At 32.1% G+C, this 72,089-nt stretch overlaps 5 protein-coding genes, 1 long non-coding RNA gene and 3 pseudogenes across 6 annotated transcripts; 5 read left to right on the top strand and 4 right to left on the bottom strand.

Annotated features, from left to right (window-relative positions):
• Positions 1-5,119: 5,119 nt before the first annotated feature.
• On the top strand, positions 5,120-5,917 carry LOC132938846 (uncharacterized; annotated as a pseudogene).
• A 14,050-nt stretch (positions 5,918-19,967) lies between these two features.
• LOC132938845 (uncharacterized) lies at positions 19,968-25,175 on the bottom strand. The gene has a single exon (XM_061005848.1). The coding sequence runs from the start codon at positions 25,173-25,175 to the stop codon at positions 19,968-19,970; it is 5,208 nt and encodes a 1,735-aa protein (XP_060861831.1).
• Positions 25,176-26,627: 1,452 nt separating this feature from the next.
• On the bottom strand, positions 26,628-36,255 carry LOC132939098 (uncharacterized). Its single transcript, XR_009663952.1, has 3 exons — positions 31,491-36,255; positions 27,518-27,550; positions 26,628-26,919 (listed from the first exon to the last, which is right to left on the bottom strand). It is a non-coding gene; the product is annotated as an uncharacterized LOC132939098 (long non-coding RNA).
• Positions 36,256-47,463: 11,208 nt separating this feature from the next.
• Positions 47,464-48,981, bottom strand: LOC132938844 (uncharacterized; annotated as a pseudogene).
• Positions 48,982-49,120: 139 nt separating this feature from the next.
• LOC132938842 (uncharacterized) lies at positions 49,121-49,851 on the top strand. Its single transcript, XM_061005847.1, has 2 exons — positions 49,121-49,133; positions 49,196-49,851. Exons 1-2 carry the CDS (start codon positions 49,121-49,123, stop codon positions 49,849-49,851), a joined length of 669 nt encoding a protein of 222 aa, XP_060861830.1.
• A 3,456-nt stretch (positions 49,852-53,307) lies between these two features.
• Positions 53,308-53,757, top strand: LOC132938528 (uncharacterized; annotated as a pseudogene).
• A 6,436-nt stretch (positions 53,758-60,193) lies between these two features.
• LOC132937935 (THAP domain-containing protein 1-like) lies at positions 60,194-62,290 on the bottom strand. The gene is made up of 5 exons (XM_061004563.1): positions 62,163-62,290; positions 61,789-62,032; positions 61,240-61,429; positions 61,093-61,164; positions 60,194-60,257 (listed from the first exon to the last, which is right to left on the bottom strand). Exons 1-5 carry the CDS (start codon positions 62,231-62,233, stop codon positions 60,244-60,246), a joined length of 591 nt encoding a protein of 196 aa, XP_060860546.1. The 5' UTR covers positions 62,234-62,290; the 3' UTR covers positions 60,194-60,243.
• Positions 62,291-66,257: 3,967 nt separating this feature from the next.
• LOC132938841 (uncharacterized) lies at positions 66,258-68,502 on the top strand. Its single transcript, XM_061005846.1, has 2 exons — positions 66,258-67,788; positions 67,886-68,502. Exons 1-2 carry the CDS (start codon positions 66,258-66,260, stop codon positions 68,500-68,502), a joined length of 2,148 nt encoding a protein of 715 aa, XP_060861829.1.
• Positions 68,503-68,566: 64 nt separating this feature from the next.
• Positions 68,567-69,544, top strand: LOC132938840 (uncharacterized). The gene has a single exon (XM_061005845.1). The coding sequence runs from the start codon at positions 68,567-68,569 to the stop codon at positions 69,542-69,544; it is 978 nt and encodes a 325-aa protein (XP_060861828.1).
• Positions 69,545-72,089: the final 2,545 nt, after the last annotated feature.

Below are 72,089 nucleotides of genomic sequence, written 5' to 3'. Positions count from 1 at the left end.
AATAGAAAAATATTCATTATACAAAGAAGATGGAGAATTTGGCGGAAAATAGATACAACCCACAATTAAATTTTTAGTGTTATTAATTTTTATAGAGACAAAGCATAATTCTAACGATTTTACATCAATATCAATTAGTGAGGAGATACATTTTTTATTAACTGCTATTAAGACTCCTCCTCTGGTCGACCAGCTAGATAATAATGATCTATCACATCTATAAATTTCGTAATTTACGAGACCAAGTTCAAGTGAATTTACTTTATTATGTAACCAAGTTTCGGTAAAAGCTAAAATATTAAAATCTAAGAAATCTATATTGGTTTTTAATAAATTTAATTTAATTTCTTACATTTTGGTAGTAGCAGTTGAATACATTGTGAATGGAACTTAGTTTTTTGAATTGATAATTGTTGGAGTGCCTTTGATGTATTTAATGATGATATCCTGTTCTCCGTTAGATTGACGGTTGAGAAGTTCTTGGCGAAGGTGTGACATGTATTATTGTTGCTGTTGGTACGGTCAGAAGAGAAACGAAGGTCTTTCCATGTAGAGTTTGATTTTAATTTATTTTGAAATGAGAATAATTCAAAAATATCTTTTTGATCGGAAAAATGTAATTTTACTGGTCCAGGTTTGGTAGTATTAGAAGAAGAAGGTTTGCCCAGACGAGTGACAGAATTTGGTTTGGTTTTTAAATCAAGAAAATCAAGTATATTTTGAATTGTAGTGGAATCCGAGCTGGCGTTTGTTGGGTCATTAAGAGCTTCTGGTAAATTAAAGAGTAACACATTATTCCGCCATGATTGTCTGTCAATCATCTCAGTTATTAAATTGTCGTTAATTAAGATTGATGACTTTGTGTTTGACGATTTAATTTTAGCTTCAATAGTTTCCACTTTAGTTGTTAAAGAGGCTACTTTAGAAGATAAAGTGTTTAATTGTACGGAATGATCATTAACTTTATAAGTAATAGTTGCTACTTTTTCGGATAGAGAATTAATTGATGACACTAATTTATTATTTGAAGTTTTTAAATCATTTACAGATTTAATTAGAGTATCAAGTTTTTCTTCCATGTTTGTGAAATGAGTGAATACGGCGTAAGACGTAGATAAATATTTAGCAAATGAATACTAAATATTAAGGGGCAGCGTATATGTAATAATATTGGCAATATTACTGAAGTATTAAACTTTATGGCTTAGCGTTTAAGTCTCCGGAATAAAACAGCCGTTAGAGTAATTTGTGATAACACTAGAGATAGTAATTACGATGTGGTAAACAAAACAAAATGTACTCACAAATTGATGTGTAATGATTTCGTCATTAAAAGCTAAACACTTAAAAAAAACAGAAATGGCAGTGACTCTTAATGCATAAAGTGAAAAAAGAACTATACTGTAGAAATAAATTTATACATTAAAGTCACTTGTAGCACTAAAAATAAAAAAAAAGTATTAGAGAGTATTATATCATAAACTGTTATCACTATATTTTTGTGTCTTAACTACTAATATTTTCTGAAAAAATGCATGATATACCAAAGTTATTAATAATATTAGATACAAAATATGATATTTATAGTTGTATTTAATGTGATGATTCCCATTGATTTTATATACCGCTAATGAAAAAGTATGTGCAAAAAATTATCTAAGTGCAATGTGCATATTTAGGAGGGCATATTTAAGTAAGCCCTGTTTATTTTGTGTCTTTCACATTTGAAGGGTAATTAATTTTTGGTTTATGTAATCCACCTTATTTTCTATTCTAATATAGAAACATTATAAATAACATTGATTTAAATTTCATTTTGAACGGTAACATTTTTGAAAAACAATGTCTCGCACTTAAATTAAGACTTCACGCAAAACATGTGCTGAAATGTTTCTGATCTTCAATGTCTATTTTTATCTACAAATGGACATTGAAGCTATAATGGACAAAATAATTAATATTATAATATAATCTGGAAATCTCACACGGAATAAAATAATTCATTTTACTAAAACAAATTAATAACAAAAATTTATGATTAATCCTATCAAATGCTTTTTCCATATCAATATAAATGACATCAGTTTGTGATTGATTTTCAAATGAATCCAAGATTGCGTATTTAAATATACACAAATTTGTTATTGTTGATATATTTTGCCTAAATTAATGTTGGTCTTTTGATAATAATTTATTGCATAAAGGTGTAATGGTACCTATTGTTTACCAGTTTTGAGAATAATTTAGGTATTATTGACAATTTATAGATATGTGAAGATAATTTATATCGAAAATTTTGACAATTGAAGCAACGAAAAGTTTTTACAAAATCTTTCGTACCTATCGTATGATAAAATTTGTTTTTCTTAATCATGTTAAAACACAAAATTTAACATGTACGAGACACGAGTCAATGGGAGGTTCCCATGGATATTACACTGTTTTGTAACTTATTAATTAAGTCAAAAAATAATCTAAATAAATTGAAATAATAAAAAATGTTACAAATCACAGTTATGTGCTACTAGTACGGTTAATGAGCTTAAAAAGTTGGAGGTAATGCCCTCTAAAGTATTTTGGTAAGTGTAGAAGCCCCGTGGTTCAGGAGGTTGACCAGAATGCAACTTCACTTATACAAATACGCTCTGACTTCTAGTCAGAAGGAGTACACGAGTTTAAATACTGTCGGTAACGGTTTATTAAAATACAACAAATAACTAATACAGTTAAATAATAAAATGACCGTAGTTTAAATAATTCACGAGCGCGTAAGTTGCATGAACATTGAGCGAAAACAACGCGGTACAAAAAGCGTAGTGTGGAGTCGCGGACTCGGAGCGTCGGTTCGGTAGCGATGCGTTGCGTTCAAGCGCGGTGCGAAAAGAGAGCGAGCTTTTTGACGGCCAACGGCGTCGTAGCCGTCGTAGCGTGAGCAGTTGCCGCCGAGCGTAGTGTGGGTGGGGGGGTGGGGGGGACGAGATCGTTGGTTACACAAAGAACATAAAATATATAAAATACACAGAGATCGCATAGACAATAATCCAAAAACGAATATAATACAACATAATAGTTTGAATACAAAATGGATGCGCGCGTCGCGTAATGGTAATGCGCAACATGTAAGTGGTGATACGAGACCGGTATCGCCACAGTATCGTATTAAAAATTTTAAAATTTCAATAAACTGAGAAAATTTGAATTGATTGTTTTGTGTGAGAAAACTGAACAGCTCTTCAGGGTAGGAACAAAAAGTCATAATATCGATTAAATAATAATAACATGATTCACGAATGACCTATGATAATTGTATGGATAAGGCCACAAGGGCGTTCTGGAACCGCAATAATACAACATAATTTTAATAACCATGCAATGGTTTCAGACATAGACCTAAAAACTCTTTATAGGTTATTATATCAAAAAGTTACTCATAAAATTAAATATAAAATATTTTCAATAATAAATAAATTAGTAAATATTTGTTTCACTATTGTTTGTGTTATACTCAAATATCGAAATATGTAAAATTTAAAAAGCTTAGTATCTATCATAAAAACTATATTTTGTCTTCGTCTTTACGAACTTTTCACCGGTACCCCATATGTAAAATTTATGGTTTTTCATATGCAACATTTTGTATGACAGATTTCAACCGTTAATTTTGAAATCTTCTCTTATTGGGGTGGTTACACGTCACCCCAGCCCACCCCTTACAAACGTACAAGGCGTCACAGTTTACGACCAAAATGTACCCTTCCTTTTTCGGCCAGTGTCACTTTTCGGCTAAAACTTACCGTTCCTTTTTCGGCCAGTATACCTACAGTTTTCTTTAAAGTTTACAATTATACAATTATAACAACCACCCTTATTAATGAAGTTCAAACAGATATTGTATGCATACAAATTAAAAGTATTAACATTTTAAAAACCCTCGTGATGTAAAAAAAAAAAAAAATGTGGAACGGCAAAGATTAATTGAAGCTTACATTGAATACTTCAAAAATGCTAAAATATGTCGTTATAAATTTGTCAAACAAATATCATACAATTTTAAAAATAAAACTTAATCTTAATTTTTGACATATTCATGAATGCATATTTTTTTATGATAATTATTACTATATATAGGTATTATAAGGCTATATTCATTTTTATTCAACTAATGTATTAGAAAATCTTAATTTTTGACATATTCATGGATGCATATTTTATTATCACAATTATTATAATATATGTATCATAAGGCTATATTCATTCATATTCGATTAATATAATGTGTTATAACAGTTTATTGCCAATTGTTTTATTGTATTATTTTTTCACACAGTTATAGGTAATAATGTTAATAAAAAAAATCACATATTTAATTAATTATAATAATCCTTAAGTTCAGTTGTTATAATTGTAAATTGCATACGAATTGCGTACAAACGAATGACGGTGAGCAATTCCAAATTCCGTTAAGGGGTAGGCTGAGGTGACGTCATACCAGCCCACCCCCTTTATTTTATTTATAACTTAAAAACCAAGGTCATACAAATGGGGAAAATTTATACAAATGGCATACTAAAGGTTGCATATGAAAAACCATCAATTTTACATATGGGGTGGGCTGGTGAGACGTACGTTTCGTATTCCACTCTCCTATTATAAGTTATAACATATTTTATTGACCCAACAATTTTCCGTAATATTTTTCATTCGTAATTTATTTTCATATGATTTTCTCAGTGTAGACGTTTCAGATCCATAAAATACGAGTGTAAAATTCTGTCTAATTCTGTTTCTAACTGTTATGTATGTTACCTACCTAATTAATATTTATACTATTATGTAATCGGTATCGACGACAACGCGATACTGCGATAGCCGTTATATATTATAATAAACAGTCTTAATTAGATCGTACTCGCTGTAAGTTGTTTTGTCGTCCGCTGCACTCCGCGCGTCTGTCTAAATTAATACAAATATAACATTTGGCGACGAAGAAAATGCGTTATACGTTTTTTTTTTGTTAAAAATGTATAAAGAAAATCGTATAGATTATAATGTGCGTGATTAATATATGAAAAGTGTTTGGTTCTTTTGTGGTCTTGCAAACGTACAAACGAAGTTCATAATGTCGAACACAATTTCGTCTTATGTGCCAGATCAGGAACCGTTTAAAAATTATCTTGATCGTTTAAGGGCTCAGTTATCAGTGTTAAAAGTGAAAGACGATCAACGTCAAAAGTACCTTATTGCGTTTATAGGTTCAGAAGCCTACAGTCAATTGAAGAACGCATGTTTACCGTGTCATCCCTCAGAAAAGACTTTTGAAGAACTAGTCACATATTTGGACGCGATATATTCGCCACGGCGTTTAGTGGTGAGTGACCGTTTTAAATTTAATTAGTGCTGTCAAAGTCCGGGGGAATCGGTACAAGAATTTATCACTACGTTAAAAAAGTTAGCAAGTCACTGTGAATTTGACACATTTTTGGACGATGCACTTCGCGACAGACTAATTATAGGTCTAGCGGATGAAGCTTGTCAAAGAAAATTGCTGGGAGAGTCATCACTAACTTTTCAGAAAGCATGTGAAAAAGCTTTGGACTCAGAATTAGTGAAAAATCAGTCCAACCATATAAAAAATAAATCTCAAGTAAATTGGATCGCAAAAAATTACAAAAATAAATCACAGTCTAAGACAGATCAGTTAAAGAAAAATACCAGTGCAGTACCAAGTAGTAGTCAGTCAACCAATCAAAGCGCCGAGGGGTCAAAACGAGGTAGTCAATCGTACAGTCAGTCACAACAGGGATCAAGTAAGGAGACGAGTCAATGTTACCGGTGTGGAAGAACTCATCGTAACTGTCCAAACGTAACTGTCGTAACTGTCCAGCAAAGCAATGGGAGTGTTTCAATTGCAAACTAAAAGGACATGTATCGGTAATGTGTAGAAATAAGATAAAAACTATTAAATTAGTAGAAACTGTTAATAATATACAATGTATAAATAGTATTGAAAGTTTAAAAGTAAATGAACCACTCATTATTGATTTGGTTGTAAATGATCAGTTAATGACATTTGAAGTCGATAGTGGTGCTTCAGTTACTGTAATACCCAAAGTGATTTTTGACAGATATTTTAGAAAGACTATATTAAAAAAAAAAGAAAAATTTAATCTGTCATCAGTAAATGGGGAATCTATAACAGTAGTTGGTCAATTAATTGTAAATGTGAGTTCCTCAAAAAATGAAATTATTAAATTACCGTTAATTGTAACAGAAAATTGTGTAAAAAAGTCACTTTTGGGTCGTTCGTGGTTAAATGAATTGTTTCCTGAATGGAAAAATATTTTTAATTGTCATAAAATAAAATTTGAATGTAATGAAATAAATTGTAAAAAAAGTTAAGGTACAAAAAAAAGCAATGAAAATCAAGTGAACGACATAGTGAGTGAAATTAAGTTGAAATTTCCGGGTGTAGTAAAAAGGTTGGTTAATGAGGAAGAATGTATAAAAAATCATGAAGTAAATTTGGAACTAAGAGAAAATAGTATACTGAAATTTCAAAGGGCGTACCAAGTGCCTTATGCGTTAAAACCTGCAGTGGAAGAAGAACTGGTGAGATTAGAAAAGGAAGGTGTAATATCGCATCTGGTAACAAGTGAGTGGGCGTCTCCGATAGCTATAGTTCCAAAAAAAAAATAATAAAATACTAATTTGTGTCGATTTTAAAAATACATTAAATCCTTACGTAAAAGTAGATCAACATCCGTTGCCAAGAATAGACGATGTATTTAATAATTTAACAGGAGGACAATGTTTCACGGTAATAGACTTATCGGAAGCATATTTATAACTTCAGGTAGCATCGTCGAGTCGTCATTTTTTGACTGTAAATACTCATAAAGGATTATATCAATTTAATAGACTTTGTTATGGTATAGCTTCAGCTCCTAGTAAATTTCAAGCGGTAATGGAAAATATCTTAATTGGGCTAGAAAATATTCAAGTGTATTTGGATGATATTATTATAAGTGGAAAGTCCATCGATGATTGTAAAAATAAAGTTTGGTTGGTATTAAGTCGCTTACAAGAGTATAGGGTAAAAATAAATTATGATAAATGTCAATTTTTCCGTTCAAGTGTGGAATTTTTAGGTCATATGATAGATAAGCACGGGGTTCATCCAACGGATGATAAAATGGAAGCGATTTTAAATGCTCCGCAACCAAAGGATATAAGTCAATTAAAATCGTTCTTAGGTTTAATTAATTATTATCAAGGTTATATTCCAATGTCATCGACTATTTTAGCCGTATTATACAATTTGACAAAAAAAAATGTTAAGTGGATTTGGTCAAAAGAGTGCGAGTCAGCATTTAAAAGAGCGAAATCAGTATTAAAAGAAAGTCAGTTATTAGTTACTTATAACCCAGATTTGCCATTAATTTTGACGTGCGATAGCTCTAGTTATGGCGTGGGTGCAGTACTAAGTCATATAATAGATAAGGAAGAAAACCCTATCGTGTTTGCATCGAGTACATTATCGGCAGCTGAAAAAAATTATTCCCAAACGATCGTGAGGCATTAGCTATTATATTTGGAATAAAAAAATTTCATAAATATTTGTTTGGTCGAAAGTTTATTTTAGTATCGGATCATTTGCCGTTAAAGACATTATTAAATCAAAACAAAAATATTCCAGTTCATGCTTCGTCGATACTTCAGAGATGGGCTATAATATTATCGGGTTATGATTATGAATTTCAATATAGAAAGGGGTCAAATATAAATAATGCTGATGCGCTATCGAGATTACCTATAGAGGGAAATATTGATGAAGATTTAGGTTCAATAATGTTAGTTGAACAGTTACCATTAACGTTTCACACACATCAACTCTGCGTTTGAAATGCACTGTCACACTGGCGCAATATTTATTGACATCTCAAAGGCGTTTGACAAAGTGTGGCATGAAGGCCTCCTTTTTAAGCTACGTAACATTAATACACCAACATATCTTTTTAATATAATTCGCTCTTTCCTCTCAAATAGACAATACTCAGTCAGAATCAATGACAGTGCCTCTAACCTTAAGTCTATCTCTGCTGGTGTACCCCAAGGTTCTAAACTTGGTCCTATTTTATTTAACCTTAACGTTTCTGACATCCCTCAATCACCACGCACAAAAATTGCTCTCTTCGCTGATGATACAACCATCTTCACAGAATCACGCAACATCGAAGCAATATCCACAAATCTGCAAGATCACTTAAATACCCTCTCACACTGGTGTCAAAACTGGAGAATCAAAATCAACGCCTCGAAGAGCATAGGTGTTATTTTTAGTCTACGTCGCTATATTACTCCCCCACAACTAAAATTTGACTGTGAAAATATACCCTGGCAACCGACGGTTAAATACCTCGGTGTAACTCTTGATAAACGACTCACGTGGCGGCCCCACATTTCATCCAAATTCCAGCAAGCATACCAGCGCATCTCAATGCTTTATCCCATCCTGAACAAAAACTCAACTATTCAAAAAAAATGCTCTCTCCTAATTTTTAAACAAATTATACGCCCAATTCTTACCTATGCTTGCCCGGTATGGGGTAATTGTGCATCCTCGCACATCAAAAAAATGCAAATTGTCAAAAACAAAGTCCTCAGAATAATTGCAAATGCTCCATGGTTTGTCAAAAATGCAAATCTCCACAAAGACTTTCAAATCCAAGATATCCAAGCTCATATTAAAACATTAGCAAACAATTTCCACTGCTCTCTTCCAAACTCATCAGGCGCAATTCACTATAACCTCCTCACCCACCCAACTCATCGTCGATTAAAACGCGGTCGTCCCCACACTAAGCCACCTCCCAACATTCAAATCTTCACCCACACATGCGCTTTTTCCAGATCACTCTACGACTAACCTACTTATAGTTAAACTATTGTAAATATGTAAATATCAGAATATTATTGTAATCACCTTACTTATGTATATTTTTATTACCAATTGTAATTATCCATAGTACTTAAAAATTTTAATTATCATGTTATAATGTGAAAAATTATGTATACTTTCAATATCCCTAGATTTAGATAGCCTTAGGCTAGGAAAGTCTTATATTTAATAAAAAAAAAAAAAAAAAATTAACGTTTCACGAAATAGCAAAGCAAACAAGTGAAGACGCTGTTTTAAAAATAGTTTGTGAGCAGTTTAAGTCTTGTTGGGTTGGCCATAAAAATTATAAAAACGAGTCAGAACCATATTTTCGTAGGGATTCCGAGTTATCAATTGAAAAGGAATGTTTAATTATAGGAAATAGAGTTGTAGTTCCAAATATATTAAGACAGCAAGTGTTAAATATTTTACATAAAAACCACCCAGGTATAGTACGATCAAATATGTTAGCTCGATCTTATGTATGGTGGCCAAATATAGATAGTTGTATTGAAAAGTATATAAAATGCTGTTCACAATGTCAGTTTAATCAAAACGATAAAAGTAAAAATGATAAAATGTTTGTCCCTTGGCCAAAGTCAGAAAAACCATGGCAGCGTATTCATATTGATTTTTTGGACGTAAATAAAATTAAGTTATTAATTCTAGTAGATAGTGGAAGTAAATGGATTGAATGTTGGGTGTTAAATAATACAACCGCAACAATGGTAATCAGAGTTTTAAGCCGTTGTTTTTGTACTTTTGGATCGCCTGAAATACTTGTGTGCGATAACGGACCGCCGTTTGGTTCAAAAGAATTAAAAACGTATTGTATTAATAATAGTATAAGGTTATTACATTCTCCACCGTATAATCCGGAGTCAAACGGTTTGGCGGAGAGAGGGGTACAAACTATAAAGAAGATATTAATTAAGTCAAAGTGTAATGAGAGAGAGATAACGAGAATGCAAACGAAAATAGACGATGTATTATTGTCTTATCGAAATACACCGTCAGCTGACACAGGTTTGAAGAGATTATGCAGCAGAAATTATGTTAAATTTTAAGCCGAAAACACAATTAACAGTATTAAAACCAAAAATAGGGGGAACATTATTTTAGAGTACTCAATTGGAAAATCGGAAAATTTTGTAATTAATAAAAATGTGTTAGTAAAAAACCCACAAGCAAAAGGTCAAAATTGGTTACCAGGTAAAATTATGAAAGTACTGAGTGGATGTAGGTATTTAGTGATAATGAATGGAAGTGTGAAAATGGTGCATATAAATAAATTAAAATCTAGTATGTTAAGCGAAGGAATACATCAGAGTGATTAAAAAAAAAAATAATGTATTAGTTATTAATTATTATTGTTGTGTTTATATTATTATTTATTATATTATTATGTAATTATTATGTGTACAATTATAATGTGTTGTTTCAGTATAATTAGAATGTGAAAGCAAAAGTAATTGAATTATAAAATGTTATTAGATTATTTTTATTATTTTTAAGGAGGAATAATGTTATGTATGTTACCTACCTAATTAATATTTAAACTATTATGTAATCGGTATCGACGACAGCGCGATACTGTGATAGCCGTTATATATTATAATAAACAGTCTTAATTAGATCGTACTCGCTGTAAGTTGTTTTGTCGTCCGCTGCACTTCGCGCGTCTGTCTAAATAAATACAAATATAACACTAACCGGTATATTTCTACTTTACGGGACACCTTTTTTTTTTGAAATTTTTACTATTGAAACTTAAGTAGTTAAGTACGCTGAAAACGATGGTGAGGTCAGAATTTGGCGCTCAGACATAGTTACGAAGTTATAGCACTTCAAAGTTAGTAGATAGTATGTTAAATAACTTTAAAAATTACCAAATTTTCATTGGACTGTTTCATTATGTTTCACCACTATTAATGTACCTGTTTATGAACCGATGAACCACTTGCTTTATTTTGTGTAATTGTACCTATTAACTATTGGGTATTTTAGATGGTGTAACTAATAGGTAAGTATACATCTGTTATATAGTACTACTATATATGTCAAACAATAGGTTAGGTCATCCGTTAGGGTACCTGTTAAGTTAGCTTAGGTCTACACTTATCCAACTCCTCCCCCCCCGACCCCGAAGGAGTCTCCCCCTCCCCCGTAGGTGGACTATTTTCCGTCCCGGGGGGTTTGGGGGCCGAGCCCCCAACCGAGAGGTCCGTAGGACCTCGAGTACGGCGACCGGAGCCGGTAGGCGTAGGGAGCAATCACATGTTTTTATTTGCAAAAAATGCATAAAAAGTTTTACATGGACAAGGTTCGAACCGCTGATCCCTAGTTTACTTTCGCTTCTAAGTTACAACTGCGCAACAGTTCATACGAAAATTGTTACACAAAATGGGTATTTAAGGATTATAGTATAAACAGAAAACTTCAATTAGCTATAACTTCAAAAGTAAGTACGAGCGCCAAATTCTGATTCCACCATCAATTTTTTTCGTCAAAAATATGACCAAGTTCCCCCAAAAAATGACCAAAAAAAGGGGTGTCCCGTAAAGTAGAAAAGTTCCCACTAACCAAAACTGAAATTACTATAAATGTAAGCGTTATTAAGTACTGATTGAAAAAAGTCATTTTTATTTAATATAACATAATAAAATAATAAAAAATAATGCGAACGCTATATATTAAAAAAACTACCCCATAAAGCAGTTCTATTTATGACAGCGCTATTCAATGCCCTGTTAAAATTGAGCTACTTTCCCACTAATTGGAAATTGGCCACTATAATAATTATGATTAAAAAACCTGGCAAAGATAATACTGATCCAAACAATTACAGGCCCATCAGCTTACTATCGTCTGTTTCAAAAATCTTCGAAAAAATCATTCACACCAGGCTTATTAGTCATTTAAATGCAACTGATGCAATTCCTCACTGCCAATTTGGTTTTAAACCAAACCATTCCACAACTCAGCAACTACTACGTATTACAGAGCACATAAGTAACGGATTCGAAAAAAAAGAACATACTGGAGCGGCCTTTCTTGACATAGCTAAAGCGTTCGACAAGGTCTGGCACGACGGACTGCTTTATAAATTAAAATGTCTTAATACACCCACTGTAATCTTCAACATCATCAAATCTTTTCTCCACTCTCGTAGTTTCACCGTTCAAATAGATGGCACAAACTCAGACGTCAAACAAATTATTGCAGGAGTACCACAATGCTCAAAAATATCTCCAATACTTTTTAACCTTTACATATCAGATTTTCCTTCAACAGCGAACACGGAAATAGCCTTATATGCGGACGATAGTGTCATTTATTCTAGTTCCGATAAAATCGAAAATGTAATAGTAAACATCCAAACTCATCTTGACGAAATACAAAAATGGGCGCAAAAATGGAAAATCGTTCTCAATCCGACCAAAAGCACAGCAGTCATTTTCACACTTCGTAGAACCACTAATCATAATTCCTTAAAAATCAATGGACACAATATACCTTGGTCTCAAAACATTAAATATCTTGGAGTTATTCTGGACAAAAAATCTTACCTGGAACCCACACATATCCTCTAAAGTGCAACAAGGATACCAACGTTTAAAAATTTTATACCCATCAATAAATCGACAAACATCCACTGAGCTGGAAGTGCTCATTACTACTATACAAACAATTCATTCGTCCTCTATTACTATACGCTGTCTGGGGTCAATGTGCGCCAACCCACATAAATAAAATCCAAGTTCTACAATCCAAAGTCCTCTGTGTGATTTCAAATGCCCCTTGGTTTGTTCGAAACGATGCCCTGCACACCGACTTCAATTTACCAACTATTAAGAACTACATAAAGGATCTATCGGCAAGTTTCTTCTGTCATCTAGGCAAAGCAAACGGTCCACTGCATTACGGGTTAAATGTCAGCCCCATCAATCGAAGACTAAAACGTGGTCGTCCCCATGATGTCCTAAAATACCTTATCTTCAACCTAGTTAATTTATTATTACATTATATTGGGTAATGTTCCATGAAATAAAACAAAACTATAAAAATTGTATTTAGGCATTTTTATATTTATACATACCAACTAAACAAATAAATATTAGTACAATTTTGCATAGGTACATTTGTATACACATATCCAGGAGACGGGCGACAGTGCCAGCGTCGCGCGTCGTCGCAATGTTTATTATTATTAATTACTTTATTAAGACATCTGATTTCCAGAATTAATTCCAGTATTCTAAGGATAGACTAGTTTGGTGGCTGCGAGCCCGCGCACACCTATTCTGGTGTCGGTTGCGGGATGAGGTGAGTCATTCCAGTTAATATCAAATAATTTACTTGCTAAGAATTGTGCGAACTGTCCCCCACCTAGCTAGTAGAGCGGATATATACAATATACCCGGCGCGGAGGCCCGATGCAGTATATTTGACTGCCTTGGCTGGCGTTTTGCACATGCGCTATTCACAATATTGTATGTGTTTAAGTCACACACCCGTATACCAACTCCCATGCATTAACATAGGCAAAGCGCCAACGCCGGCGCCAACTGCCTCGTCGAGTGTCGATGTCGATCCTCTAGCGGTGGCGGCGCGGCGCAGCGCGCGCCTGTCGCAGGATTAGACTCAAGCGGCAAGGTTATTATATAGCTTATAAATTAAAACATTACTGGGACGTGATTTCGTGAGCCATTCTCCAGTTTCATGCAAGTTGTATACAAAAAAAAATTAATATAAAATATAAATTTAGGTAAATATAATTATGAAATTATGAAAAACTAAAAAATAGCGCCCCAAAAAATATTGCGCCCTTGGCATGTGCCTTGGTGGCCTATGGGTAAATCCGCCCCTGCTTATTGTTTATAACTTAGATAATATTATGTTATACTAAATTCGTATTTGTTGCAACAATTTTCAAAACTCATAAAGTCATAACATACCTAATAAATACCTAATAATGTACCTACCTATATTTTATAAATCAATAAGTATAATTCAACAATATAACTACTTATTTTCAAAATTAAGGATAAAAACCTTAAGTATGTGCTTGTTATTAGAAAATGGTTATTTCTCGTTAGGTACCTATTGGTTATTTATATTTTTTTAATACATATTTAACACCTAATACTTACCTATTGTAATAACGTAAAATAAGATAAAATAAAAAATAAATATAAATACGGCTCCTGCCGATAGTTATATTAAAATAGTAAAAGTTAGAATTGTAAAATTACGCTATTACCTTCCTCCAGGTGTTCGGAGGGCTCTCGAGATCGTGTATTCGAGAATTATATCAAATACACCGTACAATATAATTTTATGGAAAAAAGCACATAGAACGTATTGACTGCAATCAACATAAAATATTATATCATATGTCTTACCTGATTCGCAGTTGTTCGTAGACAATATTGTGAGAGTTTTAGGTTTTAGATAAAATAAAGTACTACTTCAAATACACAAATTGAATTAACGAACGCACTGATTATCGCTTGCATAAGAAGTCCAGTTGTCGCTCGTTGAAATCGGTTTTGATACTTGAGAGGTTGTTACTGCGGTGGTTGGTGCTCATGCACTGGTTTAAGGGACGGACGCGAGGATGCTGACCAGAGAGTGGTGGGTGGCTTTGTCACTAAATTATTGTGGGCCTGGGAACTAGCTTATTCTTTGGCGTCAGCATAAAATAAGGTCACACACATCCTACGTAATATTGTTATGAGTGCGTGTCGATATCTTAGTTGTCGTTGTTAATGGTTTTATTTGATGCGACCGATTTCTACAAGCGACAGTCTGGCCGTTGTTTATTATTCTGTAAAATTTTAGTTTATTATAATGGTGTGTGAGCATATCATTACACTATATAACGTATACATATTATCTATCTTGATTAAATAATTTATTAATCAATAAAATAGGCATACCTTATGGCAGTGGCGTCATTTGGTGGTGACATAGTGGGCATTTGCCCTCCACCGCCCATTGTCATCAGCGGGCAGGGTATGGGCTAGTTTTGGGCCTTCATATTAATAAGTAATTTTTAATAGGTAATATATTTAGGTATCCCTCTACATATTATGTATTAATTATTTAGTCATTGTTATCTCTCAAAAAATGGGTTATTTATGCCTATGATAGTAACCAGTAACCAGGTGGATTCACACTGATTTCCTGGAAAAAATGATCCATGATTTCTCAAAATTATATATTTTTCATGCTTGGGGGAAGTTGTGAACATAAAAGTAAGTGGTAACTGGTTTTCTTATTATCACAATAAAACAATCGCCTATCAATTACAATTTGATAGTTATTTTCGTAGCCAGTAAACACATAATGGTGGACATTTGACGTATACTGATTATATAAACAACATTTTTGACAAAGGTTGGTTGCTCAATACACAGTCAAATATTAACAAAATATATCATAACGCATTATGTCAAAACAAGAATGATATTCACTTGCAAAAGAAAAAATGAGCAAGTTGCTAAAAACAAGAAAACACCAAAAAAACTAAACAATTTTGCAAAATTCATTTAAAGTTTATAACATAACTATTATTGAATGATATTATAATATAAATAATTTACCTAATCATATAATAAAATATTCGAAATATTTAAAGCGTGTTTTTAGAGATTTATGGGGAGGGGGCCCAGGTATTGCTGACCTTTTGATATATTCAAGCATTGTAACTTAAAATAATAAAAAGTTATTTATTTAAAAAAAAAAATAAACAAAGTGAGGGAATTAGATTATTTAAGCAGGGTATATTTAGATAAAGGTAGCACTTCATTCCATTTATCCAGTTAAAAAACTTATAACTATTCTAGTTCAAATTTCAACTTTTTTGTATGAAATAGGTACAACAAAAAATATTCTGTTTCGGAAAATAAAATAAGCAATGTATACGTTCATAATACGTTGTTAATTCAGTCAAAACTCATAATATATGAAACAATAACTTATCATACATTATAAACACCTTATTGGTACGTCATTGTTTTTTTATCACCTGAATAAATAATTAGTTCCTATGACAATTTAACACGGAGAAGAGGCTCTACATTCTCAATTTTTCCACTTTGTTCGATCATTTTAAAAAATATATTCAAATTAATTGCAGGTAATTTAAGTAATTACTTTAGATAGTGAAATACAAAAACCTAGTCAGAAACATGTTAAAAATACCTACATAATTATCATATTATAGTATATTATTGGTAGGAATACCAATATAACCGTATGCTCCGTGATACGTCAAAGTTTTTAAATATATTTGAAGCGGAACAAATAATGTGAGACCATGCCTGTTTAATTAAGTAGGCATATAAATGTCGTTTTTTTATAAATAATATAATATTTTCTAATATTCTATTCAAATACCTATACTGCAGCGTTTCTTAAACCGTGTTCATTGAGGTCACTTCAGGGTTCCGCCAAACTTAAATGCTTTTTTTATAAATTTTAAATAAATGTCATTAGTAAAATTTTAGTGAAATTCAAATGATGAATATCGTCAATTGTCACAAAAAGCCGTGATGGCACCACTATTATATGTATGAAACTGGGTTCTCGGTCTAGATGTATCAACAAAAACAAATTACCACAACAGACTCTGATAGGGTCCCGGATTACGGCGTTTGTTAACAAAAACACATAACATGCGTTGGGTTAATAAAAGCTTATAGAATGTGTATTGAGAAAAAACTAGACTACTGGTGGTCATGGCTGGATTAAGGGGGGGGGGGGGTTCTAGCCAGGGAGGAAGCCCTGGGATCCTCTCAAGTACCAAAATAAAAGGGGCCCAAACAATTTTAAGCTGATACACATTTATCAGTGATTTTAAAGAATAGTTTTTGTATATTTTAAAAACCATTTTTTCTTACCGTCAAAAACAACTAAACAGTAAATACCTACAAAAGCACTATGGTAAAAAAGTCGCATTTTACTGTTATTCAATATTTTTATTGATATCAATAATATCATCAATAGTTAATAATGTTATTTATGTATGGAGAGAGCATTTTCTAAATTAACTAGAGTAAAAAATAAGTATAGAACCAGTCAACCTAAGAAAATGATTTTATATACTGAGAATGATTTGTTAAAATCATTAGACTTAAATGAAGTACTAAGAGAGTTGGCTTCAAGTAAATCAAGAAAAACAATTTATTTGATAAAATAGTTTTTAGGGTTCCGTACGGTAAACGGGACCCTATTACTAAGGCTCCGCTGTCCGTCCGTCTGTCACCAGGCATAAGTTCCTTCAAAGTTACCGTTTTTTTCTCTAAAATCATCGTACCGTACTAATATCGTGGCAAACCATGAGAGTTATACAATTTTTATCAATCAACATGATTATACAATTTTAGTTTGACTAAATAAAATACAAATTCAATGTTTAAATTCGGATTTTGGATTAAGAATTCCAAGAATTCGGATTTTCAAACCTCAGAAAATCCAAAAAAACACTATTTTAAATTATTTATCCACTTACGCCTTTTTTTTGTATGGAATCGTTGGCAAAGAGGTAAATATGAATACCCATTGCTATCCCTGACCACATCGTTTATTTTACATTCATACACTGTATATTGCATACACTGCATATACTGTATATATATTACATTGACAACAATTTCATACAAAATAGTCTACGCTAGTAAGCGACGTTTATATTGAATTGGGGGCCTCTAACCACCCTGACAGTTGGTCTTCGGTCTACAATTTATAACTTAACTACATGTAGTGCATTTCACTTATTGGTTTAATTAAATTTGCTAAGCCGATTGGTGGGTGAATAGAGTACCATTATTAGATGTTGTTTGTTCATTAGAGGTGACCATATTTTCTGTTGGAGGGAAAGTAGTGTATATCGTCTTAAATGAGGATGATGCATGGCCTGTTATTTTTGCATAAAAAGCAAGTTACTGTGTAATCTATAATAAATATACAGTACTAGCTGAACTCGTGCACTTCTTTGCCCGTTAAATGTACCAACTCTATATGACTCAAACTTTGTACAATTCATTATTTAATATTCGGTGTATGGTGTTCAAAATTAATCTTAACTTTTCGTTGCCCAGAATAAAAATTCTGTTTTGCAGCAGTATATTATCAGTTAGGCCTGTTTGTACGATGTGTATGATTTAACTCTAAAGTATCAAAGTTATACCAAGTTTGTCGTATTCTACCTATGGTGGATTAATATAATTAATTAATACAAAATCGAAACCTAACCTGTTGTCTTAGAGAAGCTTTTAACTTGGGAGCTGTTTGTTGGGGAAATTGGAGCAGGTCGGGTATTGTTAAATCATTTATGGCGGGGTTATCTTGAGTCGAGGAGGTTTTGATGGAGTAGATTTGAGTTGAAAGTTTATTGGACGCTAACAATTTGCCATTATAAGAGATAGTTTAATAAATTTATGCAAATTAAAGCACGATGGATTAGACATATGGGTGTTCATTGCAATCAAATTCAGTTATTTATCGTAATTGAATCTAATTGGGTGGACGGCTTAACGCTATTAATACTATATATGAAAACATATTACCGATTTGTCGTAGATCAGGGTAGGAACCCTTCTATCGGCAGATAAAAATGCATTGTGATAAGGCTACACACGTGTTACTCGATCGGGAGTCAAACACGAACTGTATAATTATTATAATTATTGACATTGTAGTGCCAGTGCCCAGTATTACCAGCGATTTCGGTACAGAGTTTTTTTTATTCAGAAAATGCTGGTAGAAATATTGAATACCTAAGCATATTATAATAAATAACAAAATTATTTATAATATTATATAAGAATATAAAGGGAGGAATAGTTAACCTGTATACTTTTGTACACTTGTTGGAGTCGAGTATAATACCTCGTTCTTGAATAGCTCAATGTAAAAATAATGCATATTGTCAAATTCGGGAAAGCATTTTTAAGGAAGCAAGCGAGTAGGTAACCGTTTTATTGTAGACTGTTGAGTGTATGTTGTCTTTGATCAAATCACTGTAGTTTATAATGGATCATAATATATTCATGTGTGTGTTAAATTTGAATTCAATCATTGCGTACAGAAAAACAATACAGAGCTGAGACTGTAACGTGACTAGCCGTTGATCACAGATCGCTGGAGTTAATCGACGTTTCGTTGCTTATATATAATTAATATCGGATATTATAGGGTACCAAAACACAAGAAAATACTTTAAACTGATTTTGTGGTATGTATTGTGGGCAAAATATATAATAATAATACATGTATAGTGGGGCGGTCGCGACCAATAGGGGAAGTATGACGAATAGTAGTAATAATAATAATATGTATAAATAATAAGTTACAATAATATAATGGGAATAATAATAATAAACAATAATTGTTATGTGGCTGTCAGCCGACTCGCGAAACCATCGGATGTCGTTGGATATGGAGGTCCGTGTTCCGATCGGATTGCCAAAATGGTTCTTGGTTGTAGCTGGTAAAAGATATTCTTATCTGTATAGTTTACACGATTAATATCTAAATTGTGTATATAACGCCGTTACAATAGTAAAAAAGGCGTTATGACACGGTGCGCTTTGAACGGGACCCGTCGGCGGAGTGATATCAGACGGTAGGTTCGCCGATGATTGTGGTTTATATTAATATATGCATAATTACGTAATGTACGTTATCTGTGTCCAACATACTCGCACCATTGAAAGACGAGTATGACTTTCAATCATTGAAGGTGATAACGAGACACTGGAGCAGGTATACACGGCTCTTCCTTCCTTATGGTAATGGTTTTGGAGCCAAGTTTATATAAGAAAACTTATTTTTATAATAATAAAAGATATAACATAACAAATTATAGGTATAAGGTAGATTCATATCGGGACATACATAGATATTATAATAAATAGAAAATAATAATACACAAGTATAATAAAACAAGATTACATATAAATAGTAAATAATAAATAATTATAATTACAATGATAAATAATAGGATATATTGAATAGGAACTTATATGGATGGGTTAGTATCCAATGGCAGTTTAGCTAATTTTACCACTGGTCGTTTTACAACACTGTCGGCCGTACGGACAGTTACAACGCGCACTATGTCATCACTTCCGGGATGCACTTCTTCAATACGTCCGAGCTTCCAATGTGTGGGAGGTTGATTGGGCGTTTGGACAAGGACGAGATCTCCAACCTTGACATTTCGTTGCTGATGCGTCCATTTATTACGACTTTGTATAGACGTCAAATATTCATTGGACCAGCGTTTCCAAAACGATTGATACATGTGACGTATCAACTCCCAACGGTTAAGTCGATTCAATGGCGTTGAAGTCGTATCGGACTCAGGTATAGCGATTAATGGCTGACCAATGAGAAAATCTCCGGGTGATAACGAACACAGATCATTGGGATCCGTCGATAATGCTGTCAACGGTCGTGAGTTTAGGATACCCTCTACGCGAGCCGATAACGTAGACAATTCCTCATACGTAAGTAATTGCGTACCGATAACTCGTCGTAGATGGTATTTGGTTGACTTGACAGCAGCTTCCCAAAGTCCTCCAAAGTGCGGTGCGGCAGGTGGGTTGAAATGCCACTTACATGGAATAGCGCCAATAAACGATGATTGAGATGATGGATCCGAAAATAACAGTTGTAACTGTCGGTCGGCACCCTTAAAGTTGCTTCCACAATCGGTATAAATATTGGACGGTATGCCTCGTCGAGATACGAACCGATGTAGTGACGCTAGAAATGCATCTGTTGATAGATCCGAGACAACTTCGATATGAGAAGCCTTTACTACCATACACACAAATATACATAAGTAGCATTTTATGGACCGGGTGGTTTTTCGACGTCCTTCCTTTATAAGAAATGGTCCAGCAAAATCAATCCCCACGTGTGAAAACGGCCGAGCTGGACGAACGCGATACGCTGGCAGATCAGCCATCAATGGTTGAGGGGCTGTGGCTCTATGTCTAGCACATATGACACACTTAAAGATAACACTTCGGATCGCTAACCGACATGATAATATCCAATACCGCCGTCGAAGAAGTGATGCTGTAAGTTGTGCGCCAGCGTGGAAATACGTCAAATGGAAATAACGGATAATTAATGTCGTTAATGCAGATTCTTTTGGCAATAGAATAGGATGGTGTGTAGTTACAGGTGCGTTCGATTGACGTATACGACCTCCAACTCGAAGTATACCACATACGTCAACAAACGGTGACAGTTGAGCTAGCGATCGAGGTGAAACTTTGGCATCTGGGACTTGCAGCGTTTGTAATAAATTTGAGAAACTATTTTTTTGCGTTGTTATGACGAGTGGAATTATGGCATTGTCTAACTCCTCACGCGACAAAGGTTCCAGTGATAGAGGTTCCAGTAGCTTACGTTTTTGTCTTGTTCGTTGACAGAATCGTATTATCCACGCTGTGACGCGTATCAACCGGGTGAACGACGAAAAGTTGTTTATCCACTCTAATGGCGCGTCAGGTACTATAATATTACATACACATTGGCTTGGTTTATATTCCGGCAACTGTGATGGTGGAATCAACGTTATTTTTGACGGTGGCCATAAGTGATCAGGTAATAATAGAAACGGAGGTCCATTCCAGTACAGCAAATTATTTTGAATTAGAGATGGAAATATCCCTCGGGATACACAGTCAGCGGGATTCAGATCTGATGACACATGGCGCCATTGACAATTTGGCAATAAGTCGGCAATTTTAGATAATCGATTTGTTACAAAAATCTTAAAATTCGACTGCGGTGACGTCAACCATGACAAAACGACCTTCGAATCCGTCCAGGCGTGTATTTCTATAACGGGTATAATATCCTTCAGTGTTATTGACATACGATGTAATGTTTGGGCCAACAACAAGGCGCCACACAACTCAAGACGGGGAATAGTAAGATTATTATCCAGTTTGCCTAGCTTGAGGGGTGCCACTTTGGATTTAGCTGTAAGTAAATAAACTAAAATATTTCCCGTACTGTCAACACACCGAATATAGACTACTGATGAGTAACCCTTTTCCGACGCATCGGAAAAACCAATCAACTGCACGGACTGGTGCGTATATGTGTGAATATGTCGACGTATTTTAATGCCTGATAATAAATGAAGTTCCCCAGAAAACTGTTTCCAATCGTTTAATAACAGGGGAGGTAACGGATCGTCCCAGTTTATGCCAGATTGCCACAACCGCTGCATAAAACATTTTGCCCAAAATATGACCGGAGCTAATGCACCAAGTGGGTCATATAACTGTGCTATAGTTGACAAGACTGTTCTCTTAGTCCAGTTATCAAAAATATTCGATACGTGATAACTAAAAAGGTCATGGATCGGATCCCAATGAAGTCCTAGTATTTTCACAGATCCATCGTCTTTAGGGTCAAATGAAATGTTGATTGCCCTATCGTCCTCAGGAATCTTACGTAATAACGCTGGACAATTGGATGACCACTTTTTTAGTTCAAATCCACCGTGTTGTAATAAGTTTATGAGCTCTTCGTACTGAACAAGTAAACCCGATGTGGTATTGTGACCTGAGATTATATCATCCACATACGTTTGTGTAGACAAAATATTAGTTATATTAGGATATATACTACCACTATCTATCTCTAACTGATGTAGGACTCGAATGGCTTGATAAGGTGACACGGAGACCCCGTATGTCACCGTGAGCAGTTCGTATTCTTCAAGTTGATCAACCGGACTTTTACGCCATAATATATGTTGATATGTACAATCATCAGTATTTATTTTAATTTGTCTGTACATTTTACATATGTCCGCAGTGAACATATATTTAAGTGTACGACATCGATGTAGTAAATCGGAAATATCGGTTTGTAATTTCGGGCCAACATGAAGTAAGTCGTTAAGTGATTTTCCCGTCGACGACTTGGCTGACGCATCAAAAACGACTCTAAGTTTTACTGCTGAACCGATGCGTTTAACCACAGCGTGATGTGGAATGTAGTATTTACCGGGTTGACGAGCTATGGTCATATGACCGAGGTCTTTATATTCTTGCATAAACGTACGATATTGATCATAAAGTTCACGATCTTTTAATAGCTTGCGTTCTAAATTATAAAATCTCGAAAGTGCCATTTCGTGCGAGTCTCCGAGGTGAGATGGGTTGATACGAAACGGAAATGAAACCGAATAACGTCCCGTAGAGTCTCTTTTCGTAGTTTGTTTGAAATGGTCTTCACATCTCTGGTCATCGGTGAATGGCAACGTGGATTTTGTGGGTTCTTCAAGTTCCCAAAACTTACATAACATATTTTCGATAGATGGTTCAGCCATGAGTAATAGTGATACCGGTGACGTAGAAACGTTGACATTTGACTGACCTAATATTATCCAACCGAAAAGTGTCTCATATGCGGACGGCAAACCTGGAGTATGTAACATACGTGAACAATTACCAAAAATGTTCGGATAGATATCTGCTCCCAATAGAAACTCAATTGGTCCAGGTGTATCAAAGTGTGGGTCAGCAAACTCGATATGACTATACGTTCGGCGAATTTTAGAATCTAGTGTCATCGTCGGCATAGGACCTGTTATGCGTGACAAAATTAACGGTTCGCATGATATATGAGGACTTTCTTTATTAACAGGTACAAAGGTACACCATGTACTTCCTTTGGTAGCTGTTACAATAGTCTGTGATAGTCCGGTTATCTCTGTTTGACATTGACGACGTTCTAAACCTAACCGCGTCACGCAGGCATTTGTTATTACTGATACTTGAGAGCCAGTGTCTAACAGAGTTCGGACGTTTGTCCAATGGCCCATGTAATCACGAATGCGTATAACGATTGTCCCCAATATAACATTACTTGATGTACATGTTGTTCCACTAAATGGTGCTTCATTTGGTGTAACAACTGGTTCAGGGATACTCACTGAACTGGACGGACAGTCTGCAGACGGGTTAGGAGGTAACTCTTTTCTTTTATTGATTTTGTCCAAATGTAACATAGTGTGATGCTTGCCAGAACATTGTCGACACGTATGTGTAGAAATACACTCAGAAGTCTTGTGTTGTGGGTTTAAACAGTTCATACACAATCGATTCGCTTGTGCAAACTTAAAACGCTGGTGAACAGTACATTGAATAAAATCAGGACATTGATGTAGGAAATGTGTATTTTTACATTTAATGCATAACTTCCTATCGTTTAATGACATCAATGAAGTCTTATTACGGACGTATTTTTGTGGTTGTTTATTGGATTGATGACAAATTACCGATGAAGAGTTATGTAAAATATTGCAACGTGTTTGTATAAATGTTAGCAGCAAGTCAATGCTAGGCGTGGTTACATTGTGATGCGCGGACTCAAACAATCGTTTGGTTGTTGAGTCTAATGCTCGCGAAGCCACATAAAACAATAAGAAGCCTTCAAAATCATTGATGTCAAGAGCCCTAATCGACGCTATATTTTCTTGAAATGTACTTAAAAAGTTTTGTAGGCCTGATAATGACTCTTTTTGTAATGGGGCAAATCGAAATATTGAGTCCAAATGAGCAGTAATCAATACACGTTTATTATCATAGCGAGTATGTAAGTTATTCCAAACAATAATATAATTGTCCGCTGTAAGCGGAAGGGCACGGACACAAGAAGCTGCGAACCCCGTAACAGATGATATTAAATAGTGAAACTTTTCGATTTGCGACAGAGTAGGATTGTCATGAACTAATGACGCAAATGTGTCACGAAACGTTCGCCATTGCAATAGTTCACCATCGAATATAGGTAACTGTATTTTTGGTAACTGACATTGGGAACTTGTCGTTTCATGGTGTGCGTTAGAGCGGGCATCCAAACCTAATGTGGATGTAATTGCAGTTATAAAATAGTATTGTTCCATAAACGTCCTTTTTATGGGTATATGTTGTATTGCATATTCACTATCTCTGTTTAGTACAATTAATTGATCTAAAATAATGTCCGTCTCCAAATTGAGATCCATGACATAATTTTCAACATCTTTATTGCGAGCGAGAAATATAGGAATAACACTTTTATCTGTTTGTAACGTTAAAGCTATGTCGTACAACGTTTTCATGTGTTCAACCAGTTCGTTGCGCTTTGCGATGGCACGTCTCAGAGCACGCTCATCCCGTTGGGAACCTTCGTTACCCTCTGACGACATGGGTAATGTAAATAAGTATCTGTATCTAGTAGTACGTATCTATTGAATTCCGGTAGCAAACACTTTTATCTAGTATCGTGTGTCGATAATAATTTTAAAAACGATGGTGGGTCACGCAATTAGCTTAATTACGTGTGATGATTTATGTTATCGCTAATTGGGACAAAACAAATGTGACGATCACTACCTGTTTTATGCTCACGACAATGCAGTTAATCGAAAACTAGATATGAGCCCCACAAACGGTCAATATTATTTTCTCATAATGATAAATATTTAACGACCTGGAATTCGTGCAATTTCAACCTTTGGATACCGACGACGACGACGACGACGAGCGAGCGACAACCAGATAACGGCATCGACACAAACCAAAATACTTAACCCAATGGATAGGAGATATGATACAATTTATACAGCGTGATTTAAATAACACAACTCGTGAGTTCACAAAGTTATAGTATTATATCAATAAGAAGTAATTATTCACACAAGTTCAAAGTATTCTTTTAGGGCAGCCCACGATCCGGTTCGAAGGACCAAAATGTAACGTGACTAGCCGTTGATCACAGATCGCTGGAGTTAATCGACGTTTCGTTGCTTATATATAATTAATATCGGATATTATAGGGTACCAAAACACAAGAAAATACTTTAAACTGATTTTGTGGTATGTATTGTGGGCAAAATATATAATAATAATACATGTATAGTGGGGCGGTCGCGACCAATAGGGGAAGTATGACGAATAGTAGTAATAATAATAATATGTATAAATAATAAGTTACAATAATATAATGGGAATAATAATAATAAACAATAATTGTTATGTGGCTGTCAGCCGACTCGCGAAACCATCGGATGTCGTTGGATATGGAGGTCCGTGTTCCGATCTGATTGCCAAAATGGTTCTTGGTTGTAGCTGGTAAAAGATATTCTTATCTGTATAGTTTACACGATTAATATCTAAATTGTGTATATAACGCCGTTACAATAGTAAAAAAGGCGTTATGACACGGTGCGCTTTGAACGGGACCCGTCGGCGGAGTGATATCAGACGGTAGGTTCGCCGATGATTGTGGTTTATATTAATATATGCATAATTACGTAATGTACGTTATCTGTGTCCAACAGAGACTGACCGCCTATATTATTGAGTATATTATATATTAAAAGATATAACGCGGTCCAATTCATCAGAGAGACAAGGATATAATGGGCAAGACATGTATATAGTGGGCCAATGGAAGTATGTTCAAAGGAGCAATGACATATATGGTGAGGAAAAAGAGATCAAGAGAAAGGCCACGGAAAAGGTAGAAGAACAGTGTAAAGGAACTATCAGAAGAAATTGGAGTGTTCTGGGAACAAGGATATGATGAAGGAAGTAGTTTTTGCGGGCAAAAGAGTCTAAACGTTACGAGCCGTTTACTCCATAAATAATATATAATATATAATATTATGTAATGGTATATTATTAATTTATAATAGGTAAGTACTACTATTAGTAATATATGTGTTATAATGTTATGTTGAATTATTTTTTGCCGTAAACATCGCATTTATTTTAGTATGAATTATTATAGTAGTATAATATATATATATAAATAAAATCATAAAATTATCATGAAAAATGATTAACCTTTTGTCGGTACATTAATTGTAAACATTTTCGTAATAAACGTTATGACATTGTTTGTAACTTTGTTCCTACAGAACTTAGCAGTTGTTTTAAATTCCTCTTCTGCAAAGTAAATTAGTATTAGATTTGTTGAGTCTGTTCATTAGTATTCCCTTCTACAAACGCGTCCAGAACTCGATTTTTGTAGGTACATATATAAAGAGGTGCAATTTTTAGCCCACAAACCAAACCAAAATGTATTAAACTCATGTCCATTTAATTGTACCTATTGAAAATATTGGAATTTTCTTCATTTATAAACTAAAAAATATTATTTAAAACTTTCTGATTTTGATCAATTTAACTAATACTTTTTCCAAAAACATATAAACATTATCAACATAAATTTAAAAATAGTAAAAATTTAAAATGCTCTTACACTTAAATACACACTTTACCCGCCGCCGCGGAAAAAGATCATGACTGGGCGGTAGACCATTTTGCGTCGGTTTCGCGCGGTCGGTTTTTGATTGGTTCCCCGAAACATACCAATATCAACCTCGTACACTGTATTATTTTATAAACACGTACACGACTCTGTGGCTACGTGAGCGTTCCGTATGCAAAAGTGGTAACGGTCGCATGGACGAGGAAGTTGTTTTGAATGCGCGACCAATCATGATTTTATTCCGCTGCGGGTATATTTATAGTTAATTCATACCCATTTGGAATTCTTTGTAGAGGTTTACAACGTCTGTAAATATAAACTACATTGTGACACAGTTTCATATTATTTTTGTTTTAGCTATATCATATAAGTAGCTATTGGTTAAAATTGTATATGTTCAATAAATTCAACAAACTGTTCGAAATATAAAAAATATCGCTTGAATAGCAACATTCATTTGAATGATATGTACAACGTTTATCTTACTTATGTTGCTGTACGACGTACGTATACTTTTTAATAATCACGTATCAATAATATTAAAATTAAATATAAATTTGAAAAAAACGGTGTTTCCATATTTCAACAATACGTACATTTTAACAACATTATTTAATGCATAAACTGATTTCTGGTTTTGGACTTAAAGATGTATTAGAAAAATGGAAAGCTACGAATCAAAATGTATAAAATACAATATAGGTACTAGTTGACTAGGGTTCGTTTGTTGTAGAAACAGTGTAATGCTCTATATTATGCTCTTGATTTATAGCAGAAAAAGCTAGAAATACGAGTTATACAATAGCAAGGTTAAAAATCGAAAATTTAAAATTCATATTTCTTCAATTTTATAGGGTAAAATATGCATACCTATGTTTCTTGATTTTTTTTAGCCCCGAATTCTCCTAGACCGTGTTGAATTGTGCTAAGTGTTTATGAAATACCTCCACACAAAAAAAATGTCTTGGCCTACAACGAAAGATTGTCAAGTGTTCTAACATAAATTATTAGCTAACACGCAGGGTGGTTCGGACCGTCATCCATCAATGGATTCGAAGGACAATGCTCACACTGCTTCAAAACGAATTTTAGTTGACCTAGCAATTTTGGTACTCATACAAACTGAAAATGAAACATTTAACAAACTTGTGATTGAATACAAGTTACGAGTACCTAATGCAAAAATACTTAGTCAAATTACTGGGAATTCAAGCGAGCTGTGAGTAATACCAATAAAATTATTGTAAATGAAAATTTAAACAATACTTGAAAAACGGTTCATACCTCAGAAGTTATAGTTCAAACATGTTCAAACACCGAAAAAACGCATCAAAGAAATAGATGATGATATTGTTATGTACGTCTACACAACTAAATAAATGAAACACGCAGTTAGGTATTTAACCACTATACTTTATTTGAACAATATGTTAATATAAAAATACACGGATTTGTGGAGGCTCTATTGGACTGACAACGACTGACTCGCCTCGGGGACGAGCGCGATCGGGCGGGCCCGCTGTGGCTAAAAAGTGCCCATGCAGCGGAATGCCATATACGCCGGCCGTGCTCGTTCCTACGGCGGATACGTGGTTACATAATATATATGTCAAAGAAATGCTTATATTACAAATACTTATATTACTAATGAAATGAGTTTATAACAATATCATCAAAACAGTAACTAAAAGCTAAAATATATAAATCACCACAAATTACATCATATTATGTGGTTAATGATATGCAAAATGTAGTTACTTATTTAACTTGGGAAGAAGCTTCCGGCCATGAACTGCAAATGTAAACTTTCGCTAACGGTGACATAAAAATTTTGACACAGGATGAATACCAGTTTAGACAGACATTAAAGTTCTTCAAAATAACAAAATTGAGTTTCGAAAGCTACATGTTATAATTGTGGTGATGCACATACCTCAAACTTGAAGTTGTGCTCTGCTTACAATAAATTAGAGGAAAAAGCACACTCAAGAAAGGTTTATGCAGTCTCAGTGGCTATATTTTATGCTCAGATGACTAGCTCTCCTAATTTGAACATAACGCCGCTAACAACCGTACAACGAAAACGACTCTACGTAAAAATAAGTATCTTATCTGCTTTAACGAATACAACAAAATCGCTTGAAAGTGTGACACCCATATCGATGAGACAGTAGTCAATTTATCAATCTAATTCCAACCTAAAAACCAAAAGAAAAAGTAAAGAATTGCACACTGCTGATCATTTTACATCCTGGACTGCCCTAAAAACTATTGTATCTATACTACTCTCCGTCATAGCAATAAAGCTCGAGGAGGTACGGCGATAATCATAAAAAAGTCTATTAAACATTTCGAGTTTGAGAAACACTCACAACTATACATACAAGCCATAGCCGTTAGTGTCAATGATGGAAACAATGACTGAATGATCTTACAGTTACGGATATGTATTGCGCACAACAGGGAGGCGCAGACTTATTGCCAACTCGCAAGACCTTTCAAACGTCTGAAGCCAAATTACTTAGTCTAAGTGACTTATAGGCTATGGAAAAGTGATATCTCATTAGAGGTACAATCCAATAATATTTAAGTAATTAGTACATATTATTATATATATTACTTGTAAATGTTCATATTGTATTCACCCACAAATCCCAATGTATTGTATTTATAAAAACTTAAGTCGTTTAAATAACAATGCCATAGCGGGGTAACTCAGGGTAAAAACATAGGGTAAAAAAAAATTCTTGATTTTCATCCTTAAATTATGCATGGTTAATATTTTCTTAAAAAATTGATTTTTTTGTTTCTTAACATGATGGAGCATTTCAAATTAAAAAGTGGCAGTGAATTCACCCTGTCCTAAAATCTACTACATGTAAACTACGCATATTGTAACACATTAATTTGAGTGGTTTTGGCCAAATATAAAATTTTCGGATCGAAAATTATAACGATTATTTATTTTCTGTAACCGATGGCAATTATTAGTCAAATATTTACAAGTAACACAAATAGTTATTTGTGTGCTAACGAATCCCCGTGTAAGCAGTAAGCACCTCTGAAAAACTTGGCTTCGAGTTCCACATCTTTGGTCATGGGATTTTCTATGCATCAAATTTCAGAACCATGAGTGTGATTGACTTGACTGTGGGTTACTTACACATACTCACACACATAAACACATATGTGCGTTTTAATAATTTATGTCATAAGAAATGTTCAATATTCCGCAATGTTTATTTGATTTGCATCGATTAAGTATATTATTCCCAATTCCGCATGATATAGTTGAACGAATAAGGTTATTTACTTATTTTACAATACACGTTGGCATATAAATATAAAATTGTAAATGTCCATATTGTTGAATATTAAGTTATTCATTGAGTCAAATACGTTTATTTTTTATTATATAATCACGTTGAGTTCCATCACTGGCAATTTCCTCCCTCTTCATATTATTCAAAGTTAAAATATACATAAATGATCAAATTTGCTTATTGTGATATTCTTACACAGATTGTAAATATTCTTTATAAATAAAAAATATATATACAATTGAAAATTGTAGAATATAAATGGAAATATTAGATAGTATTGATTAGTTTTTAATTTTAATTTAATTACTGTTATGTCCCAACTTGTGTCTATATATATATAAAATATACATCAACTCAGAAAAATGAAGACGTGATGTATATAGATATAATGTGTGTTTAATTAACATATATTTAATACAAAAATATAATATTAACTTATAATAGAGTGGCGTGAGGGGTGTTATGATCTGACTTTGAACTGATAGCTAAGCCTGTGAGAGGTTTTACGACCTGCCTCCAAGCGTCTTTCGCTTAATAACCGTCTGACGAGCTCTTGTCATAGACTCCCTTATAATATAATATGCTCTCATCCTTAAGAATGGGTGGTCGTAGTAGTGGAAAATATCCGGCACAAGGCAGAATTCGGGTCTCGTAGCATAATTTGGAATTGTGGTCGATTCGCATCTTTATTCAAAAATATCGAGACTTTTCCGAGGAGAGATGTGTGACAACACTTTTATAGTTAATTTATTTAGTACTGTGTTCACTACGCTCTTATAGCAATGACCTCTGCATGCTATTTTATATTAATTGCCTAATTAATTATATCGCCACAGTGCCAAACTATTAGCAACGTGCGCTATGTTATAAATATCTAATAGGGCACGTAATGATACTGTAAATTAAATTAAATATGTACGTACTCTTCGACACTTTTTCTAAAAAAAAAAATGAAATAATTATAATTATGATTTGTTATAAATGTGATATTATGGACCTACCGGATACCACGTTTATATGTAAGTTGAATGATTTTTATATAGTTTGAGTCAACGTTTTATACAATACCTAATGTATAGGTCTATCTTTAGTCTTTACAATCATAGTAATAGTAACACCCAATAAATGGATGACGGTTTGACAACTAAATGGATTCATAGCTATAATGATACTCAGTGAGTAAGTAAAAAATGATGACCATTGACTATCATTAAATAAGTTTTGAGGCACAAATCACAAAAAATTAAGCAAATTAAAAAATACAGTTAATTCAATATGCACGTACCTCTGTCATCTAAAAATAAAATTATAAACATAATATTATACCTTATGATTCAGAATATAAGAATCATATGGATGCCCAAATCATTGTCTTTCTACAAAATATCATCACAATTCATTTGACAGTGACCTACCGATGGGAGTCAAGCGTTTGCGTGAATGTTGATGTATTTTGGATTCTGAGCGAAGCGATGAATGTATTGATTTTACAATGATGTGTGTTTTTTTTTTATTTTTTTTTTTTTGTGTCTGTCATCACCTTTTAGGACAGTAAAAGTGCTTGGATTTTCTTCAACAGTAACTTTTTTGATAGGAAAGCGAATCTAGTTGGTACTTTGGGGGGTCGAAAGAAAAAAATTTCCCAGTAGTTTTCAAAAGCGACGGGAAAAACAAAAGAAAAATTAAGGAAAAACGGGAATTTTTACGCAAAATCTGTTTTCGAGAAAATCGATTTTGGCTTTTAGTGTAACTTTAAAACAAATGACCGTAGGGACATGAAATTTTGACTGAATGTTTATAATTGCATTTCCTATACACCATAACATTTTCCAAATATTTTGACTTATTTTGAGCTGTTTACGGACTTTGTCAGTTTTCAATATTTTTAGTTTTTTTTTCTATAAATATCAATAAAATTTTATCTGTTGAGTAAAAAAGCTTGAAAATTTAATAGAAGGCCTCCTAGGTTATTATTTCAAAGGCAGATGAAAAAAATTAAAATCCTTAGTCACAGTTTTTATTTATAAGCATTTAAAGTTCAAATTTTGACAAAATACGGAAAAATCACGAAAATTAACAAATTATTTTGAGTTGAGAATTCATAAAAATTTTTCTTTTTAAATCTAAGATTTGAGAATGTAATATAAGATTACTCATAAGTTTGTCTACCTTTATCAAAAAAAAAATATCTACAAGAAACTTAAATTAAATTTTTATGAGCATCTGAAATTTATATTTTTACAACATTTGATATTCACTCGATTTCTCATGTAACAATTTTCTTATTTTATTGTAATTGAAAAACGAATGACTGTAGATACTTAAAAATTTCACTGAATGTTTATATTAGCATTTTCTATACACCATAAAATTTTGAAAATATTTTGACTCTTTTTGAGTTGTTTACGGACATTGTCAGTTTTCAATTTTTTTAGTTTTTTTTTCTATAAATATCAATACAATTTTATTTGTTGGGTAAAAAAGCGTGAAAATTTAATATAAGGCTCCTGATATATTGTTACAATAGCAGTTGAAAAATATTGAAAATATATAGGCACAATTTTTTTTTAAAAGCATTTAAAGTTCAAATTTTGACAAAATTTATCAAATTTAAAATGTAATAATTATTTTGTAGTTAAAAATTTATAATTGTTCAAGTTTTATAGCTAAGGATTAAAAATTGAAAACAAGGATCCACGTAAATAGGTTATATATAAATTACATTATTCACAATAATATCATCAAATATACTTGGTAAAATCATAGGCTGACTGACCGTTTTCGCTCAGAATCGTTTTTCTTATACAATGATATTATATAATAACGGACCGTCATTAACAAAGTTGTCGTTATCTAAATTTGTGGGGTTATATCAGATTATTTTTACTTGTTCAAACTGGCTTGCAAAAATTTAATTCGTACAAATATTTGAACGTGTAAACGATTATTTGAGGTTTGTTAAAATATTTTGGCGATTTGCGGTATTTAAATATCACATGATTACGAGTTAAATATATTGAAAATTTATAGATTAATTAACAGTTAATAAATAGAAAAAATGTCGTCGGGAAATCCATACATTCCTTAATAGAAAACTTTATAAGAATAAAGACTATAAAACAATTATTTTTTACAAAATAAATGTGATTACGTACCTTTTGATACTGAAATAAAAAAAAAATGTAGTCATTAATATTATAAAATGTTTATAATAGGTATTGTTCTACTATAAGAACATGCATTAATGGATAATATAAATATTGTAGTCTTAAGCTATATAAATTATAAACATGTAAGATTCATCTAATATAAGTATAGTATAAAAAAACTAATTATTAAAAATAAAAAAGAATTTACCTATTTTAGCTAGAATTAAATTCCATTTATAAATTATAGAACATTTGTAATATGTTGTTATGATTAAAGAGGAACATTTTTAATTTGTTTGAAAAGTTCTCAATACATTTACAGAATGTTTGGCAGGTACTTAGAAAATGAGTAGATTTTGGTAGAAATAAAAAACCAATCTAAATTTGATCATAATTTGTATAGTAATTGGATAGTTTATTTATAATTACCTAATGATTTATTAATGATTTATTAACCCAACCTTGATGCATTTGCATATTTTTTTCTAATTAACCCAAGAAATTATAGCTACACACAGAGTAGCTGTCCTAATAACTATGTATATGGGAAAAAACACCCTCGTCTATAATTTTTAGACTTTATACAGTATTACAGATTTAAAGTAGTTTCTTATGATTACCAATTGATTAACAAACAATTATGTCAGAAGAAAAATATTGCCTATATAAATCCATCAAGAAACTTTCAAACAACAATAAATTATAAATATCAATGAAATAAAAAACACAAAAAATGTTTCTTACCGACCAAATCATCTGGAAAATAATAATTATAAAAATATAAAGTTTTAATTTTTTTTTTTTTTATTGTTCGTGAAGCCCGGCAACTATGGCCATTAGCTGTTTGTTTTGGTTAGCCTTATTCATATTAGTAAAAGCATTTGCAATACTGCTCCTTTGAGCAAATTTCTTCAAACTGAAAACTAAATTTAGAACCTGCTCTAGAATTTGCTGATATGACACAATCAACTATAAAACAAATCCACCAAAAAGCTGATGTTGAGTTTGATAATTTATTTAAAAAGTTGAAGATGTCTGTTCTGTTTTTGGTATAACTGTTAGTGTTCCAAGAACAACAGGTCGACAAAAAAAATAGGAGAAATATTATGAATAATAATCCAACAGAATATTATAGTCTCAATACTCATATCAGTTCTTGTTAATTTTATTGAACAACTCCATAGACGATTTCTTGAACATACGGCCAAACTAAAAAGCTTCAACCGCTTATTACCTAATACTAGCAAACAAATATCTGAAGAAACTTTTGAGGACTTCAAAATATTATGTTCAATTTTTATACTGAATTATTAAGTAACAGCAACAATTTGACTAGCTTAGAAGTAGGTTATGCTGAACTTAAACTGTGGTATAACAGTTGCGCATTCAAATCACCAAATTCGTCGTTAACAAATAACAACAACAGAACTGTTTTTCCTCTGTAATCCTGATTTTTTTCCTGTAATCTCAAAGTTATTGCAAATATTAAATACACTACCAGTCACAACAGCTACTGGAAAGAGGTCTTTTTCTTCCTTGTGTCGACTTAAAAATTATATCAGAAATACTACTGGTCAAATGAGACTAAATGGATGGGCAGTCCTCAACATACACCAGGATATTTATGTTGACCCATTGTTGATAACTGATGAAATGGCTAAAACTTCAAAACGATGACTCAATATTTATCTATTAGTGTTTTTTATTCATAATATGACGTGTATTCTTTTATTTCATGTGATATATGACAATAATAATTGAGAAATGTATACAGAATATATATTAACATTCTTTATGCAATATTATTAACCATGCAGGATTTTAGCTTATGTATATACATATATCGTAACATTATAAACCCCCCCCCTACCCGAAATTGTTTTCTAGTTGCGCCACTGGTTATGGTCATAGATAATATATACATATGGGATATGGATAGGACATGAGGTACACATGATAGGTACACGAGTAACCATTTTGGTAACATATTATATTCTCTTAGGTCACAGTATACCGTATGTATAAGGTATAGGGATGTTCTATACTCCTGTACATGTATATACTATTATTATCTATGGTTATGGTACTGTTATTTTCTCTCAATTGCTTGGGGTTATAAGGGGGCAGAAGCTACATATTGATGACTTAGTACTATATATATTTTAAATATTTAAATTTCAATAGCTGAAAAATAATTGGACTTTGGTGCTGTAGTACTGGGTATAATGTAGCGTAGGCTCTCTAATGTTGAAATTATTTGTAGGCAAACGTTGAGTAATCATTCTGTGTGACTCCTAAGTATTTTACTACCAGGTTTTTATTCGTATGATGGTCTCTTCGTAGCCTTTAGAAAGACCGTTTTAGTATGACGTGAAATGTGTATGTAATGTAAACTAACGTTACAATATGAAGTATATAAAATAGGATTTCAAAAAAAAATCGATTTAGACCCTTTTGGTTCCAAGCACATGCAATTAGTTAATACAAATTTAATATTTCAAAAAAATAAAATTATAAAACTACTTATTTATTTAAAACAACAAAATGTTTACGTACTACACCACGCTAAAAAAATAAATGATTAAAATGTTATTGTTACGAATATAATTTATAAAATATGATAACTTAGGTTCATTATGAATTATAAATTATTAAGAGTTATAATTATTCAGTAACAAATATGTTTTTTTAATTTGGCAAGTGGCAAATTTTTAAGTTGTTAGGAATGAATAAATAAAAAAATCGATAGGTATTTTATCATCAAGTTCCTACCTAACGATTATAAACATTAAAAATAGATAAATAACACGTACCTTCATTTACTGTAAATAATAATGTTTAATAATAGATTATAATTTACAGGCATATTTATGTATTATGATGAATAAAGTAATAACTCTAGATTTTGGGAAAATAAAATCTTTTAGATTCTTATAAAGTATTATTCAAAACTTTAATAATTAATTTCTCATATTAAATATTGTGCAGTACCTATATAAACAAATAAACTAAAACTACGTCCTGGTCAAAACGATATGTGGACACGTACAAGTGTACAACTATAATTATAGATACTCGTGGACAGTAGGTATTGTCACTCTTATTAAAACGAGAGAGTAAGATAAAATTGTTCTGAAGTGATCCATACAAACTAATTAAACCTTAAACGGTATAATGAAAATGTGTTTTCTATAGAAAAACATTAACATAAGTTATGAATTCATAATTATAAAGCAAAATTGTTAAACTACAGTGAACGTTACACGTTATTCGTATCTTCGTTTGTCAAGGTAGTGACAATTCTATGGTGAAAATTTATTTTGCGAATTTTAAAATTTCAAATTGATATGAACTTCATCAAAATCACAAACATTTTTCAATAATAATATAGGTCTGGTCAGAATCTAAAAATTTAAAATTCAAGTTCCATGCTAAACAACTTTATTATGTATCTACATTCTACCTCTTAAATATTAAGAATAAATAAATAAAACGTACTTTCAGTTTCTGTAAATAAAAATGTTAATTAATTAAAATTGAGTAAAATAGATTATAAGCATATTTTAATATTTATAAATGCCTTTACTAATTTAAAAAAGTCTTTTCATTTGTTATAAAATGATATTCTAAACTTTAATACCTAATAAGTTTATTATAATAAATATGCGGCACAGTATATCTAACAAATAAATAAAAACTATGCTTCTTAAAAAGTCAAAAGATATGTGAACACGTAGAATCACGTACAACTGCAGATGTAGGTTGGTGATTGGGGACAAGAAGTATAGCCACTCTTATTAGGATAAAATGTAAAGATAATATTATATTATTCTGAAAAACTAAAATGACGTATAACAACTAGTTTTGTAAGATTTGTCATCTGGTCATTCCAGGAAAATTAAAAGTAAAAATATGGCAATAAACAAACATTATACTTACTAATAGACGCTGTAAAAAAATATATAATATATACCAAATTATTAATAATATAATTCAATACAATACGAAATGTATAGTTGTGTTCAATGTGATGATTCCTATTGGTTTTTTCTATATGAAACAGCAGCTAATGCAAACTTATGATTTCTGATGTGTGGATATTAAAAATATTAACTATGTGCATACTTAGAAGTGGATATTTAAAAACACAATTATTATTTCATGTGTTTCACATTTGAAGGGTAATTAAGTTTGGGTTTAAGGAATCCACCTTATCTTCTATTCTTATATGAAAACATTATAAGTAATAGAGATAGAAAATTTCATGTTGCTCGACATTTTTGAAAAACAACTTTTCATACTAAAATTAAAACTTCACAAAACACACGTGCAGTAATATTTCTGATGTTCAATGTCTATTTTTATCTATAAATGGATATTGAAGATATAATGGACGAAATAATTAATATTACAATATATAATCGCAGAATCTCACACACAATAAAATAAAACATTTTAACAAAAAAAAAATTAAAAAAAAATATATTCACCAATGTTACCTACCAAATATAATAATAATAATAAATTAGTTAGGTACTAATAAAAACTTAATAAAAATTAATTTAATAATTTCGATTAGAAGGACTTTTATTTTAAAAATGAATAATATTAATAGCTAACTATATTTCAAGAATGCTGGTACAAAAAGATTGCAAATCATCAACAAAAGTTAGACGTACAATCTGCATTATTTGTCACCATAGATTTTTGTATTATGTGGTTTGAAAAAAACCATACCTATTTAACATAAATACAAAATAAGGGGCTGTGATTCATTGGCGCAAATAGGGGGGGCTTTGGGGGACTAAGTCCCCCCAAATGTCGGTCAAGTCCCCCCAGTTCAAAATCTAGTAATTAGTACTAATTTTTATATTCTGTGGTACTAAGCAATATGGCCTATGGGGAGGGGGACTTGAGTCCCCCCAAAAAATTTTGTCAATTTGCGCCTATGCTGTGATTTTATTATCATAATTAGAAATTGAATAGTAAAAAATAAAGACAATGACGACGTATGATAGTTTTCATTTAAAAAGTACCTGTTTTTTATAATTTTTTGATGACAGTTTATCAATGTGAAAAGATATGCAACGTATCGCATAATATAGCTATTAATATTAATAAAACTTAATTTAATAATTTCGATTAGAAGGACTTTTATTTTAAAAATGAATGATATTAATAGCTAAATATTTTTCAAGAATGCTGGTACAAAAAGATTGCAAATCATCAACAAAAGTTAGACGTACAATCTGCATTAATTGTCTTTTAAGTTTTTGTATTATGTGGTTTGAGAAAAACCATACCTATTTAAAATAAATACAAAATTGCGATTTTATTTTCATAATTAGAAATTGAATAGTTAAAAATAAAGACAATGACGACGTATGATAGTTTTCATTTAAAAAGTACCTGTTTTTTATAATTTTTTGATGAAAGTTTATCAATGTGAAAAGATATGTATCACATAATATTGCTAATATTCTACTTTATTACGCAAATTCAAAATAAATTAAAAACACAATAAGTACGTACTTTTTACTGAAGCTAAATTAAAAACACAAATAGGTTTACATTTAAAGGTAATTTGTAAATTAATTTGATTAAAAATATTAAATAAATTTAAAATTAATTATAGATATTAAAGTTACTATTATTATCAATAAAAAATTAGAAATAATATTTAGTTGTCGACAAAATTTTAATAGTCATTTACAATCTACAGCTTCAAATATATATGATTATAATTTTATTGGGATTGAGATTTTATTGATTAATTTGCAAATTATTATAGTCAATATTAATTTTTAACATAATAGTTCTTATCGTGTATCTATGCCACTCAATATAGAACATTTTTCTGGTTTTGTAAACATTAACATAATTTATTTTTATACAATTTGTAGATTTGAAATAGAATATTAAACTATATATTCTTAGGTCAGTTAAAAACACTATTAGTTCCGAATTTTCGTTCGAAACTTTCACAATTTTCCATACTATTTGTATCCAATTTTTTTCCTTAATTTTTTAATGAGACAAATTATAAAATGTATAAATACTTACCGTCTTCACTAGCTATAAAGATTAAAGACAATAATGTATAGCTTACAATAAATGGGTTCTTTTTTAGTAGACCAATCATTCTTTATGAGAGTTATTTTTACATATTACTATTTTTTTTCATACGTTTTAGACCAATAAGCGGTAGTAAATCACACATACTTCGGAATGTCTGATTTTATTTTTTAAACGTGTACCTATGAACTCGTTGGTAAATTATCTTTGCTTTTTAGGAAGTTAATATTCAATTTTAAAAGACATAAAAATGAAATTTTTTTTTAAAAACTCTACATGAAATAATTGCATAACATTTGTATTTATTTTGGGCACATGTTATTTTAAATCAAAAATTGTTTCTAAAGAGCATAGTCTAAAAACCTATAAAAATTTAAAAATTAAAAATTAAAATAAACTGAGAAAATATGAATTAATTGTTTTGAGTGAAAAAACTGAATAGCTCCCCCCCCCCAGGGTAGGAACAAAAGTCAAAAAGTCATAATACCGATTAAATAATAAATATGGAAGTAATATATAATAAAAGTAATAATTATATCTAATATACTTTAAAAAAAGAATGTAATAAAATTAATTATTTGTTAGTTACAATAACCTTACCATTTAATGTTACATCAGATGTCTCCACTATTAAAAAAAATATTTAAGCAAAATTATATAAAATTATGCTTGAGGTACCATAAAGACAATATTTTGTCTTCGTATTCCACTCTCTTATTATAAGTTTTAAACTTATAACTTATAACATATTTTATTGAATTAACAATTTTCCGTAATATTTTTCTTTTGTAATTTATTTTTATATGATTTTCTCAGTGTGTAATTTTCAGATCCATACAATATTTTTTTCTACAAGTATACAATTTTGTATATCATAAAATTCTAAGTTATTATTTGTTTACTAATTATTAATAAAAAATTTTACCTATAATTTTAGCTGAAAAAAAAATCATTTTTACTAGTCAATTATGTTTATTAACTACATATTGCGTAAGCTTTTAATAATATTTAAATATCTGTCCGATTATTTTGTATACGTCATTCAATTCTTAAACAACTATCTATAATAATTAAGTTCTAAACCTAAGTAGAAAAAAAAGGATTAGACCTTAGGATCGACTATATATTAAACTTAACTATATATTATAATACATAATATATACTCATAGTTTTAATATTACACCGTTTCGTAACTTATAATATATTAAATGTATATAAACTTGATAAAAGATAATAAAAAATTATACATATTACAGCTATGTGCTAAAAGTGAGGTTAACGAGCTGAAGTTAAATCGCTCCGAAGTATCATATAAATAATTAAATGATTAAAATAATCTGAGATACCTATATGAATTAATTTTTTAATATCGAGTGTAGGAACAAAAAACATAATACCCATTAAATATAAAACATGATTCACGAATGACTTATGAGAAATGATTGGACAGAGCCACGAGGATGTCCTGCAACCACGCCATACAAGATATAAGTATACAACATACATTTTACCAACCATTAGATGTTGCCAGAAAGTTACTCATAGAATAATATACAAAATATATTTCGAATAATAAATAAATTAGTAAGTATTTGTTTGTGTTATGCTCAAATATCCAAATATATATAAATTGTATAGCTTAAATTTATCTTTAAGATCATAAAAGACAATGCTTGAAAGTTATAATTATGTATTTATGTCTAATATACTTCAAAAAAGGATGTAATAAAATTAATTATTTGTTAGATACAATAACCTTACCATTGAATACTGTAGTTGAAATGTCTATTAAGTATTAAATTTAAAAAAAAATGTAAACATAATTAATATAAAACAATGATTGAGGTACCATAAAAAAATTTTATTTTTTCTTCTTATTCCACTCTCCTGGTACAAGTTATAACATATTTTATTGATTCAACAATTATAAGTAGTATTTTTATTTCTAGTATTAAGAATTAATTTTCATATGATTTCCTCATTGTGTAAGTTCTAGACCCGTACAATATTTTTTGTACGAGTATTAGTTTCTGCATATTATAACTATTCTAAGTTATTATTTGTTTACTAATAAATAATAATTAATTAAACAAATTACCAGTGCACCGATCTGAAAAAAATCATTTTTATTAGTCAACCTTGTCTATTAACTACATATTACGTGAGCTTTTAAAAATATTGAAACAACTGTACGAATATTTTGTGTACGTCATTCAACTTTTAAACAACTATCTATAATAATTAATATCTAAACCTAAGTAGAAAAAAACGATTTAAGTTATTGTTGATAATATTAATTGACTGTCGATTGACAAAAAAACGTCAAATTTCAATAAGTCAAATATTTTTTATGATTAAATGTATTTCTGTACTTCAGCGGATATACTAGAATAGTTTACACAAATGTGATATCAGAATATTTAATCTTCCTCCAAAATCATTAGAAAAACACTTTTTTAATATCTCTAAGTATAACATTTGTATTAATTATATTTTATATCATATTGAGTAATATACATAAATGAATAAATGAATAAATGATATAATAATCTATACTTATAAAATCCAAATACCACTCACTCACTGATCACTGTATCTCAAAAACTACTCAACGTACAGACTTGAAATTTGGAATAGGGGTTCTTCTCATATTTTCACCGTGCAATAAGAAAGGATTTTCAAAAATGTTGCGTTTTAGTGGAGTAATTAACAATTATAATTATTCACCACCAATACGTATTGTGCGGCACGGCGGCCCGCGGGTTTCCAGCTACCTGCAACCTATTGTCACACAAGGTTTTACTATGGATGGAATTTTACCGGTACCAATAATTAGTTTTCGTATTTAAATCAATTCTGGAATGTTATACGACACATTGCCGATAAATGTTGACAAAATAAAAATTATAATACAAATATAATCATTGTAAATCAATGTAATCCTTACTTATGAGGGTTTCTATATTTACAGTAGCTGTAGGTATAATCCAAATTGAAATTACCATAAATGTAAGCGTTACTAAGTACTGCTTGAAAAAAGTCATTTTGATTTAATATAATACAATTATAAAAAATAATGCGCACACTGAAAAATAAATGAAATAAAATATTACTTTTCGATCTCTTTTATAATAAGTGATCTATTCCATGTCCACACTCCCTCAGAACAAAGAAAATAATGTTCACAATAAGTTGTTTATTTAATAACAACTAAATAATATAACAGGTGAATAATATTATTCTGTGTATCGGTAACAACCATATACTTTATTTTTTTTATTGTTTAGTAAATAGTATGTATTTAACATTTTTTTTTTCATAAACGCACATACACAATCTATACAATTTTGTACAATAAGTAGTCTTGTAAAGAATACTTTTATTTTGTATTCAGAATACCTATTCGGATAAATGAGAACTAAGTTATTCAGAATACGTATTCGAATAGTTCTTAAAAAAAAAATCAGAATACATATTCGAATAGTGAATACTTTAAAAAGTATTCGAATACTATAAGAATACTTTTTTTCACAACTACTTTTTGTAAGTTTTTGAATGGTTGGTACCTAATTAACATTTATTAATTAATAATTAAAAACACATCGTACTCATAAGTTATTTATAAATGTTGACCACATTTGATGCGTCCGATACGGGCCTACGGAATACATCACATTGGTGATTATAAAAATAATCATATCATGAGCCAATATTATATTTCGTTCAAAGAATAAAATTAATGTTCATTATTTTCATGATAAAACTATTTTTCTGAATCACAAAAAAGTATTTTTTGAATGAATAAAAAATACAAATAAAAGTATTCAGAATACGTATTTGAATACTTTAAAAAAAAAGTATTTAAAATAGTATTCGAATACAAAAAAAGTATCAAATACTTTTATTCGAATATTTTACAAGACTGGCAATAAGCATATAGGATAAGGGTTAAAAAAAACATAGTTTTCTTAGTAAGATGCATTAGTGACACTTAGCTTGGTGTTTTGTTAATGGTAATTAAGGAGGGATATTATATTAATTGAAACATTAATTTGGACATTGACCGTGTCTAAGTGTAAAAGTTGTATGAACTGATTTGTTGTGATTTACTTTTACACACCATTTTTATACCATTCGGATTATATATTTAAATGAGACTTTAAATTAGTATAGAGGCTATAATTGGATCGTTATGAATCGAAATAAATTCTTTATCATCTGCATAGTCAGTAATTGAGGTGTTTGGAGTTGTGGGCTGATCAGAAGCATATATGTTGAAGAGTAAGGGGGATAGAATAGCTCCTTGAGATAATTGGGGCCATATCTGAAGTTGATGAGCCGCAACGTATTTGAAAGTGGCGATTAGTAAAGTAAGATTTAATTAAAAGAAAGAGCGGTGGATGTAAAAATTTGTGAAGTTGAACAGAAGGACCTCGTGACATACTCGATCGAAGGCCTGGGATATGTCTAAGAAGGCAGCTGTGAAGTAGCATTTTTTTTTCGAGATATGTGCTTATAGCATCAATTACTCTGTGGACTGGTGTATTGAGCTATGTTTAGCTCCAAAGCCAAAATTTGCAGGAGGAAGTTTATTGTTTTCAAGTAAAAGTGGAGACAACCGTTTAAGAATTAGTCTTTTACATATTTTGAAAGGTATGGTAGGAGACTAGTATTTAACATTAAATCCGATGCATTATAGTTTGAGGCCGACAGGAAAATGTGATGCTATAATACTAATGAATATATTTTTGCATAGATATATTTAATAATTACTAATCAATATTATTGTGTATTTAAAATTATAGAATATACATTTGCTTAAAATGTCAAGGGTCTACGGTTATTTGTTTTTGAATTACAACGAAATAAGAATAAATGCTTCGATTAGAATTCGTTAATATTATTGACGGATGAAAATCGAATAATGGAAACATTTAAACTTCAAACGCTCATAAAAGTTAGTTTGATTTTTCGGTTCCTTTTTTTTGATTAAGGTAGAAAAACTTATGAGAAATCATGTATTAGATTTTCAAATCTTAGATATAAATAGAACATTTTTTATGAATTTCTAACTCAAAAAAATTTGTAAGGTTTTGTGATTTTAACGAATGTTGTCAATATTTGATTGAATGGATGGTAAATAGACAACGGTAATATACATATCCAGTGAAAAATAATGTATCTACAGTGTTTATGGTCTTTTAGTTAAACCAAAAAAATTAAATCAAAAACTGGTCTTGCGTAAAAATCTTCGATTTTCCATAAATTTTTATTTTTTGATGCTTTTGAAAACTCCGAGGAATATTCTATTTAAACTTCTCTAAAGTACCAACAGGATTCATTCGCCCACCAGAAAAAATCTTGTAGTTGAAAATCGAAGCAACATTTCGATTACTTATCATCGTGTAGGTACTTTTTTAATGTTATTTTAATATTATATATAAATTACTAGCTGTTCTTATAAGTCAATACCGTAATACCTACCATAGAACGGTTTGAATCATAACTCACATTAGAGATAAAATTTGTTTTATGTTTTAGATTCTGAGCGGAGCGATGAATGTATTGATTTTACAGTGATGTGTGTTTTTTTTATTTTTTTTTCTCTCATCACCTTTTAGGACAGTGAAAATGCTGAGATTTTCTTCGACAGTATCTTTTCAGATAGGAAAGTAAATCTAGTTGGTACTTAAGTGGTCATAAGTAAAAATTTCCCAAAAATTAAGAAAAAGAAAAATTAAGGAAAACGGGAATTTGTACGTAAAATCTGTTTTCGAAAAAATGGATTCTAGTTTTTGGTGCAACTCTTGAAAAAATTACTGTAGGTACATGACATTTTGACTGAATGTTTATATTAGCGTTTTCTATACACCATACTATTTTCCAAACATTTTGACTTATTTTGAGCTGTTAGCGGAGATTGTCAGTTTCCATTTTTTTTTATTTTTTTTTATATAAATAATAACATTTTATTTGTTGGTTAAAAAAGCTTGAAAATTTAATAAAAAGCCCCTAGTTTATTGTTTCAAAGGCAGATGAAAAAAATTAAAAATCCATAATAACAATTTTTTTTTAATAAGCATTTAAAGTTTAAATATTGAGTAAATACGTAAAAATACCTAAAAATACGTAAAAATAATAAAAATTATATATAATGACTGAGAATTTTGTAGCTGTTTACGGACATTGTCAGTTTTAATTTTTTAAAATTTTTTTTTCTATGAATAAAATTTTATTTGTTGGGTAAAATAGCGTTACAAACAGCACGGGGTCCGTGAACTACCGGAGGTAGATTGCCTAACTGATAATATACTGCTGCGAATCAGAATTTTTATTTATTAACCAGGAATTGCAGAGTGAGCTTTCCTAACTTGTTTTGTTTTATCTACGAATTAAAAATTTTATGAATTTCTAACAAAGAACTTATTTTTAAATTTCGTAAAAATATTAACTATAGTTTATTCTATAAATGCTATAGTAAAAATATCATCTATATTTTTCAACTGAAGTTAGAGTAACTCCTTAGGAAATTTGTAATACATTTTCAATGTTGTCACAAAAAAAAAAAATTTTGCAACACTTATCAAAAAATTAATTAGGGGACTAACTTATAGCATTGTACGTGTCACTTCATTTCACTTATCTGAACTTTAAAAACTTATAACTAGGTATATTCGTTCAAATTTCAACTCTTTTTGTATGAAATACGCCAAACAATATTCTGTTTCGAAAAATGAAGTAATAGTTGTTTATTTAGTAACAACTCATATCTGAAACAATGATTCGCCATTTTTTTATCACCTGAGTAAATAATTAGTATGCAAAATTAAACAAAAGGCCGTAAGTGTATCTTAAACAACTCGGCAAAAAGGCTGTACATCATTATCAATTTTCCTTTTTATTCGATCGTCTTCAAAATACTACTAAATATTTTCAAATAAATTGCTAGTAATTACATTTGATTGTTAAGTACAAAAAACTAGTCATAAACTTGATGAAATTCATCATTATTATAATATTATATAGGTACCAATATATACCCACATAGCATCGTAATATTAATTTAATACTAATTCGATATTGAAAACTCAGTTTTAAAGTTTAAATTAATGTTAAGATATGACCAACTGTAGTATAATTTAACATTTATTAAAGATCGGATAAAGATGACATGCCGTAAAATCAAACTTGAATGAAAACTTGAAATAAGCATTCAATCAGCATTAAGAATTTTATCTTAATTGAATGCTATTTAAATATTCAATAAACATAAGTCAAATTGTATTTGAACATTAATTTAATGATAGTTAAAAGTTTATCCCAAATAATTCAACCTGTATAGAATGTTATCTTAATTTAAATAATCAAACTTTAAAAGTAGAACGCGGATTTATGTGCATTAAAAACCAACCAAATATGCGCTAAAAAATCCTAAATATGCATAAATATATGCACTAAAATGTTAATTGCATAATAAAATTTAGCAAAAAAAATGTATTTTTTAAATATGATTATATTATAAATATTTAAATATAACAATCTGCAGAAAATGATCTTTATTCAGTGTTGTAGTATTAGTGAATAAACTGTGAAAATTGCCTTGTTTATTCTGTAGTAAATTCACTGATGTTAAATGTTTTTCAGTTTTAATATGTTGAGTACAATTACTTTATTAAATTTCAGGCAATGAAAAAGATTCTATCTCTTGATGATCGTTTTTTCAGCTTGGCAATTCAATTTTTGAATGAGTTTTATCTAAAACTTAAATATTGTACTCAATAGTTGTATAGATAATTCTATTAAAAATATATGGTTTACTTTGGTTGGAAGATGGAGAAGAGAATTGATTTTTTTGAAGTTCTTTATTATTAGATCCTTCTACAATTTCTTTTGTACTTGTACCATCATCTATGAGTTAATAATATTACGAGTTAATAATAATACGGTTATTATTATAAGGGGCCACCAATAACAACATTTATTTACTCCGTATATCTCGCTCATAATATAGAAACACAGATATTAATTCATGTTTCCACTGATGCAGCTCTCTAGCTGGTCTAGTTTAGGGCAAACACACCTATATATAACTCACCTATATAATTATATATACTTCATAAAGATGAATATTTTCTGTGATTCGGACGGATAGTTTTTTTAACATTTAAATTTTTTATAAATATACCTAGGCATGTTAGTTTAACTTAATTTTGATTATTTTTAATTAATTTAATTAACTTATTCAACAATGAAAATATAAAAACCTATCTAAGCATAGAAAATATTTTTTTTTTATAAAATATTTAATACCTATTGGTGGATTTGCCCTAAAATGGACCAGAGAGTAAGTCGTAATAGTGGAAATACAGAATATAATCTATATGTCCCTATATATATATTATGCATAAGAAAAGAAATGTTGGTATGGAGGCCACTTAAGGGGTATAATAAAATAAAAATTCGACATTTTACCAGACTCGTATGTTGGTATTTTAAGAACTGTGTTATCGTCATCGTCTGCAGTATCATTGTCTGAAAATTATAATAATATTATTTGTTGAAAATTTAAATTAACTAAAAATATGAAGTCTACCGGTGGAAAATAGGTATTCTGTAATAGCGATCGTAAACTAAGTTGGTACTATTAAATTAAATTTTTTTACCTGAAAATTTGTCATTGTCATCGTATCTAGTCAATTTTATTTTTTTACGCTTTGTCAAATTATACTGTAACATTTCTTTAGTTTTTTTTTGATTTTTGTTCATAACTTCATCATTTTCTGTTTCAGTAGAGGATAAATTGGTTGTGTATAAAGCTTTTTTGCATTTTCTATTCGCTTCAGAGAATGATTCTAAAATCAAAATGTATAGGTATATATATTAATTAGTTAATCTGGTGGTTAACTTTACTTCACATTATTAAGTTAGGTATATTACACCAAAATAGAATAAATCACCATTCACTCCTTCCAATCATCTTAAATTAAGTAGAAATAAATAAAGACTTACCTATGCCCGTTAATAATGCCCGAGCTTTATACCACTTAAAACATTGTAGGATCGGATCAGATTGATCTGCAATATGCCGCTTGCTTTTATTATTGGGCCAGGCACATTTATTTTTTGAAAACCATGTGCTTGGTACAGTTTCCACGGTATTTTCGTCCAAAAAATGTATAATTGACCACATTAAAGTTAAATCGCGTTAGCAGTAGACATCAACAGCACAGACATAAAGTAGAGTCGAGAGCATAGATACAAGGGGGTAAGCAATGACAAATGACAATGAGAACAAGACAGACTAACAGAGAAACAGTAAACAGTTTAAAATGATATTGACGAGTAACGAGTAACGCGATTCTATAGACGCGACTACAGGCGAGTCGCGAGTGGTAATAGTATAGGTAATCGTTACTCTCTGGTACTTATGGCGAGTTGTGATGCAGATGGTATATTTACAACAATTGATATTGGTCAGGCAGGGAGAAATAGTGACGTTGGAGTTTTTAGAGCTTGTCGTTTAGGCCGATGGTTAGATATAAATGGTCTTGATATACCAACAGGCATCAAATTACCTCACGACCAAGGGGATATACAAATGTTACCATACTATTTTGTCGCGGATGAAGCATTTCCTCTTAAGACCTATTTGATGAGGCCTTATCCAATAAGAGTACTTGATAACAAAAAGAGAATTTTTAATTATAGATTAAGTAGAGGAAGAAAAACAATCGAATGTGCTTTTGGGATGATGGCTAGTAAATTTAAGGTACTAAGTACACCAATTTTATGCGTAAATGAAGAAACAATAAGCAGTATTATACGATGTATGTGTGTATTACATAATTTTATTCGGATTAGAGAAGGTAGAGCTTATCAACCGCAGTACCATAAGGAAACTGAAATGAATATGAATATTGGAATGAATTTGGAATTAGAAAATGAAAACAACAATTTACCAACCAGAAATTCGGCATCCGGACTTAGAAATTATCTGTCTAACTACTTCATACAACCACAATCTGCATTACCTTGGCAATGGAATTATTGTACATCGTAAAATAATAATATTTATCTTTTATAATATTATTTTTTTTGTTAGGTCAGTTTATATTACTTATTAGTTATTAATTAATATTAAATTACTATCGTAGATTATTTTTACTTAATACTTATTAATATAAAAAATTATTTATATATTAATATATACTACTTCATACTATATTTACTTAATACTTATTAATTATTATTAAATTACTATTGTAGATTATTTTATTCAATGATTAATAACAAACGTACCTTTGTCCTTTAACGATTTTGCCACACTTTCCCATGCCAAATCTGTTACATCTCGTTTTAAATAGTCGGATAACTTATAATTGTACAGACAAGGGTGTTTTTCAATTCTTCCACAAGTTTAATGTTGTAAACGGGATCGTCTTTTTTGGCCATATTTACCAAAATCGCAGACGACCGTTGCAATGAAACTGAACATGTTCAGTCGCGCGCGATTTTTTACGTCGCAGTCGCTGCAACAATAGTCGCGTTGCGTGTATGGGAGAAGTACTATTTATAAACATTGGAAACACGGACGCGATAAGAATCGCCAGTTTCGTCAGTTGCTTCGCGTCAATCGCGTCGTGCTAATGGGAGAGCGGCCTAAGACTAGACATATCTACCATATTATTATCCCAACAAAAACACTTCGTCGAACTCCGTGTAAAAAATTGCTAAGTAAAAAAAAACTAGTCATCTATAATACTTAATCATTATAAAGATGTGATATCAAGAATAAATGCTAAGTAAATTAAATTTTAAATTAATTGATTCTATCTCAATCATTTATTTACTTTGCGAGAATTTATATATTTCGACAAATAAATATGTCTATTCATAACTGGACTATTTAATAAATTTCCATGACAAATGTTACTAAATTTGTTTTATAAAAAAGTCTTAATTATTAATTTATAAAGAAAATAAATTCTCACAAAGTAAATAAATGATTGAGATAGAATCAATTAATTTAAAATTTAATTTACTTAGCATTTATAGCATTTTAAGTATTATAGATGACTAGTTTTTTTTTACTTAGCAATTTTTTACACGGAGTTCGACGAAGTGTATTTGTTGGGATATCAGTAGTTTTTTTATAATATATTTTTATGTACTGGTATGTAATATGTAATGTTTTACATTTTTATTCATTAATTTTATTGTTATGTTTTTTTATTTAATATACTCTATTTTTTTTTTTTTTTTAATCATATTCAATTTTTTTTTCCATTATTATAATTTATACATTTTTACCCCCTCGAGGCCATTGTTCAAAATGTATTGCGGCCTACTACAACACTGTAACAAACGAGACAACAAATAAAACGTGGTTTGCGCGGCGGCGAATAAACACATCTACACCGAACGTCACCAGAAACATGAATGTCGATAACAGAAATAACGAATACGATAAGCGAAGACGCGGGCAACGGCGGGAACCGCAAGTCGCAACCGCTGCCCAGTGTACGACCGCGACGAAAACGTATACGGAATAGAGGGGGTAATACGGTCTCGTGCGCTGCTGCGTGAAACGTAATAACTAAAAACGGTCGAGCACAATATCTTTTTGCTTCAAAAATACTTGACTTTTTTGCTAATATATTCGTTATAATTCAACCAATTTTTTCGAAAATGACAAAGGTATAATCTACAAATCATGCCCGATCTATTGATACCACAAACAGACCAATCCGTTCATTCATTAGGTCTGTAGCCCTGGCTAAAGAAAACGGGCAAATTTACATACAATCAATGGGCAAACTCTGGCTCGTGTAATATACTACGGTAGTGACCGCTTCGCTTTTTTTTTTTTACTTAGCTTCGCGCCACTACCGTCGCGCTGGATACTGGTCACTGACACAATTACAAAACGAACAAAAATATTATTACCTATTAAATAGTTTTCATTTGGTATACGTATATTGTATATACTTCCAAATTTGAATTCCAAATACTACGCGTTGTGTTCATAATACAATTATAAATATTACACCTATTAATTATAATATTGTTTGTTAATTTTGGAGGCTTTTTAAAGGTTATAGGTACGTGCGCCCAACTATATAATAGGTAGGTAAATATATGTATACATATAAATTTATAATATTATTACTTATTAGTATTGTATGATTGTATAGATTATAATTGCATTTAATTACATCAATTTTATTATATTATTTTTTAACAGTGAAAAAGACATTTTAAAATGAGCGATAGGACGAAAAGACGGCGTTTGTTAGACGAAATAAATGAAGTACGACATATTGGAGGTGACCGCAATTACTACTGTATAATAATTATTATTAACACTTAAAAGTTATTATTGCTATCGATTGCTATATCTACACGTTTAAGAAATAAAATAATATACGATTATGGTTTTTATTTTCCAAATATTAGTACCTAATAGTTAACAACATTTAGTGTGATCGCGACTATATTCGACTTCACGTATATATTTTATAGTAATTTTACATTTAATAATTTGACATCGAATTCGAATAATGGATGACGTGATACAAGTGTACATAAACAATAAAGGTGCGCAATCAATAATTTACCAAAAGTATTCATATCAACTTTTTCGTACTAATAAAAATTCCGTGGACTTAGTTTGGCATTGCAATAATAAGTTATGTAGTGTTATGGTGACGACAAATTCAAATGTAAATGTATTCATCAAACAAAATAAAAGTGAACATCACCATGAAACAAATGAAATTAACCCAGAATTAAAAGAAATTCGATGTGCCGTTAAACGTAAATCGAAATTGAATTTAAACGAAAAACCTATAAAAATTATAAGGGAAGAATTATGTACGTCTTCAGTGAGTGCAGATAATATTGATGCTATGAGACAGTCTATGTATCGTGAAAGACGAAAACTTCTACCCCCTGTGCCTGTGTCTTTCTCAGATGCTCTTAATAAGGTAAAGGAATCAAACATCACACTAAATAATGGTGAACAATTTGTGTTTGTGAATGAGTCCACTCAAATAATAATAGTGACATGTAAAACAAATCTCCAATTTTTATGCAATGAAATTGAATTTATATTAGCAGACAGAACTTATACTTATTGCCCGAAACATTTTTATCAACAATATACCATCCACGGCGTTTGTAAAAATTATTACGTACCACTTGTTTTTTGTTTTTTGCCGTCAAAAACAAAAGATATTTATAAACAAATGTGGGAAACAATTAAAAATTTATGTTTAAATAATGCCAATAGTGTATTCCAGCCTTCACTCTATTAGATTTTGAACTTGGTGCTCACATTGCTTCTAAAGAAGTATTTCCTTTAATTATTATTAAAGCCTGTCGTTTCCACCTTGGTCAAGTATGGTACAGAAAAATCAGTTCCATTCCAATATTAAAAAAAAACTACGACGATAAAAATTCACGATCTGGACTATGGTTAAAACTTTTTTTTGGTTTGCCTTATTTACCATCACATATGATTTCTGAGGCGTTTATTGAGATAATGGCTACTTGTCCAGAAGAAAAACAATATTATGATTTTGCTGATTACATATTAGATAATTATATTGAGACTAATAATTGTTAACCAATGTTGTGGGCAGAAGAGCCCAATAAAAGTACAAGAACGACGAACGGTGCAGAAAGTTACCATAGTCAACTTAGGCATGAATTCTATATTCCACATCCTACTATATTTCATTCGGTAAGAATATGAATTTAAAATAATAAATATATTTTGAGTTATTATTAAATTATTTTTGTTTTTTTTTCTTCCAGATAGATGTGTTAAAACAACAAAAAAAAAATACTGAAACCAAATTTTGCCATACGAAACGGCAACGTGAACCGTACAAAGTATGCAGGGAGAAAGAAAAATCTATTTTAAAATTATATGATCGTTTCATTAACAACGAAATTAGCTTGATTGATTATTTAAAAACATTAGGATGTAAGTTTATTTCAATTTAATTATATATCGAATTATTTTATATTATGATTTTTAATTAATACTAAATTATTTTTTAATAACAACGAAATTAACACTAAATTATTTTTTTAATTAATAACAATAAAATATGTTTAATTTTTAACTGTCAATCAAATGTGTGCGGTTTTGAACTATCGACCTTCCAAATTTCCCTTTTTAACAATAGAATAAATGTGTGCGGTTATGAACGGTAAGTGTGCGGTTTTGATGACCGCCGTTGAATGCAAATATAAGATTTTAAAAATCCAAGATCAAAAAATAGGTTTTCCAATAATACACACTTCGTCAAATAAATTTATATAAATATATACGCCTACTATAATCCCTGCGCCTTTAAATAATTATATTTTATTTAAATAAGTATTTATTATTGTTTTTATTCAAACTATATAGGTATACATTATAATATATATTTGTATTCTGTACGACTACAGTACCTATATAATTTTTTACCATTCGACCACTATAATTGTAATTATTATAAATATATTATATTATTATAATACTTAATTATTTTTATTTCTAATTAGGTATTATATATTGTCTTTTAATTTTAATTTTACTTTTAATTTTCACTATTTTAAGGTATTATAATAAATTGTACGATTTGTATTTTCGTTTTTTTTTGTCTTAGTTTTACAGTTTCTACTTACTATTTGTGGCATGGTACAATATAATATAATATTCTAAATATTATATCATAAATTAATCTTTAATTGAAGATAAGTGTTGTTTAATACAAATCTAGGATGTTAAAAATAAGTAGGTAACTACAGTTATTTAGATTTATTTATATAAAAACAAAAATCCTATGCAACAGAAGATACCCCGCTATACGTAAGTATAGGTATCATAAACTTATATAGTGTTATATTATGTTATGAATCGGGGAAGTTAACGAAATTAAACAATATATTTGTCGACGGACGCGCGTAGGACAACGAAAACTATTTGTAATATAAAAATATATAAATAATATATAAATCTAGTGTAGAACTATAAATTATTGTATAATATATAGAAACAATAGTGGCAAACAACATACCTATAATGGGTATTGAAACCTGTCTACAACGGACAATTATTTTGGTCACGTGACTGTCCGTTATATATACAGGTTTCACCGTATATAAAATATATAACAATTATAATATGTATATTATATTATATAAATAGCTTCACTGAAAATAATGGGAATAAAGTTGTATTAAGTATCTAAGAAGTGTTAAATTGTTATTTAACACTTAATACTTACAGCGCAATTTTAATTTAATGAGTATACAGTCTTAACTTGGTAACCTATAGTAAATATGTACGGATTAAGGCTTAATTAGCATTGGTTATGTTATTCTATTTAAATGTTATTCATTGTACGTTTATTCAGCATTGTATAGAAATTAACTTTTTAATACTTATAATTTAAACTAAATTAAGTGCTTATAAAGCATTTAAAATTTATTCTAATTAAAATGTTTAAAAATTAACACTTTATCTAGTTTTATTAAAGCTTATTTTTCGAAACTTTAAAATTCAATTAAATCTCAACGTTTATCAAAGTTTTAACATTGGTAAATGCTATGTGGGTATAAATATAATTGTGTGCTTCACATACGTGAAGCGTCACACTTTTAAAATATACATATATATATCAATCTGAAAAACAAATGTAATGTGATATTCCTGTTAAATTAAGCATGTAATGGTTTATCTTTTTTAATTTTTATTACATTTACATACGAAACTGGTAGTTGCCGTTAAAATTATTTTTAATATTTTAAGATAATTTAATTAATATTTAAAATGTTTAAACAAATCAAAATTTAATAACAAACACGATTGTTATAAAGTTAGTCCCCCCCCCCCCCCACTATCATAAAAATTATTCAAACTAGCGCAAATATTTAGTAAATTAATTGAAAACAATTTGCCAATTTGACAACAATTCGCAAAATTTAAAAGTTGAATTTTAAAAATCTAAAAAATCTATTTCTAATTATTTTTAATTATTTTGCTAAATATTTACACAAGTTTGGATAATTTTCAAGAAGGTGGGGGGAGAGCGCTAACTTCTAGGACAATTTTTTTTTTAATAAAACTCCTGTCAGCTACATTTTAATTGATTTTCTAACTTTAATTTGCATATAACTTTCATGTTATAAGCAAAAATAAATTAATAGTCCAATGAATAATACCATTGATTATGAATTATAATACTAAATTCACCCAAATCATGTACGTAGTAAGATTTATCCTCTAAAAGACTTGAGTCATTTTATATACAGTATTTTAGTATACTTAGGAGAAAGTACAGTGAACTTTTTTATTTTAACACAATGTTAAGTTTTTTTCATTGATTATTATTACTAATTCACATAAATTTTAATTTATTTTATCAATTATAAATCCGAAAATATTTTACTATTCTCACAATATTTTCATGTACAATCGTCATTTTCAAATATTATATGCCAGTAGGTAAGTAAAAATCAATACTATATATCTATAAGACTTGTAAGATTCATATTTTTGTTTAGGTTTTTTGATATGTGTCTATAATACTAAGTGATTTGTTAATGCAATGAAAGAGTCACTCTGAATGTACTCACCAAAAAATAATAAGACTGTTTAAGTTTGTTTTTGTATCATAAATATAATGACAGAGATTAGACAACCGCAAAATTATATATTTATATATATAAAAAGTAATCATACATCGATAACAATTGTATTTTGTGATACCTGCAAATATTTTATCTATATTATATTTTCACATGGTCTTCTTGATGGATAATAAATGTATTTATATCTGACATTTGCACAAAATTAAACTATAAAATGCTACAATACCAACGATATTGGAACCACATTATTCCACGAACATTGTGATTAAATTCTAGACATAATATATAATTAATAATTCTAAGCACGTACCTTTACGTTACTAGAATGTTCCGTGTAAAGTCGTACGTAATTAATTATTGCTGTTAATCGTCGGTTTGTCAAATACATTTAAACTAATATAAGCTCAAAATGTAATCTTCGAACCTACGTATAATATAACTATAAAAATATAATCATCACTGTGTTGAATATTTAAAACACTGCAGCTTTGTCGAGAGAAAAAAACAATAATTTATTACATTTAATTATTTATTTACAAATTTACAATACGCAATAGTATGCCAACTAAAAATATAATAATATTAATGTACAAAATGTAACGGGCACTTGTGTATGCCAATCTGACGGACATTTGACGGTTAAGTACGACTGTTACTATAATAATAGACGACATTCAAATTCATCATGTTAGTACATAATACTGTAATAGCGATCGGAAATAAAATACACCTTATAAAAAGTTATCGCTATACAGATTGCTAATAACGACAACCACATAGTAATTACATTTGATTGTTAAGTACAAAAAACTAGTCATAAACTTGATGAAATACATCATTATTATAATATTATATAGGTACTGTAACGTGGTCGGGGGAACGACCAGTTAAATATAAGATATCCAGGGAGAATCGTAGGATCCTATAGATATAAATACCGTAGCCAAGGGCAGATATGTAGATATCAGGATCTTAAATATATTTAAATTACTAGGATTCCTTTTCAGTTTTTATTATGTTTTATTGTCTACTAAACACTTACAAATATTAATACTCAAAAATATACCAACTATGTTCTATTATATACATAGGTGTCAGGTAACATATTTATATTTATATTTGTTACATTACCCCCTTCCTTTAGAGAAAAAAAAATTACAAAGAAATTATGAACATAAACATCGTTTTTATCCCTTATCCGACTGGATTGATTGAATATGGCGAAGGTGGACTGTTGATTGAAGTTTTTTGTGATTGTTTCATGCTTCTTTTGAGGCTTCTTGTTTGAGAACTTACATTTTTTCATTATATTTTAAAACAATAATTTTATTTTTTACACCCTATATATTATACTTTAGTAAACTCTACTATCTCTATTCTTAACTAATATTCCCCATATTGTCAATTATCATTATTAAACTCTATTTTAACTGGATGTCCCTCCAAAACAATATTTCTTTATTAACAAAGTGCAGACTATTTGTGTATATTATAAGTATTTGCTTGCAGATATTTCTACTATGCCTGAGGCCAATTATATTTTTTATTTATCCAAATAGTGTTTGTCTTACACTCTATACATTTGATTATATTTTATTTTTTATTTTGTTACTTAATAATTTTAGATTCTGAGCGAAGCGATGAATGTATTGATTCTACAATGATGTGTGTTTTTTTTTTAATTTTTAATTTTTTTTTTATTTTTGTGTCTGTCATCAAGTTTTAGTACAGTAAAAGTGCTTGGATTTTCTTCAATAGTAACTTTTCTGATAGGAAAGTGAATCTAGTTGGTACTTTGGGGGGTCAAAAGTAAAAATTTCCCAGTAGTTTTCACAAGCGACGTGAAAAACAAAAGAAAAATTAAGGAAAAACGGGAATTAAATGTAAACAAAAAACGGCCTGATATGATCACCGCCAGAATCAATGTGACCATTTCAACAAACTAAAAATATTTGAAACTTGTCATATACTGGTGGCTGGGATGGGGACAGTTGGGTCCCGTGATAAGAAATTATAATTGATCATCGAGATGTATATACTACACTGGAGCGCGCACTCCCTATGATATCACTACAACGAAAAATGAGCCGTCGGCGTAGTCTTGTTCCCCCACCATTGCAGGGCAAAAAAACTCACGTAGCATATTCAGATAAGCTTTAATACGCGTTGCTCCGTGCTCGCAACATTCGTTGTTCATTTATTTTTTCTGTAATTACCAATGTACGATTTTGAATTTCTTTGTTGAAAATAATTAATTTTAAAATACATTGTTCTAAATTGTGGTTCGAGAATTATATTGTAATAAAATTAGGTACTTAAAAATAATTTATAATAAGCAACTACTAGTAAATAGGTACCCAATATTCATAAACAGTCAATAAAAAACAAACCATTATTTTTCTAATATTTATATTTGATACAACATATAAATGAAATAAGTACTTAAATTAACAATATTTGTGCTTATACTTAAATGTAATACTTATATCCAAAAGGTATTTAATGTGTTACGTGAGAACTTATAAAACATTTCTTGCAAATGCCAGTCTTACATTTATTTTTAATATTACCTTAAAAAAATTAAATAACATACAATCTAATTTTTTTTTACAAATTATTAAATAATATTAATTTAGTGAATTTTTGCCTCAGTGAAGATTTATTTTTAAATACTTCCCTAGAATTAATTTCTTTTGCATAATGACGCATTCTTATGTTGATATAACTATTACTTATAGCTGTAAACAGACTATATTCATGAGATGGAGAACCTAAATCAACATTAACAGGGTGAGAATTCGGGAAAAAAAAAGTGAATTTTTATTTGATATATTTTTTTTTGTTAACATAATGATACTTTGTTTCACATTCTTGTGTAATATTTTTTTTATTACAACTATAGTGTGAAAAGATTTTTCTAATTCCTTGATGATCAAAGATACAGCCTCAGATACAATTTTTAATTTTCCTCGACTTACAAAAGATGTAAATTGAATACCTGCTGTATAGTTATGATCTGATTGAAAACTTAATAATATACCTACACAGAAATGACACACAAGTTTTTTGCATATGCTTCTTACAATATATCCTGCAATGTAATCTAGTATTTCACCTGTGTACTCTCCTAACTGTACACTATTAAGAATATCTAAATAATTATTAATATCAGATTCAAATATATTTTCACTGTCTTCAGTTATAAAGCTTCTTTTTTCACAACGGAAATCTAAAACATCCCCTCCAGGAATAACAAAATGAGAGCAATTTCCGTTTTCCACAGTAATATTTTTGGTAAATAGTAATTGCCTTAAACTTTTTTTGAATTGGACACAATTTGGGTTATTGTTAGACCCTCCTCTCGCTCTTACACAACCAAAAAAAATTTCAAAGTGATCCTGTGACATTTTGTATGTCAAGATAAATTTAAGGAGACTTTGAGATCTATATAGAAGTTTATAAGCAATTTGTATAGTAGAAGACATTGTAACAATAAATCCTAATATGAACATTTTTCTCCCACCTAATACTAACGGACTTCCATCACATTTTAATGTTTTTAAATAATCAGTAGTATCATTGAATACAGACATTATAGTGTTGATATTACCAGCGTGTATAGGACTCTTATAACCTTTAGAAAATGGTATTCTAGAATTTAGAATATCAAATAGGCGGTCAATTTTTCTTATAAATTCAACTGTAGCTTGGCTATTTGTAAAAGAAGGTTCACCTTTTTGACATAAATATTCAATTGCATCGGCAACCCCACTACTCAACGTTTGTGCTGCAAGTTTGACCTTCATGACTGAATTTCTGTAATTAATATGTTGTGCAGTTAGCTTATTTGCAAATTTTAATCCTAATTCATTTTGAAAAGAGTTCAAAGAGCATACATATGACCATTTTATGTCACCATTCTTTGACTGAATAATTTGTTTGTCAGCTAAAGAAGAACGAGCAAGCTTAAGCATGTGGCAAGTGTCAAACATAGAATATACTTCTATAGATTTATCTAAAGTGAATTTTGTATTCAAGTTGTCTATATCAAAACTACAGCCCAACTTTTTGAAACATTGTATGTTAGCAGAAGCACCATCACACGTTACATTCCAGACCTGAATGCCTACTTCATGCAGTTTTACAATAGCTGTAGATAATAATGTACTTAATACACTACTATTTATCTTATTCACATGAAAAAAAGCAATTGGGCATTTAAACTGTTTAGTTAAGCAAACAACCATAATAACTAAAACTTCAGTAGCAAGCTCTGTACTTTCACCAACACCAAATTCTACATTTCCAGCATATTTGCCTTTATCAGGTTCCCAAATTAGTTGTTTTCTGATCGACATAGAATCAATAACCAACGAACAGTCTTGTAACCAAGTCTTTTGAGTTATTTCAAGTTTTAAAAATTTGAAGACTCCTTCCAAAAACCCAGGCTCACATTCCATAGTGCTCATCCAGCTTCGAATGGTTGAATGATGAGGAAGTCTAAAATGTGTGCGTACATACTTATAAGCTCTAGGAGAATAGAAGAAAAGCGTTTTAGCAAACTCTTTCATAGAATCACTATAGCGTATGGCATTTTTTCCAATTTTTTTAGTTTTGCGTTCATGCAGTAATAAAGCTAACGGTATCCCACCAAAATGTTCTTCTAGCTGTGTCGTTACATCATCTGACATCGGGACGTTTTTCTTAATGCGCATAACAAGACCTGTAACAGTGTTAAACACAAATACATTTTACAAATTCAGTATTGTATTAGAAACAATTATGTTAATTAAATTACTTTTTAATGATTTAATTTTTGTTTCTCTTCGCTTAAGGCGTTGTTGTAATACTTTTACTTTTTTTCTCAAAATTGCCTTTGTTGGCGATTGTATGGAACACTGAACACTTTTAGTATTATTTTCAAAATTTTTTGAACTGGAACATTCTATATCGACTGTATTGACAGATATATCACAATTATTGTCAACCTAAATTATTAAATAATAAAATTAACTAATCAGTCTTATATTTTCAACTTTTTTTTTGTTTGAAGGAGTAGAGTTTATAAAAGTTGCATATCTAGACATTTTCATATGTCACTGGGTAAAAGTGTATGTCTTAAAATTAGATAATGTACAGTGAACAAAAGCTTGTAGGTATGTAAACCTATATACACAATTTGTATATAACAACATTTAATGTTGTTAAAAATTATAGTGACAACATTTGTCACTGTGTAGTCTGCAGGATCTAATTATATTGCATACTATTAATTAAAAATAGGTAACAACAATTTCTGAAATTAGTAAATGATTAAGATTATATGATGTAAAATTATTAAACTTACCAATGGGTTTCTTTGTAACAACCGGCAAACAACTTTTTTCTTCTGTAAATGTTGAGGAAACTCTTTAAATACAGATGGAACAGCCTCATCTTTTAACCATTTTACATTTGCTCCTGGACGGATTTGATAGTCTTTATTTGTAAAGTGTTCGCTGCATAAATAGCTATACTCAGAAGGTTTGAAGTGTTTGCGTTTTATTTCATGTATCCACTTTTCCAAAACGGATGGCCTCTTTAGAGGAAAGCTAAACCAGGTAAACAAAATAATTTTATTATACTCATCAGACAGTAACGTTTATCTTGTATAATATTAAGGCTATTTATATTAGAATAATCGGTACAAAAATGACTAAAGGTACCTATGTTTTTACATACCGGTGAAATTGTATACCACATCCTTTTTTCCGCCGGTTTGTACACCCATATGAGGAACATGAAATTACCATGATTAAATAAGTTTGATTGAATTTACAATAAAGCAGGAATTTAACCAGTAAACAGAATTTGACGCCATGAAATAACCGAAATAGTGCAACGGCGTAACGCACTGCCTTGTGCCATCCAGTCCTTTTGCCATGCAATGGTGGGGGAAGCGAATCAACGAGCCGGCTCGTTTTTTGACGACTAGTGCGCGCTCCAGTCTAGTATATACATCTCGATGTAATTGATAATCTTAATCAATAGGCTCACCTGATAGTGATAACAGAGTATATGACAAAAATTTATTTGGTACATAATGGAAATAATGTTAATCCAACTTCCATACAATTCATCTGGTCATTTAAACAAAATTTTTGTCTTAATTATTTTACTCACTCAGACAATGCCAATTGCATAGCAGACTTGGATGAAATTTTATCTAAAATAAATACTGATTCTTTTAATGACGAAACCATAAAAATAATATTTCAAGATAAAAATCCATTTAAATTTAAAAATACACTTAAAATAGATACCCCAGATTATAGAAACTTATCGATGCCTGAGAAAAATACTTTTTTATGTTTGTGGGTTTTTGATGAAAAAATTTCTTGAAAAACATAGTTGCAAAGTTTGTATTCATTATGCAAAATCACAAAAAAAATTGGATGACTCTTTTACTTTGTTATTTCAAAGCATATGAAAATTCAGAAAAATCAATGTTTGGCAATTTAATGATGCCACGACATGAATTTTATGTTTTTATAGATGAGTTAGAAAACATTTTATAAATAGGTTTCCACAATTATCTATTGAAAATGAAGTAGGTATTAAGTTAAAGTTAAGCATGACTAATGTTGTATTTCGACATCCGTGTCCACAATTTAATAAAGAGTATTTAATTAATTATTTTATAAGATTTAGGATTCATGCTGCTATTAAATTTTTAAATAGGAATTTAATATCAGAAAAACAAAAAAAAAAATAGAAAATTGTGTATATTAAATAATTTATAAATAAATTAGAAAGAAAGCCATTAGTAATAAAATTTTGTACTTAATTATTTTTATAATTTATAATATATTTAATTGTTTATAGTAAAAAGTATAAGGTATTTGTAATTTACCTACATTCTAAATTTTTTTAATTGTAAAAATATTGTTTGATATTGTGATAAATTTAAATTAATATATTTTTGGAGACAACGATTTGCATTTTTTACTTTTCTATTACTTTTACCAAAGTACAATATTATGAGCATTGAGTTGCAATTGAAAAGTTCACTTAGCTTAATTCAATAATTCAAATTTCAATATTATGGTATGTAAGTATATACAATAAATTAGCATTGGTATTTGTGGTCACACTGATTTGGGAGACAACCAATCAGAACACCTTATTCATTTTTTACATTGCAGCATAGGAAGTGCACAATCTGTTTTCATATAATCTGTGGTTAAGTTAGGTTGGTTAACCCCACTATACTGGTATTTGACATCTCCTGTAGGTATCTGAAACTTGACTTTTAGGTTAACGTTATAAAAATATCTTTATACAATAGTCGATTATTATCCAGAGTTAATTAAAGCCGTTTTTTATTATAATTGTTTAAACTGCCGCCTTTTCACATTTGGATGTCACCACCGGTGCGCGTGATACCGCACGATAACACGGCGATTCCAGAGCTTTAGACTCCATAATCTGGACGGCTCGGACGTCGTCTCCGCGACGCCAGTCATTCTGCGTTCCACGGTGCCGATGTACACCGGCCTGTGCGTTTTGCGTTACACTCGTGACTGCCGCGGCATTTCGTGTTGATTCCACGTGGTGCGTTTGCAACTTGCAAGTACTTACATCGTTTGAGTCGATATAATATTGTGCGTTATCTTTCGTCGTGTTCCGATCGCCGTTCGGACGATTTGATTTGGCTGTACATTGGTACATAATATTATTGTAACTCAATCCGGCAACCGCGTGTGTGACGCGACGAAATCACCGCTCACGGAACAATCTGTACTCGTTGGTGAGTGGGCCTATGCCAATACATATTCGAGTGCGTATACCGTGTCGGTTTGATAGCACTAAAATTTTGAACGTGATCCGTTAAAAATTAAATAAGTACTCGTCGCCGCCGCAGCCGTGACGTCATTGTGCCGCCGCCGTCAGCAGCTGGGGTCACCGTCCTATCATCTGCCGCCGCCGACGTTGTCATTATCGTAACACATTGTGGAAGTTCTCGTATTATCAGTAGAGAACCTCCAACGTCGTCGCTACTTGCGTAACCACGACGAACTTAACTCTAAGAAAAAACGACAAACGTTTGATTTGGAATAAAATACTTTTTATTTTGATGAGAGGTCGGTCGAGATTAACAGTACGTCGCGACGTTGAGTCGAGTGCGACAAGAAAAGTGGCGGTCGGTCACGATGAACTTGTTACGGGGTATATTACGAGAAAGATGAGAGTCGGCGGCGGAGAGCGAGAGCGTAGGGTGATGTGTTACGTAAGGACGAAAACTGAACTGGGTGAAGAGGCCGAGACAGGCGGCCGCCGAGTCACGGTAATCGCCGTCTGCCGGGAATCATTGTGACCAACCGTTTACATGATGATCGACGCTGGGAGGTAGTTATGTGGCGGCGGTTCGCCACAACATCAACGACTATCAGTTTTAACTGCCATCGTCGCCGTGGTATCGTTATCAATTATTATTGTTTTGTATTTTGCAATTGTCATAAAGACATATCATTATTGTTTATGATCGTAATTATTATTATTCGCTGACCGTCAAAGAGACGTCTTCACGGTCGCGACTCTGTGCAATATTTATTTATGTACATTATTATTAATTCAATTCCATATATTATACACTATCATTTAACGATCAAACTTTGTGTTAGAATTTATTATCAAAAGACCAGTGTCACCTCATTCCCATATCGACGCGAGTCGTCGTGGTTAACCGCCATATATCGTAGGAGTTACGTCGGCGCCAACATTTTGGTAGCAGTGCGCGGTTGACGGACCTGGGTTAGGGTCCAGTTAGCGTTGTATATGGGTCTGTTGTTGTGTGATAGTATTAAACCGTAGTAGGTAAATTATATTACATAGATTAATATTGAATTGTGAATGTACAGTAGAACTACGATTGTTTACGTACATATTTATTGTTTATTGATCCTATGCGTTCTAGGTATTGTTGGAAATTGTAATTTTCAGGCAGATATTTTCTCGTTTGGGGTAAGTTGGTTATAATTTTATTTAGTCAAAATGGCAGAAGAAAAAGAACGTGCGCAGCGGCTGCGAGATCGTACTATTACCTAACCCATGGTTTATGTGCATTGTTGGATTCGACATTGGTTTCTGACTTCAAGCATGCAGCAGTTGATCTCGATGCGTCGTGGATCCAATTCAGGACAGAAGACGATTCTGTGTTGAGTCATCTTATGGAGTTAGGCGAACTTGAAGACTATTCTCCGGATTTGCCAGGTGAAGTGCGTAATCTCATAACTACGTCGAAATCTATTATCAGTCAACTTACACCTACTGGCGCTGATCTTATTGACCTGTCTTATATTAATAATAAGGTTGATAAGCGTCAAAACGTTGGTCATCAGGTCGGTTCATCAGCTTCGTCCACCTACATTCCATCGTCTCGTTTACCCGAAATACCATTGCCTATATATGATGGTGATTTTCACCAGTGGCCTACATTTCGCGATCAATTCCGCGCGAATGTTGATTCCATGTCCATACCTAAGGCGGACAAAATGTATTATCTAGTTGGTTGCTTGCGCGGGGTGGCTTCTGATGCCATACGTGGCATACCCATGTCCGAGGACCATTATGACCTGGCTTGGTCAACAGTTGAACACCGGTTTAATAGGCCGCGATTAGTCGCCATGTCATTAATTGACAAACTGTTCCAATTACCAATTACCCGTGTCAACTCAAGAGTCATTGACAGACCTGAATACCAGTAAATTCAACGAAGGACTCTCCCTATTAAAATCGCTAAACATTCCAGATTTGGGATCTTTCGTATTGTTTTCAATGGCGTTTCGATGTTTACCAGTCGCGACGAGGGAACTGTTCGAAACTACCGTTACGAGTCAGGGTGACTATCCGACTATTGATGCACTACTGGCGTGCGTTCAGTCTCGAGTGTCAACGTTGGAAATAATTGGTGATTCGAAAACAGAAACCGCTAGTTCACAGTCGAAGTCGTCTCGTCAGTCGAACCGTAAGGGAGATCGTCCCAGTCATTCTGGTTATCAACATGCTGCGTCGTTGTTCACAACGAAGCCCGAAAGATCTTGTCCATGCTGCAAGGCGAGTAATAGTTTGGACACCTTCAGCCAATTTTTGTCGTGGGCAATCGACGAACGTAGTAAATGGATGCGTGATCAGAGTTTGTGTTTCAACTGCTTCAGCAATTCTTATTGGTCTAACAAGTGTCGGTCAAAACCAAGTTGCAAGCAGTGCTCTCGGAATCATCACACTTTGTTACACATGGGTGGACGCAACACCAAGGAAAAGGTTCCCGAACCCAAAGCTAAATCATCATTGTGTGCATCTCAACCGATGCCCACCACTTCTACATCATGTTCAGTGATGCTGGGGACAGCGCTTGTCCACGTGCGTGACCGTTCGGGCACGTGGCAGACGATGCGTGCACTAGTTGATTGTGCTTCACAAATAAGTGCTGTCACGGTATCATTTGCGGACCGCCTTGGTCTAAAACGCACTCGCTGGACTGCGCCTGTTACTGGTCTAGCTGGGCATCCTGTTAATAGTGTAATGGGCTGGATTGACTGCATTGTCCAGCCCCGGTTTGCACCTGAACCATCGCTGTCCATTCAAGCTTGGGTATTGCCATCCATCACCGGTGATATGCCCCACAAAACATTGAATTCTACCATTAAGGATAAGTTTTCAAATCTTGCCCTGGCTGATCCTTCATTTCACGTCGCATCTAGTGTGGATATGCTGCTGGGTGCTGACATATACGCCATCATTATGAATGGCCATACAATTGAAATTGACTCCTCTCTGCCTTCGGCATTCAATTCCGTATTTGGCTGGATACTAATTGGTCCTGTTCCATATACCAACGTCGAGCCACTACATGCACTCCCGGTATTGCTGACTGTATCAATTGAGGAGCAGATGAACAAATTCTGGGACATTGAAGAACCTGAGGCGGCTCCAGATGCGTTCACTGATGAAGGAAAGTGTAAGTCCATATTCAGGAATGAATGTGTGCGGCTACCATCTGGCCGTTTTTCCGTTCCTCTACCGTTTCGAGTCCCTGTTTTGCCAACAACATTTGCTGGTTCTCGTTCAATGGCAGTCAAGCGTTTTGAGTCATTGGAGAAGAAACTATTGTCTAATCCACAGCTGCAGACATTGTATACAAATTTCATGGACGACTATTTGGCGTTAGGTCATATGTCGGTGGTGCCCACACCCGGTCATTATTTTGTCCCTCATCATACAATTTACAAAGCTGATGATGGTGACGCAAAGATCCGTGTGGTGTTTGACGCGTCTGCACGATGTTCAGCCGGACCGTCATTGAACGGTTGTCTGCTTCCAGGGAAGAAGCTACAACAACTAAAATTGATGTCCTAACGCGATTTCGCATTTACCCACATGCGTTTACGGCGGACATCTGCAAGATGTACCGTCAATCCAGGTGCTACCAGAGTACCGCAAGTACCAGCACATTCTGTGGCGGTCATCTCCACATGACCAGCTTGTCGAGTACCAGTTAAATACCGTCACGTATGGAGTGACGTGTGCTCCGTTCCTGGCCATACGCGTGCTACAGTCAATTGCTGAAAATGATTGCGCCGACGCCGATCATGTCCGTGATGCCTTACTGTACCAGACATACGTCGACGACATCTGCGTAGGAGCGGATTCAGTTGAAGGTGCTTTGGAGTTCCAATCGTCGTTACAGCGTATTCTCGCAAAATCTGGGCTTGAACTTAAAAAATGGTCCAGCAACACTCATGACATTTTGTCGTCTGTGCCGGCAGCTGATCGGGTAAGCACGCCGTTACCATTCCACGATTCCGAAGACGGAGGAACAAAGTTACTCGGATTGCAATGGAACCCCAACGATGACTTTTTCAGCTGTGCGTTGCGCTTTCAACCATCTCCAATATTCACTAAACGGGGCGTCCTGTCAATGGTGGCCAGAATTCGACCCGTTGGGGTTATTCGGCCCTACAATTTTTTGGGCAAAATGCATCATGCAACGGACTTGGCAACTAGGGTTGGTATGGGATGATCCACTGCCTCCGGAAATTCATGCTGACTGGTCCTCATTTCTGTCTGATCTGCCATCGTTGTCGATGATTCGTGTGTCACGCCACTTCAGCACGTTCGGACAACCGTCATGCTATTTGTTGGGATTTTGTGATGCTTCGCAGCTTGGATATGACGCGATCGTATATGTGCTGTCAGCTGATTCATCAGGTGTTCAACCTGCCGTTCTCGTCGGGTCTAAGACCAAGCTTGCTCCGATGAAGCCATTAACAATACCACGACTGGAGCTGAACGCCGCACTGTTACTCGCCCGGTGGCTTGGGCGCATCAAGCGAGTATTGGATCCTCATATCAAGATTGTTGGGACTTACGGCTGGACCGACTCGATGATAGTCCTATCCTGGTTAACGGTCCCTCATACTTCATTCAAGGTATATGTGTCCAATCGTATCCATCAGATCCGCACCATAGTGCCTGATTGTAAGTGGACCCATATTGAGTCGACAAACAATCCTGCCGATTCTGCGTCAAGAGGTGTGATGCCTTCAGCACTCACGAAGTTATCCCTCTATTGGCAAGGTCCTGCGATTCTTCGAGCCAATCCATCTACGTGGATAAATCTCGTAGCTCTCATACCATTGTGCAGCTTACCTGAAGTGTTACCAGTTTCTCTCACAACTCGAATCGACCCGCACGACTGTCTAGAAGAATGGTTCAACCGTTTTTCATCATATGACCGCATGATTCGCGTCACCACCATAATGCTCCGTTTCATCAACCGGTGCCGTCGTTGCGATCTTGAACCACCTCCAACGAAGTGTCTGAGTCTGGTTGAGGTCGACTGTGCAACTCGCAGTATTATCAGAGAGTCTCAACGTATTTACTTCTCTGACCTATTACGTGAGCTATCAAATGGGACCAGAGTATCATCAAAGCCGTTGGCTCGTTTAACTCCGTTCGTCGACGATGTTGGAATCATCCGAGTTGGTGGTCGCCTTCGTCATTCCAACCTATCGTACGAGTGTAAACACCCAATGTTAATATTTCCAAGCGCTCTCATCTAGCGCTATTGATTTGTCGTCGGTGGCATCGCCTAACGTGCCACTCCGGCCCCCGTGTCATGATATCACTTATTTTACGCCAATACTGGATCATCGCCATCCGCTTGGTTGTACATGAAGTGGTGACAGTCGTTTAGCTGCAAAACCTCCGCAACCTTTGATGGCGGACCTCCCTGCTGCACGCGTGCAACAAGTCCGTCCATTCGCTCGAGTCGGCGTGGACTATGCTGGCCCCCTACAAATGAGGGAGTAAAATCTTTGGAAATCTCGGAGCTATAAGGTTTACATAGCGGCGTTCGTCTGTTTTTCTATCAAGGCTGTCCACCTTGAAGTGGTGTCGGATTTGTCAACGGATGCGTTCTTGGCAGCGTTTGACCGTTTCGTCGGCCGTCGTGGGCTCCCCAGTGAGGTATACTCCGACTGCGGAACAAACTTCGTAGGTGCTGACAAGCAACTGGAAGCGCTTATTAACAGCCCACAAGGTCAGTTCGCCATTACTACCAACTCTCGTCCACACTGTAAATGGCATTTTAAACCCCCCCCCCCCCCCAGTGCTCCGAATTTTGGTGGGTTATAAGAGGCGGCTGTCCGGTCCACTAAACGTTTGTTGGTTCGCACAATGAGCACCCACGTCTTCACCTACGAAGAGTTCAGTACTGTCCTGATCCGCATCGAAGCCGTCCTCAACTCTCGACCACTGACGCCCACATCCACAGACCCTCATGATTTGGAGTGTCTCACACCTGGGCATTTCCTCATTGGACAACCACTGCTCGCCGTTCCACCTCGTTCCAACCCAGATGCTACCCGTAATTTGACCAACCGGTGGAAGTTACTGGACCAGTGCCATCAAGCTTTTTGGAAACGTTGGTCAACGGAGTACTTGACAACGCTCCAAGAACGCGTCAAATGGATAGATCGTGTCCCTAACATAAAGGTCAACGACATGGTCGTCGTGGTTGACAATCAAGCACCACCTTTATTATGGCGTCTGGGGCGCATCATTGAACTATTGCCAGGACCCGATGGAACCGTGCAAGTTGCGTCGGTGTTAACGCATCAGGGACGCATCACACGACCCGTAGTTAAACTGGTTGTGCTACCGACCGACTGAAAATATAAATAACTCTAGCCCCCAAACGATTTAATATTTGCCTGTTTGTTATTTGTGTTTTACTAATTATAAGTGCACGAATCTCACACTTCAACATGACACCCATATGCTATGATCAACATAACTGGCGTATGTGGCGGTCACCTGCGATGCTCTCGCTGGAGGGGGTTGGGGGAGCTGTATACTGTATTGTTTTTGTTCAAATATGTTTAGTATAATTATTTTATGGACTATATCCATTGTTACCATAATATGTAACATGTATTTATTTATTTTTAAGCTATTGCATAGCTTTTATCGCAGGTCTGGTGTAGTGACTGAAAAAAAATTTTTCGTAACGAAAAAGCGTGACCACTACCTGCGGAATCCCGTAATCCCCCTCGCTGTCTACCGCGCGGCGAACCGTATTGTCATACCGTGCTATCTGCGGTCGAAGGTCCGCTGTCAGCGGCTATTGTTTGCAGATATATTTGAAAGGTATAATAATGTACCTATAATTATACGGAGGAAAAGACAGGAAAAGACAGAAATTGGACAGTCATAAAGACCAAGAGAATGTCGTGCAATACAGGGCTATCGAAAATGTAGAAAATGTACACAAGAATCTACTACAAAATATGGGACCACCATCGACGCCGTATTTTCCAGATATTTGGAGAATATTAAATCTCAAACTTATGTTTCATATTTTAGTTATCATAGGCCTATAGTTTCTATGATACAAATTCCTGAATAACTAGAATAATAAAAAAATGTAAAATTATATCAACTTCTTATTTATTTAATATGCAATAGCTTTATCGCGGCAGTCCCCGAATGCCACTTGTCTTTTTTCTGTATGTTTTTTCAATGCATGTTTTTTTTTTTTTTTGTTACACATCTACGTTGAATTATATAAATTAGATTCAACATCATCGGCGGCATTTCCACAATGACAAGCGGAGCTTCCCATGGGGGAGAATGTTTAAACTGCCGCCTTTTCACATTTGGATGTCACCACCGGTGCGCGTGATACCGCACGATAACACGGCGATTACCGAACTTTAGACTCCATAATCTGGACGGCTCGGACGTCGTCTCCGCGACGCCAGTCATTCTGCGTTCCACGGTGCCGATGTACACCGGCCTGTGCGTTTTGCGTTACACTCGTGACTGCCGTGGCATTTCGTGTTGATTCCGTTATAGGTTAGAACCTTACATCGTTCGAGTCGATATAATATTGTGCGTTATTTTTCGTCGTGTTCCGATCGCCGTTCGGACGATTTGATTTGGCTGTACATTGGTACATAATATTATTGTGACTCAATCCGGTGTAACGTGCCCCAGTCAATAGGATTGAAGGATGATCGAAAAAATGTAGATCTTGAGTTTTTAGTATAATATGTTTGATTTATTTAACTTATTCAACTGTGATTGATTATATAAAAATTACTC

This window comes from Metopolophium dirhodum, chromosome 2, assembly GCF_019925205.1.
Source record: "Metopolophium dirhodum isolate CAU chromosome 2, ASM1992520v1, whole genome shotgun sequence".
Taxonomy (NCBI): domain Eukaryota; kingdom Metazoa; phylum Arthropoda; class Insecta; order Hemiptera; family Aphididae; genus Metopolophium; species Metopolophium dirhodum.
This window is presented reverse-complemented; position numbering and strand designations above follow the sequence as displayed.

Coding starts and splice junctions, on each gene's coding strand:
- LOC132938845 (XM_061005848.1), bottom strand. CDS start 25,175: ATGTCGTCAGAGGGTAACGAAGGTTCCCAACGGGATGAGCGTGCTCTG.
- LOC132937935 (XM_061004563.1), bottom strand. CDS start 62,233: ATGGTAATTTCATGTTCCTCATATGGGTGTACAAACCGGCGGAAAAAA. Junction 61,430..61,788: donor TGTTACAAAGAAACCCATTG/GTAAGTTTAATA, acceptor TTAATAATTTAG/GTTGACAATAATTGTGATAT. Junction 61,165..61,239: donor AAAAATTAAATCATTAAAAA/GTAATTTAATTA, acceptor ACACTGTTACAG/GTCTTGTTATGCGCATTAAG.
- LOC132938841 (XM_061005846.1), top strand. CDS start 66,258: ATGGCGTTTCGATGTTTACCAGTCGCGACGAGGGAACTGTTCGAAACT. Junction 67,789..67,885: donor AGCCGGACCGTCATTGAACG/GTTGTCTGCTTC, acceptor GACATCTGCAAG/ATGTACCGTCAATCCAGGTG.
- LOC132938840 (XM_061005845.1), top strand. CDS start 68,567: ATGATTCGTGTGTCACGCCACTTCAGCACGTTCGGACAACCGTCATGC.